Source organism: Cavia porcellus, unplaced genomic scaffold, assembly GCF_034190915.1.
Source record: "Cavia porcellus strain 051 isolate PalLab524CR breed Dunkin Hartley unplaced genomic scaffold, mCavPor4.1 scaffold_18, whole genome shotgun sequence".
Classification (NCBI taxonomy): domain Eukaryota; kingdom Metazoa; phylum Chordata; class Mammalia; order Rodentia; family Caviidae; genus Cavia; species Cavia porcellus.
This window is the reverse complement of record NW_026947501.1, coordinates 43,427,174-43,499,262: the sequence shown is the minus strand read 5'-3', so window position 1 is coordinate 43,499,262 and position 72,089 is coordinate 43,427,174. Positions and strand designations below refer to the sequence as shown.

The following is a 72,089-nucleotide window of genomic DNA, read 5'->3' as shown; positions in this document are numbered from 1 at the left end:
TTCACAGGACTGGGCAAGGAGCCTTCAGCCTCAATACACTTTCTAGCACTGCGCATAGCTCGGCAGTCTGAGTCCCTTGCTCTTCCCCAAACAACATCTTTGTCATTTTATGTTGTCACATACTGGACTTTAACTGACCTGTGAACCTTAGCGTTTCGGAATTCCAGGTGAAATATTTGTCATTTATCCTTAATATTTGTATGGTTTACTATGAGAGAATAAATTAAAATTTTTATAGAATTTTGTCTGACAATGGACAGAATAATATCTGGTTCCTGAATACTGTTGAAAGATGCAGTGAAGGCCTTAGAGTAACAAAATGAAGAGATGTATGCTGAAGATCCTCCAGTAAATTGCAAACAATCCCACACTAAACAAAGCACTGAGGTTTCATCCTAGAAACACAAGGACTGTAGAAGTGATGCTTTCCTGTGAGGGAGCCCTAAAGCAGGGAGCTCTCTGCCCAGTTCTCTAAACTTGCATGTCTGGGGCCCTCTGTGCACAATGGGCCTGGTTTTCCCCATCGGGAAGTACCTCAGTATCTCCTATTTTCATTTCTGACTGGGAATGCACTGGGTTAAGAATGATGCCTCTTCAGGACAATTGTTAAATGTGAGCTGCAGGTCAGTAGTGATGCAGGGGTGAGAGGACAAGGTGCACAACACTGAATGTGGCAGCCATGTGTGAAACAGGGATGAAGTGACTTGTAAATTCAGAGATGCAGTGGACAGAACTTATAGAACTGATCTCTATTCAGAGATGCAAGATGTGTAATGCACCAAAAAGAGAACAACAAATGTTGTTCACTCAACTCACTCTACTCAGGATTAGCAATCTAATTCTGGTTTTGCTCAATGCAGAATGATATTCTCTGCGGGAAATCTGTGTCACACTGGCCTGGAAAGGGACCTGAGAGAAACACGTCCACTTCTGAAAAGAGCCAACTCTGTAGCTCTGGGTAACCCTGTCCTCCGCCTGCTGATTTGCATGTGCACAGGGCACAGCCAGCTGCTTAAGAGGCTGTCACAACCAGTGCAGGACTCAGTTCCCACCATCACACAGCATGGACATGAGGGAACTTGCTCAGCTCCTGGGGCTCCTGCTGCTATGGCTGCAAGGTAAGAGAAGATTGATCTTGCAATTTACTCTGTTTACAGTTTCCTGGATCTTCAGGAAGTTCCTGCTCCATGATTGTGCTCATACTTGTTATGTTTCTAATCTCAGGAGCCAGGTGTGATATCCAGATGACTCAGGCTCCCTGGTCCCTATCTGCATCTGTAGGAGACAAGGTCACCACCACTTGCAAGGCCAGTTAGGATGTTGGCTTTGCTTTCAACTGGTACCAACAGAAAGCAGGGAAAGCTCCAAAACTGCTCATATATGATGCAGACAATTTGAAATCTAGGATCCCGTCGCGGTTCAAAGGCAGTAGATCTGGAACATATTTCTTTCTCACCATCAGCAGCCTGCAGCCTGAAGATGCTGCGACTTATTACTGTCTACAATGTTATTATTTTCCTCCACAGTGATACAAGCCATAACAAAACCAGCCTGGAAAGCATAAATGTGAGGCTGGGCTGCCCCAACTGGCAGAAACGCTGTGTTCAACTGTTGAGAGCATTTCTTTGACCCACATGAAGATGTACTCTTGGTGGTGTACATTTCATCAGCGTAAATCGATGTGGAACAACACATGCAGCAGTTTAGTAGGAGGCGATATTGCTTCACAGACCTAGAAATCCTCTACCCTAAAACTTCTCCTCTTTCATTCTTTTTCATCCATTTGCAGTTAGTGATTTATTTTTACCATTGCCAAACTCTGTCTGTTCTGGAACGACAAAAATCTTGCTTTTATAGCATAGAAGACTTTTGAAAGATAATCTCAGAATTCACTGGTTAGGAGAAATAATAAAATATTGAATAACAAAATCTTGAATAATTCATCTTTTAATCACAAGATAGCTTTTTTTAAACCTTCTGTGGTTATCTAGAATGTCTTGACTTAGTAGTGGTTTTAGAATACAAGATTCCATGTATGGATTCTGTCTCAGAAATCACCAGAAATATACACATTTGCTTGGATTAAGAGTTTACTATCACTTTTAAAACATAAGGAAAAAGTTTTACAGTCTTTTACGCCTTCCTTTAAATGGATTCGCAGGTGGACATTTAGAACTCTCACTGCTCTTCTTTTGTATCACACGGTCATTTCCATTTCACTGAACCTAACACTGGTTCTTTCTCTACTGCTCAGGAGAGTGCCCAGCAGGCTGCCTTTGGTCTTGAGAACTGTAAAGGAAAAGAGCCTGTTTCATTTCATGCTGAAACACATCTCCTCTCCTAATTTTCACAAATTGCCGTGTGATTTTCATGACTGTGATATTTGAACACGTCTTATAAACACAGTGACTTAGCTCAGTCTGAACACAAGGCTCAAATCTTTGGGAACACAATGGAGGTGGCATAGCTGAGGTAGGGTCCCCAGGAGGCTGTTTATTTTTCCAGTCAAGACGGCTGCAGTAGGGGTGGTATCAAAGAGTATAGGGACCCTGTCTTTAAGGTTGTACTATTATTTTCCATAAATAGCTCAGGTTGAGGCTTATGCTGTCCCTTCTGTATACCTCATTCCCTCCTTCCTCATCCTAGTGGTAAGATGTTCTTATTTATCTTCTACTTAGCAGTAATTTTTAATTTCTTGTTTATCAGCATTAGCATTTCCAGTAGTCCTGACTAATAAGGATAAGTTCTAAAACGTTTCAAGCAAAGAAATATGGCAATATTGTGGTAGCTAATAAGTGTTAGTGAATAAATTAATGAACTCTCTCTTTGTTTACAGTCAAATGTTAACTAAAGGAAACTTAAACAAATATTGATAGCTAAAAGTATCAGTCCTGGTGAAAATTAAGAACTTAACGACCTCTTAGCAGAACATTTTGCCATAAGTATAGAAATTTGCTACCCTACCTAACAGCTGCCCTCCCAGGCCTGCGACTAAGGTCCTTGAAAACTGCAGTTCACACAGCACCTGTGTCAGACAGTCAAACTAGCTTCATTGTAACAGTCAGAAGTGAAAGACAGAATATTCATGTGAATGAAATTAATTAATGTAGATTCTGAAATTGTCAAATAGAAGTGAATTCAAGCTCTGAACACAATGTGCAGAAATGTGACACTGCTTATCCACAGTCTCTCAGATGACTCACCGAATGCCCTGAAAGCTATGGCCACATAATAAGTCAAGTCACATTGCAAGGACCAAGGAACAATCATATGACAGGCATACACCAGGAGATTTCATTTAATTCATGAAGTGTTTACTGAAAAATATGTTTTTTTCTCACCGGTAATACAGAATGAATCAGTAATATAATAATTAGATTCTTGAGTGATGTTACTCCCTTAAGTGTGCAAATTATTATGACATATTTCAACAGACATGGTCCCTGCATGTCAGAGAATTTTCCCTGTGTTCCGAACCTGGATACCGTGCTGTGCACCCTATAACGCTTCTCTGAATGATCCCTAAAGCACTCCCTGTCTCAAGCTCTTAGCAGAATTTGCTCACTGTCTTAGGACAATAATCAACCTGATGCAGGGCAGTAGGAGCGTAGTGCACCTTGGACCTTCCCACATATCAGCTGCCACAGCTGCAACTACTTAGCACTGCTGAGGGTGGGAGCAGGGGAGCTGCTGGGTCCTCACAGGCTGCTCTGGAAGGGGCTCTGAGGTAGGAAGGATGGGCTGGCCTTATAGATCTGTGCTGGGATTCTTTACACACATTTCCTACAGAGTCTTCAGAGACTCGTGGTCTTTGCCAAAACTAAATCTACGTCGTGTCATGTGGGTTACATGTGTCATGCTCACTGTCCTATGACCATTACCTCTTTAGATCTCTAGTGAACTATTAGTATCTCGTCTTTAGTAGCAGGATTATTTATTTATGTATTTATTTTTTACTTTTCACTTTTTAGGTAGAGAAAAAAGCAAAACAGCAAGAAGGGTAGAAACAATACATAATTTCAAAAAACAGCAGTAAGATATGACTAGTTGATAAATTACATATTATCTTACAAATAGTTTTCAAGTTACAAAATCATAGCATAAAAAATAGACAATCAAACAATGATAGCACAAACTATTCTGTTTGATAAACTAACAAAATCATAGTAGTGTAGTCATCTATCTTGCACAAGTAACATACATGCAGTTATATCCTTTAGAGCACTTTCCTTCCCTTTCATTATCACAATATGATACATTTTGCACCTTATTACTCTTTCAGTTTTTTATTATTATTTTTATACTGGAAGACAAAGCTGTATTTACAAATATGAGTCTGATTTACCTCACTTATGAAGACAGTCTCAAATTGCCTCCATTTACCTATAAAATAGCCGCAAGAGCATACTTTTTATAGTTGAGTAATATTCCATTGCATAAAAATACCACACATTTTTCATCCATTCTGTGATTGATGGCAATTTTGTTTGCTTCCAAGATTTATCTATTACAAATTGTACCACTACAAACATGGGTGAATATATATGAGTGTGACATGGTCTTTTCAAGTTTCTTGGGTAATACCCAGGAGAGGAATTATATTGAATGGAACTTCCAATCTTGGGATTTTGAGGAATCTCTGTACTGATTTCTACAATGGCTGTACCAGTCTACATTCACACCAACAGGGGACAAGGGTTCCTTTTTTCCCACAGCCTTGCCAACATTGGTTATCATTTGTTTTCTTGGTGGCAGCCACTCTTTCTGCAGTGGGATGAAATCCCAGTGCTGTTTTAATTTGCATTTCTCTAATGACCAGCGATGGTGAACATCTCTTCATGTATTTATTTTCCATTTGCATATATTCATCTGAGAAATGTATGTTCATCTCAGAAGCCAGTTTTTGGAATGGGTCTTTGAATTTGGGGGATTCATGTTTTCCTTTCTGTTGTTGTTTTGGGGTTTATTTTGGGTACCAGGGATCAAATCCACGATCTTGTGCTTGCCAGGCGGGCAAGCCACTGGCGGTTATGCCACTGAGCTAAATCCCTAGCCCAAATGTTTTTTAATTATTTCTATGTTCTGGATAAAAGTTCTGTGTCTGAGGGTCTATTGGTTAAAATTATTTCTCATTATTTGGTTTTCTTTTCATTTTGTTGGTGATTTCTTTTGAAGTATAAACACTTTTTAATGAGATGAGATCCAAGGAGGATGATTTAGTAGGGTGATTTATTGATTTTCCATAGAATGTTTTCTGGTAATTGATGCAATAATAGCAGCTTAGTGAATACAACTGAAAGAATTTAGTCATGGCCTTAGGATACCAACACAAATAGGTTGCTGTGTTAAAGATCGTCCATTAGAAAGTGAACAACTCCACATAAACTAAACACCTAGGCCTTGCCCTACAAAAGCTAGGACAGTTGAAGTGATGCTTTCTAACTAGGGAGCAACTAAGGCAGGGAGCTCTCTGCCCAGCTCTCAAAACTGACAAGGCTGCGGCCTCTGTGCACAATGGACCTTATCTTCCCCATCTGGCAGGTCCTTAGTATTTCCTGTTTCACTTTGTGTCTGGTATACACCTGAGTATGATGAGCTTCCCAGGAGACCACTGGGTGAGGAATGAAGCAGGAGGGTGACAGAGCAAGGGCCACAACTCTGAATGTGGCTAGGTGTGAGGGAAACAGGAGTAATGTAGCCTCATGTATTCATATGTGGATGGGGGAGATACCCTAGAATTCCACTCAGTGCAGCGATGCAGAAGAGCAGCCCTGGAGGAGTCCCTAGGAGGAGGGGCAGGTGTGCAGAGGGGCTGTGATTGGTGATCTGTCCTGCTGCTGCTCTCCAGTATCCTCAGCAGTGAGTGCAGGTCACAGCTTGGTCCACAGCTTGGCCTGAGGGTGGACCATGACTTCATGCTGCTCAGAGTGCGCTCTGGGGCAGGATCCAGAGGTAACGTGGTGACCCTAGTCCTCACCACTGATTTTCAACTTGTCAGAATTTAAAATTATATATTACACAAGTAATTAAAACTGTCAATCATTGCTACATTAAGTTAATAATTAATGTATTGCACACAAACAGCAAGTAAGCGATTTACGTATTTATTGGTGTAACACATGCTTTCCATCCTTCTATGCAGATCAGGTGAGTGAGTAGAACTGTGGGGTGGGGACATTTCCTGATCCACTTCTTCTCTACTTTTTAGGAGCAGGTAGAACAGTGCAGAGAACTTCGATTCCCTGAGCCAGGTCAGCTCCGTGGTCCTGCTCTGTCCCAGGTTCACACCACCTGTGGTTTTCAGCTGGTCAGCACACAGAGTGCTGAATACTTTCCTTCTTCACCTTCCCTGCCAAGCTGCAGCATAGGCAGAGTCTGTGGTTCCCGCAGGTCCTCAGCCCCATGGGTCAGTGGAGCAGATGCACTCTTCATATCCTGGAGCCAGAGCTCGGCAGCTCTCAGCACTGCAAGCCTGACTCAGCTGGGTCCAGGTCCCTGTCCTATGCACTCCTGTACACTGCAGTGTTTGAAAACCTATGATGACCTTGTACTCACTCAGTTCCTGAAGCCATCCCAGCACCTCAATAAGGAGGATTTTTCTTATTGCTATCATGGAGTCCTGCTTGTTCCTAATACAGCAGAAAATTTTTAGTTCAGTTCATGCTTCTCCGTCCAATATAAGTTAGAAGCACAGGGTCATTCATTTTTGAAAGCATCTATTAAAATATCTAACACAATCATGGCAGCCATGGCTGTTTTCTTCAGTTTTTCAGCAGCAGCTCTGATCTGCTGTGTGGCAAACACAGATGAGCCTCTTCTAGCCTGGGCAACATTAGAGTCTGAGCCTCATGTGATCATCTTCATAGTGAGACACAGGAGGAGGTAAGAAGGAGGACAGGTACTGGGACAGAGTTTCATACACTTGAATTGGGAGGGTGAGGTCAAAACCTTGCCTGCGTTTCTCACAGAAACAGATGTGAGACACCTGAGGCCTAGACACGTTGCAGCCTCTCTAGATCAGGATCCCTTAGGCCGAGTCTTGAAGACTCCTTGTATTGAGGTTCAAAGGCAAAAGGAAAGATTATGGGTCATTTCTGTTGTATCCCTGCTGCTGCCCCATTGCCAAGTATTCCAAAAGCCACACATCTGTTTATGGTTTTAATTATATTCTGATTGTCTGACGTGATTCTAAGTAATGCAAAAGAAAATAGAGAGAAAATACCTGATTGGGCCTTAGAATTACCCCTGACAGAAGACAGGCAGACATGTGTACTCCCGTGTGTGCCTAGGGGAAGCCTGGGCTGGACAGCAGCATTGCTCATGTCCTCCCCTGCCGTCTCAGTCATGCTGTGATGGTGAGCAGAAGATCCCAGAGAAGTTCACAGAGCTCACAAATTCTGCTCTCTTCTTGTCTTGCCTTCTCATTTTTTTACCCTAAGTTTGAAACAGCCAATGTGTTTCCCTTCATTCTTCCTTCTCAAAGGATCATTCATAACTTAGGACCCTGGCCCTCAAGCAATGTGTATTCTGAAACGAAAGAACAGCAGTTCAGTTTACTCAGAGGAGAGCAGCCTGATTCTGTCCTGTAAGGAAAGTGAGAAACACATTCTCTGTAGGCAAATCTGTGCTGCCTTGCTATGGACAGAGATGCCAGGGTACACTGAGCCTATAGCGAGAGGGGTCAGCACTGCAGCTGGGACAAAAATGTTCCAGTCATGCTAATTTGCATTTCTCAAGAGTAAATCAAGCTATTTGAGGACTTCCTCATAGGCTGCAGGTCTCACCCTGTGCAGGTTCAGTCCCAGTCAGGACACAGCATGGACATGAGGGTCCCGGCACACTTTCTGGGCCACTTGCTGCTCTGGGTTCCAGATAAGGAATGGCAGCACTGAGAATTTACTCAGCTCTAAATGTTCAGAATTGTGAGATATTTCATGGAGGTCCTATTTTATCTTGAATATCTATGTTGTTATTTGTTATGTTTCACATCTCAGATGCCAGATGTGACATCCAATTGACCTAGCCTCCATCTGCATCTGCATCTGTGGGGGACACAGTCACTATCAGTTTGCCAGGCCAGTGAGAGCATTAGTACTTACTAATACTACTCCTGACCTACTATGCAACCAGTTTGCAATCTGAGGTCCCATCAAGATTAGTGGCAGTGGATTCAGGACAGATTTCACTTTCACCGTCAGTGGTCTGCAGCCTGTGGACTTTGCAACTTACTTCTCTCAGCAATATAACAGTTACCCTCCCACAGTGATACAAGCCATGACATACATCTCCCAGGGAAGCAGAAGTGTGAGCCTGGGCTGCTCCAGCTGCTCCTCTTTATGTCTTCTGCTGCAGAGCAGGTTCCTCAGAAACAGTAAAGCTCCAGAGTGTCCTGGAAGGATTTGGTAGAAGAATCCTAGGAAGATCCTCTCTACCCTAGCTTTCTTTTATGTTTCTCAACCCTGATTTAAAGAAATATACTAATGACTACACTGAACTAATATGGATTATAGCATCCTTTTGTATTCACATGGCAACCGAGAAGCTCTTCTATGGGTTTCAAGCAATAATGTTTTAAAAATCTTTTATCACAGTTTCAGACTTATTACTTAATGTTATTTTTTTATTTTAAAGAGACTAAAAACAAGCAAACTACAACAGAAGAAAGTTAATCCAAACAATACAATGAAATCCACACTGCAATAAAAACAAGATAATAATAATCAACAGTGCCTAACATGATGTATATTGTTATATTCAATGTAATTTCCCATTGCGTCACATGCAAAGAAGTCAAATGAAATAAAATTGAATAAAATCAAACCAAATATAAAAATGTAAGCAATACAGAACATGAAAGCAAGATTACAGGATATTAATGATGCCTGCAGCTATGCCTCTTAAAATACTCCACTTAGAGATCTGTATTCACAACAAAAGTTAAAGTGCAGAGGTATATTTTACGCTTCTGCCTCTACATCAGCATAATATACCATCACCATAAATTCAACTCTGTCGTAACCCATTAAAGTACGTTTAAATTCAAAGTTCATTGTTCATATTCAGTTTGACTCTTGATATTAAATATTTCAGCCAAAACCCCAGGTATAAGGCCACATGTCCAAAATGTGTTATGACACACTGCTGTCATAATACCACTGTCTTGTACCTGTGCATCTTCTTTATCCTCCATTTTCTGTAAGAGAATCATGCCTTCCCATGCCTACAGTTTTTCCTTTTCTAGAAAGATAAAATCCTGGAGTTCACAGTATGGGAGGTTTTCAAAAGCTAATGTCAAAATATACTGCTATGGATCACAGAAATAAAAACAATGAATTATACATTTTGCTAATACCAAGACTCCCTTTATAGCATCTATCATCATCACGAATATCCTGGCATAGTAAGGGTGCTGGAGCCTTTACTGTGAAGTACTGTGGTGCTTTCATAGTAGTTTCCAATGAAAATCATGTATGTTATACTAATAAAAATATTAGTAATAGCTACGCAAGCATTAGAGAAATTTAAGTATTTTTTAAAAGTGTGTATTTTATAGGAGGCAGGTAAATTACACTTTTTACTCTTTAAAGTTTTAATAAATTATTGTGCAAATGGAAAGGGCGTCTTGCCCCTGGCTTTATCTGTCAGTGGCAGGTGATGTAGATATTGGCAGGTATTTTTTTGTCCTGCCTTATTCAGCTGTACATACAGGACAGCAGTGATCTCTAGCCGCCAAAGCTATTATAACGAACTAAATTAAAATCTCAGCCATGTGGCGATCTTCTATCTCCCTCTGGTGGCTAAAATGGATACGTGCATCGTTTCCAAGCTGAGCAGCTGATGTTGCTCAGTATAGACAGTCTAAGGGGCTGAGGAGCTGGGAGGAGTCTGAGACAGCAAGCACTTCAATTTCTTCATTTTCAATGGAAAAAAAGAGCAGCTAAAGTCAGAATAGGGAAGTGACTTGCCCAAGACATTACAAACAGCTTAGAATAGGTCTCTGATATCCTGATGCCTTGATTAACATTTCCTGCTGGGCCCAGCTCCATCCTGGAAAATGTAACTGTTGCAGCTATGTCTCTGCTTTCCCTTCCCATGACCCTTGGATCTAGTGTGTGCATGTGTGTGTGCTTGCGTGCATGCATGTGCATGTGTGCTCGTGCGTGTATATACAGGCGGGTGGGCATAGGAGTCCTTCTTCTCTAACCACCCAGGAGCACAGGAGCACCTGGATTTTTCCTTCCTACACTTGCTCCCCAATGTGCCCTGGAATAAGTGTCGCCTCTTAATGACTTCCTGGGACTGTCACCTGCACAGTCTGACAGCGACCTTTTGCCAGAGACCTGCATTCCCTTGGACAGCGAGACTGAGGTCACTTGGCAGGTATTTCCTGCTGTCCCATCTCTGTCAGGGCTTCGGAGCTTCTCTCAGAGGCAGGGCCCTCAGCGGGAGGGTTGCATTCATTCCCTGAACCTCTGGACTCAGTGCTAGACCCATGCTTCTTAGATAACATCAGGCTGAAGCAGCAGTTCAACCAATGACCTTGTTCTTAGCAAAGATTGCAGAGACCCCAGCGTTGGTGGGTCACATTGTGTTTGCTGACTTATTGCTGGCTTGTAAAAAGTACCCAGTCAGTAAAAAACATACTTTGGATTTTCACATTTTGTCTTTTCCTGGATGGGCACTGTTTCATGTGATACTCTCAGCCATGCTGAGCAGCAGCAGCTACCAGTGAACCTCAAAACCGAGAGGGGAAACAAACATCACAGTGTGGCCTGCAGTGTTTGGACATCAGACTTTGTATTTCTGCTTCCTATCAAATCTGTAAACCTCATCGGCGTGAGTACATAAGATAACACTTCATTATAAAACATGTACCTGTTAGTTGATTTTGCCCAAATGTAGGCTGATGTAGGTACCCTGAGAATATTTAAGTCAGGCTAGGGTAAGTTATGATGTTCAGTAGGTTATACCTACAAGATTCCATGCATTTCCCTCTTATGGTATGTTCAAAGCATAAATAGAGTTGTTGAGATGGAAGCCAGGAAATCCCTGTATATCCATTGGATACCAGTGGGTCACATTAAGAGACTTTCCTCAGGCCACAATTTCCTGTGGGAATGGCCCGGTTGAGTGAATTTCCAAGGATCACAGATCCAGCTTCTCTCCCACAGCGCTGGGTAGAGTCTTGCCCAGCTCATAACCGTGATCACTAGCAAGTGAATCTTCACATATGTCAGCCACTTGGGACCAGGAAGAATGTGAAGAATGTGACTGATGTGAGATTCCAGGGACTTTTCCAACATGTAAAGGTCAGACTGAAAAAAAAATAGACAGTAAAAGAAAGCAGAGTAATTAGGTAGCTAGTGGGTGAACTGAGAACAGAATCACCCAAGTGAAAGGGGAGCATTCTGGGAAGGCAGTGAGCAGCAGTGACTGGCCCTTAAGAGAAGGCTAAAATGCTGGAGCTGGTGACCACCTAGTTAGGTTGATTGAACAGTAATAATTTATCATTTCCATTATGTGGTGAAGGCAGAACACTGATTGTCATGGGTTTAAGAGTAAAGGATGCAAGGAAGGGGTGGGTGTGGGTGCAGGCAGCTGGAAGCAAGATGTGAAGGGAGAGAAAGAGAGAAGTGCGGTGGACAGGAGAAGTTGGGAGCCAGGGGAAGGGGGGCTGGGATTTGGTAGGGGAAATCAATGGGTGGGCATGGAAGTCCCTGCAGGGAAGGGATGAGGGATAGGACAGGGGTAAGGAGAGGCAGTCTTCTGTGAGAGGGGAATGGTAGGGGTGGGCAGTAGGGTCACATCTTCATCTCCTGGATTCTCTGCTCTCCAACCTGGAGGCTCATGGAATCCTCTGAGCTGTTACTTCTCTCAGACCGATCCTACCTAACCTGGGCCAGGTAGGGGGAACTCCAGGGAGAAAGGGCAAAAAGGACTGAAGGTCTGTTTCTTTCAGTTATGTTTTAATTGTATATTTTAATGGGATACAGTGATGTTTCAACACATGTGCTAATTTCTGAGTGGCACCATCAGGAGGTTCTGTTCCACTCTTAATTCAAGAAAAAATTCACCCTTGCTTCACACAGGGCTGCTGTATTAGTATCCTGAGCATCAGGGTCATGGTGACCGGCATGGACACTCAGAAGTTTCTGTATCACCAGCACTGCCCCTGTCTGCCACACAAGCTAGTACTCACCTGTTACAGGGATCTTCATGGCCTTTAAAGCAATGGCTGTTGGCTGGTTTGGAGGAGACTGAATGGACCAAATTGGAAGAAGACACAAGACTGTCAGCCCTTCTCCTGGTACCTCTGATTTGCATGTCTCCTCCTCACACAATCCCCAACCCATACTTATAAGGGGCTGGAGCCTTGTGTGGTACCCAGGCTCTGAACAAACCCTGGCAGCATGTTTCTGGTGGCCCCAGTGTGGCTTCTTTGGAGCCTGGCTTTCTGGGGAGCAGGTCAGGAGGGAGGCCCCTGGGAGAGGCCAGTTGAGCAAATCCTATGTCCTAGTTGAAGACAGCTTCCACTTGGTGCACAACAATGCCATGCACTGTAGATGATAGTTTCCCTTGTAACCTTTAGAAGTTAATTGGGACACCACCCTGACCCAGATACCAGCCTCCTTTTCTGCATCTCCAGGAAAGATCTCTCTATCTCCTGTGAGACTAGTGCTGATACTGTAAACAGAGAGATGTCTTTGATGCTGACTAAACTAGGCCAAAGACTTGAAGCCCTAATATCTCATGTCACCACTGTGGCCCCAGGTGTCCCAGCCAGGTACAGCAGCAGAGGAAGTGGAATGAGCTATGTCTTCAGCATCAGACCTGTGAAGCCCGGGGACACTGGGGAGTATTTCTGCATGCATGACTATGGGTGGCAATGCACAGTGGGGCGGGATATGTACAGATCTCCTGCTGTGTGTCCCAGAGACTGGATTTCTAGTAGTCAGGCTGCACTTGGCTCACACAGGTCCTCATCTAGAGATACACACCATATTGCTTTTTGAGTAGACATAGTAGTCTCTGTCTTACCTGAGTCTTTTCCCCTTTCTTATTTTTTGCTTTATTCTAATGGCCATGTCTGCAACATAGCAGGCTCTCTAGAGCTGCACACAACAGATTTCCCTGCAAACCTGGAAGATCACAGAGCCTGGCCCGAGCACCTCCCAGGTCAGCCTCAGAGAAGGACGGCAGGGGAAGATACCTGCTTCACCCAGTGCTCTTGCTCCAGCTGAGGTAACCAGGCTTCTTCTCCCTGTGTTTCCAGAGGGCGCAAACTCTGGTCGTGCTCATTTGTAGCCTTTTACTTCCGTCTTTTCTTCCTGTTTCACTCCCTCTTTCCTCCCAGGCTTCCTGATGACTCACAAACATGCAGCCTGCGTGGGAATCCTTGTTGCTGGGGGAACTGACATAAGACAGCAAACAAATCTTCATCTTGGAAGGAAACTCTCACCTGAACTTTTGCAGTTTTTTTTTTCTTTCTTTTTCTTCCAGGGAAAAGATTCAGAAGATTCAAGAGCCATTTAATTTCCTTTCCTGCAGTGACTTCCACACCCGACACAGACTTCATCTGTCAGATCCCAGCCTCCTTCCTCTGGTCTGCAGGTCCTTCTGGCCACCACGTGTTTCTCTTTCCCTCCCTTCACATTTTGCTGTAAGAGTCGCCTGCACCCACAGTCACCCTTTCCTTGCTGTCCTCCCAGGCTTCAACCTACTGCAACCGTCCTCTGCTTCACCTCAGACAGCCTCTCTTAGATTAATTTCCATTGCCAGCCTCTCTCTAATTAAGTTGGAAAATCAAAGAGCCACTACCCAGCTGTGCTCTCTGGACCCACATTAGGGGTGCTGGTAGAAGAGGTCCTCCAGCCTCTTTTAGGCAGCACAATTTTAAAGCTGTAAGTTTTTGCATTCTAGGTAGTCCCTCATACCACTACTGGCCCTGCAGCTGAGAGTGACTGTTTCTCCAGGGAGGCTGGAGTCTGAGTGAGCAGGATTTGTTCAATGGTATCTGAGATTGAAACATAGAAAAGAAATGTTACCTGTGTAATTCAGGTAACACCCGTTGTACTCTCAATAGTGTCTTCTCAGGTTATTGATCAATGCTGAACTTTAATTACTGTGTTTGCTGATCAGAGGTGCCAAGACACAGGACCCAACATTAAAAGATTCCACAGATGCAGTGAACAATCATCCATAGTCCCCTGACCTGGAAGCCAGAGTACCAGGAGGCAGAGGAGCAGAGTCGAGGCTTCCATGGTTCACTCTGAGTCCCTGCTGAAGCAGATCACCCAGCAGAACGGGGCATTGACATGGACGCTGGACAGCAGGGCAGGCTGGGAGGAGCATGCAAAGCAGCTGGAGCTGAGAGAGCTGGGCTCCAGCACTGCCATCACTGGTCTGTTCTTCTCCACACCTGAGCAAATTCTCCCCAGTTGTTTATGTCAGAAAACGTCCTTTGCTCAGCCTAAATAAAGAATTTCCCTTTTGTGTTCACCAGAATTTATTCTTTGTGAAACCCTGTATCACCAAACACCAAGACTCAGCCTGATGGTGTTTAATGCAAACATGTTAGGAACAAGATAGAAGCCTACAGAGACTGTTGTAGTGAAGAGCTTCAAGGAGAACAACTACATACGGAAACAAACTTATAATATTATTATTTTATCGTGATCATCCAGAGTGACCTACAAGAAAGTGCAGGAAATCTGTGCATAATAGTGAAGACCTAGAAAATCCAGCTGAGGGCTTGGATTCCACAGAAATTTCTTGTATGAGTCCAGCTGAAGAATGGAGCCCATGACAATGCCTCTCATGAGTCCAACTGGAGGTCTAGAGCCCATGATAATGATTCCTGCATGTCTGTTTTATGTGCTCAAAAGGCCCAAAAGTCAGTGGTGGAAGCTAGAAAGTCTATGTCAGTGGAATGAAGGATCTATGCTTGGAGATAGAGGGTTCCACACTGAAGCCAAGGAGAAATGCTCAAAATAAGGACCAAGTCTCCCTTGAAACTTATCAGAGACATCCTCTGTGACAATGAGGTCCTGAGGTCTACCAATGATAACAGCCAAGTACCTGTTAGGAAGACAGCGTGGCAAGCTTCTCACAAAACTTGAACAGAACGCATCTTCTTCTTTAAAGACAGGTATCATGGTGAACATAAGGACCAGAGCTCCCCCAAAGTGAACTGCAATTGTTCTCAATGACAAGGTCCCAAGATCCTCCAGTGATAATGACTGAGTTCATATCAGGGAAAAGTTCAAAGGACAACACTTTGGAGAAACACAACACCTCCTCTTCCTTTCCACATCTCTTCTTATGCTGGCACTTTCCTTAGGTGGACCATCTACACTCAGCACCATGCTGATTTAACTCAGCTGATGTTAATTTGACTACCAGTTTTTGATCCATAACAGGGACATTGCTTTTCTCATTTCCCTAGGTGCTTGATTGTGTCAAGCTGAATTCAGACTTGTATGGAATTTGTCTTCCAGATAGTCATTTCCTTTGCAGTTTTGCAGTCTTTCCCAAGACCCCTGGTGCAGCCTTACTGTGAAGAGAATTGACAAAGGGCAGCTTGCACTTAGGCTCAGTAGTGTAGGTCAGTGGACAACCACACCTGCACAGATGAGCAGCACTAGGATTCTCTTCCTTCCCTGTACTGATACCATTTTCTGGATCAGTACTGATCCATTCCCCTACAGATCAGTGAATATTAGACAAAAGCACCAAATATACATAACAGGGAAAGGAAAATATGTTCAACAAATAGTTTTGGGAAAAATGGATATAGACTATCAAAACAGTCATTAAACTTATGCCACTTACTATCTATAAAAATCAACTCAAAGTTTATTAAAGACTCATGTGTGAGATCTGAAACTATATAATCTAAAAGAAAGGAAACAGGTACAGCACCTTGACCTTGGTCTTGGCAGTGCCTTTTCATATGTAACAAAATATTCACAGGCAACAAAATCTAAGCATGTGGGACAAAAGCTTTCTGCAAATCAAAGGAAATATTCAACAAAATGAAAAGGAAAAGGAAATCTACAGGATGCCAGAGAATATTTGCAAATCAAATATCCAACAGGTTTTTAATATCTAAGATACATATGCACGCAACTGAAGAGGAAAACAAAAGTAAACACAAAACAAACAACACAACTTAAAAGTGGGTCAGAATACAACTATTGCCAAAGAAGTAGGCATCAGTAGATATGTAAAAAGGTACTCAATGCTACTAATCATGCTAATTAGCATGGAAGTACAAACCAAAATCATAATAAATATCACCTTGTATCTACTAGGGTGATTATTTTCAAAAAGACATCAAATACCAGCTGTTGTTGAAGGTGTAGAGAATAAGGAAACCAAGTGATAGTGTTGGTGAAAATGTAAACTGGTACAACCATTATAGAAAACAGTTACAGAGGTTTCTCAAAAATCTAGCAGCAGAAGTAACATACGATCTCTTCTATGGGAGTATCTCTGAAGAAAATGGAATCAGAATCTTGAAGAGATATCTGCACTTTCACTTCCAGTAAGCATTATTCACAACAGGCAAGTTTGGAAGCAGCATATATGATGGAATATTATAAAATAAGAAAAGTCATAAAAGAAAATGAAACTCCTACCATTAATGACAACACTGATGAAACTGGTGGATATGATACTAACTGAAATGACCTATTCACAGCAGATTAAATAGCATATGATCTCACGTATGTAGACTCTAAAACTTTTACCCATAGAAGCCTGGGGAAGTCTCTCCCTGAATAAAAATGGGGGAGGAAGAGATTCAGTTCTCTCATTTTTTTGCTCTTCCTTCTGAAGTGGGTGCATCTTATGGTTCTCTTGCCTGTGGATATCAGATTATATGCTTTTCAGCCCTCAATATGGATTTGTATCAGGGAATTTCTCTCTGGGAGTTTTCAAGATTTTGTTATGAACTAGGGTAGTGTTCTGGTCTCTTTTGTTCTGAGGTTTCCAGCTGCTTGGGAAGAACAAGTATAAACTTTCCTGGATCTTCAGTTTACAGTCACTGTAGATCGTTTCAACTTCAGTTATCATGTGAACCAACCAACAAGTTCATATGTATTATAGTTATAAGTGTTAAATAGACAGGTAGATAGATACATGAAACAATTCTAATTCTTTCTGGAGAATCCTAATCAATGCATTGAAAAAAATTTATTTCAAGATATATAAAAACTACCCAACAAAGTAGGAAACTGCATGCTTATTTGTGGGCACTATTTTATTTAATCACAAATTATCCCTGCCAAATAGCATTCAAATGACTAAAAACAACAAGTTATTCAAGTTCTTACTCATCAAAGAAACATAAGTTTTAATGACAATCTCACCTCCCGGTCTACTAACAGAGGCATAATTTTTAAAAGTCAAAAAATAATAAGTATTAGAAAGGCTTCAGAGCAACAGATGTTTTTGTTCATGGCTGGTAGCAAGTAAATTTCTTCTCAGTTTTATAAAACTGCCTGGCAGCATTTGCTAAGGATAAACCAGTGTCAACCAACTCTATCACTCAGCACTTTCAGTCCTAAGAATAGAGTCAGAGAATGAACAAGTCCATAAAAGACACTTTAGAAAATCCCTGAAACTTAATAACAACCTCCATGCTAAAACAACTCATGAAATCAGAATAAAATTACTAATTGGCATGCTCATGTCATAGAGAATTATTCAAAATAAAAGGAATAAATTACTAACTAAGCAAACACATAGATAAATTTCAAAACTCATGTTGATCAAAAGAAGGAAGAAGCCAAAGACATACAAGTATTCCATTGCTGTGGAGTCTGAGGAAATAGAGTTCACAATGATAGAAGACAGGAGCAAGGCACCTCCTGTAAAGGTGGATAGGACAGGATGTCACTAGGGTGGAACAAACAAAAGGTAGCATGTGAGATGCTAGAGACAGGGCTGTATCTCACTCTGGGCAGTGGTACAAGGCAAAGTGTGAATAAAGTTACCGGCTATAAAATTGTATTAAATTTATGTACAATAAACACAGTTGATTGCATTAAATAATCATCTCATTTTAGTGAATGAACGAATGAAGTTATGGGTTCTGAGGAGTAGAATATAATTCCTTCTTCTGACCTATGAGTGCTGGTACCTTCAGCAAGCGATAGTATATGAACCTCTGACTCTTTATCTATAGAGGATTCATAGGTGATTGGGCCATGTTATGGATTGGGAACTGGTGGTCAACTTAATGCCAGCCAGATTATATCAGCATGCATTGAGCGAAGATGCTCCACCTGAGGAGTGTTGCCAGGATAAATAGGTGGAGAAGAAGGGGGGTGTTAAGGGTTGAGGCATTAAGGAGACATTGTCAGTTCTCCTACGAGTTGCGGTCTGAGCTGTTGGTTCTCCTGGAGAAGCTTTGGTCGATGTGAGCATCGAACATTGCTTCCTGGCTCCAGAGGGGAAGAAGTGTGTCCCTTGGTCTCCAGGATAAACTCATCACGCTGCTTCCTGGCACGTACCCGACTGTGCTTGTCATTGGAGAAGCTCGGGGGGCTCCATGTCGCTGAGGACAGCTGTGATGCCTTTCAGGATAGCCCTGGTCTTTGTTTTGAGTGTGACTTCTCGGATCCAGCTTAGAACTCTCATCCCACTAGCACAGCTCCTTCATCCTGCTGGCATAGACTTTCTGGCTTCCACCATTGACCTTTGGGTCTTCCTGGCATGGATGCATAAAAGAGACTGGCGTGAGTCCTTCTTGTGGGCTCTGGATCTCCAGTTGCATTCTTGGGAGGCATTGTCCTGAGCTCTGGGTTTTATCTGGACTCCTGTGGGACATTGCCATGGGGTTTAGGCTCTTGACTAAATGATTTATATCTTTGGTGTTGAGGATAGATTTCCTGCATTTTCCTGTGACCATTATAAAAATATTATAAACTCCATGTCCTAATCCTAGTTGTTCTCTGTGTACAACCCCTGACTACAACAGGCCGCCTGGAGGAGTCCAGTGTTCAACACAGAGCAAGGCCTCAAGAACAGCAAACATCACAGGGGCAGCTTTGCTCTTTAGTATTATTACTAGCATTTTAGTACTAGAAATACCTCCATTATTTCCCTGGATATGGCTTCCTATTGTGCATAAATTCCCTGCACAACACATTTTTCGAATGTGTCTCAGAGAAAGGGTTCAAAGACCATGTTCAGACTTCCCTGAAGGCTGGGAGGGTTGTGTTGTCAAGAGAACATTTTCTGAAAGACAAGTCTTCCACATCCTCACCACTGAATCCTGCATACACACCCAGCCACCCCCATCACAGAGGCTGCAGTGGTGAATGTGACACAGGAGAGATATCTTAAATCACAGAACCTCCTATGCAGATGGTTTATGTGTGGAGCTGTAACACTGTGAGAGTGACTGCATAGTCCTGCTGGCAGTAATAGGTGCCAGTGTCTCCAGCCTCTGACTTGCTGATTTGAAAATGAATTCTGTCTCATTCTGTACACCACTGAAGCAATCAGAGACACCAGGATATTGGTTATCAGTCAGTGCCATTGGTGGACTGGGGATATAGAGAACAATGCCACACCAACAAGAAAGCCCAGTCTGGGAACCAGCACCCTGCACAGGCTACTGCCGGACTGGAACAGACAGACCCCAGCCCTTTCCAGTGCATGGGCTGGCAAACAAGAAATACCAACACACACACATATAGATGAGAATCCTAGGAGACTGGCCTGGCTTCTGCTGATACCAGGCTAAATAATCACTTCGCTTTCACTGGCCCTGCAAGTGATGGAGACACTGTCGCCTGGAGTCACACTCAGGAAGGCTGGGGACTGTGTCAGGGCAGTGCTCCCACTGGTGGCTGAGAAGGGAGAAAAACACAACCAGTGTTAGTGAGTGGGTCCCCACCTATTTTCCTCCAGCAGACCTGGGCTCTCCGGGTTCCTTAACCTATGGGCACCTGGGTCTCTGAGAAAAGTCCACGAGCTGGAGTCCTAGAGTCCCTGGGAGGTTCTCACCACCAGGAAAAGGGAACTCCTGTCATCTGGGGTATCTTCCCTGCAGTTGCCTCCCTCACGTGGGCACCAGAGCAACAGAAGGCAGAAAAGAGGAGTCAGGGCACCCATGCTCTCTCTTAGCTCTGCTGATGCTCTTTTTACCCAGATCCTCCAAGCAGCCTTTCATGAGGAATCCAAGGAGCAGAAATGGCCTCTAGGGAAACTATGCAAATATGTGAGGCAGTGTGCAGATCTGGGCTGAGCTTGGGACACAGAGCACTCTGTTCCTTCTGGTGATCACATATGGTCCCAGATGAATTTGTTCTTGTTTGTACGTGTTTGTACGATAAACCATCTGTCTTTTCTGGTGTTCATTTGCCCTTGAGTTATAGGCCTGTGCAGTTGGAATAAGACATTCTTCTTCTAAGACTAAGGATACCAAGAACTTGAATGATTTCCTACCTGGCCTCCAAGACTTAAATCTTAATAAAAGCATGTAGAATTCCATAAAACGTAATGTTCTGGAGATGAAATGAATGATGGTTCTATGCTGATATGTTGATTAGAGTAGATACTCTGAGGTCACGGAGAAGAAAATGTCTTTCAGAAAATTTATGTCACACCTCTTGGGACACTGTGCAGTAGAGAAGAGACTCAGTTTATTAGAATATATTTCTATGAGCAGAGGAACTCTTTATTTTGGAGACTAATGCATTTTTATTAACTTTTTCATTTTCTATAGTGACTTGATTCTCATTTTTCTCATTAACTTTCTTCTACTACATTGTCGTATCCGAGGATAACTATGGCTCCCTTCTTTGCCTGGTAGAATTCCAGCACAACTATTAATAGCATGGTCTTTTTGTCCACAAATGACTCAGTTTCCATGGAAACTTTATCACTCTGTATTCTGGTTTTTTCTCTTCCTAGTACACCAAGATATTTAAAAATTGGTAATACACATAAAAGTGGAGGAAACTACAAGTGTTTCAAATCTTTTGTCAGTACAGTGGATTTTGTCTCCTTCTGTAACTGTATTTTATTATGTCCAATCACCTAACAACCACTCTGCCATCATGGAGACTTCTGTGTGTCATCTGTATTACAGTGAAGTGCACACGGCCCTGTTGCTCCAATTCTTAGAAGACAGTCTGTAAGATGTCCCCCATACAAGGAGCAACTTGAATGTAGGTCACCTTGTACTCTACTCCAGCCAGCAGGCATTTTAATACCTTATTGAGTCCTTTTAGTAAAACCGACTAACATTTGCTTTTCAGTTTTTTGTTGTTTGCTCGGAGCAGGGATGACTTTTTCCCCAGGTTTTCTCTAGAGGAAATCTACAGTGCTTCAGGTGTGTCCTCTCCTTGATGGCAATCTCAAGGGCTGCACATTAATTACCATACAATTTCTCAGTGTGTTCTTGCTATTCTCCAAGCCATCCCAGCACAGCTATTTAATGGAATTTCAGTGGCATCACACAGTCAGTGCTTTGAGACAGACCCATGACTGAAAATGATCAGCACTCTGAATTGCTGAGGAAAGTGGTTTGTCCTGAGAGTCAGCTTGATTGCATTGAGAAATCCCAAGGTAATTAGAACAGCACAATTCTGGGTGTGTCCCTAACAGTATTTACAGACCTGACTTGGCATCTTGGGCAGCAAAATGAGATAAGACCCGCCCGGAATGTGAATGACACAATGTAATGGGACTGGCGCCAGCTCGCTTGATCAAAAGACAAAACCAAAAAAAACTAACCACAGCTACAGTAATTCGTTAAAGAATACCAAATATAAAAATTGGTAAATATTGATTGACATCAAAGTATAAATTTTGACATGGAGAGCAGTAAAAATTTGTTCTATTTTTGCATGTCATCAAATTTAAATGGTTATCAGTTTCAAATAGTCTGTTACAACCAGAGTTTGACATAAGTCCCATGAGAAATGCAAAGTAAAAATCCATAACAGATATACAAAAGATAAAGAGAATTAAATCAAGTCATGACATCACAGAAAATCATCAAATCACAGAAAAACACACCAAGAAAGAGTAAGAAAAGGAACGAGCAATGAAAAATGAGAAAATTAACAAAACGGCGGTAGTCAAGTGTTTCTTAATAATTACTTTAATGTAAATGGATTAAAATCTCTAAGCAGAGCATATCGAATGGAGTGGCCTAAAATTCTTAAAAAATAAGAAACAACTCTAGGCTGCCTACCAGCGACCCATCCTGGATTTGAGGGTACACATAATCTTCAAGTGAAGCATGAAAAAAAGATATTCCATGGAAACAGAAATGAACACAAAGCAGTTGTTACTACTAATATAATAAAGAAAATAAATTTTAAGATGAAAACTGAGCAAAGAATGAAAAAGGTCATTGCATCATGAAAGGGGTGAATTCAACAAGAGAACATGAGGTTTACAAATATATATGTACCCAGTGCTGGCACCCTTATACATAAAAGGAAAATACAATATTAAGAGTTCTGAAGGAAAATATAGAAACGGAAATACAATACTGGAGCAGATGGCAGTGTCTGCATAGATGATTTACATGGAAAATCTATGAGGAGATATTGAATTTAAACTACACATTAAATCAAATGAACTAAACATAAATATGGAGAGCCTTCCTCCCTATACCAGTAGAATATTCCTCGCCTGGAGCACACATAGAGTACTCTAAGATAACACACATGTTAGGTAACAAGCACAAGTTTTGAAAACCTTAAAGTGACTGAAATCATTCCAAGTAGCTCCGCCAACCACAATGGTATGAAAGCATAATCCGGTAATAGGAGAAGTTTTATGAAATTCACAATATATGGCAATTTCTAAATATGCTCCTCAACTAACTAGTGTCATGCAAAAACTCAAAAAAAAATATCTTGTTTTGAGACAGATTAAAATGGAAACACAAAATACCAAAACTTATGAGTTGGACCAAAAGACATTTTAAAGAAAGAGTTTATAGAAACTAATGTCTACATTTAAAAAGACAAAGATTTCAAATAAACAATATCATACCCAAAGAGACCAGAAGAAGGAGAGAAAATGGAAGAAGCAGGATGCAGTGGGCAGTAGGCCTGGTCACTCCAGTAGGATGGAGTATTTTATCTCTGGTGTTACTCAGAATTACTGTGAAATTTGCTCAGAGTTGGTAATGCTAGTGTGCCCCTGCAAATATGAAACTCACCTTCACTAACTATAAAATGTGTATCAAGAATGCATGTTTAAATGCCTGCAGTACAGTGTTCCCAGCACCCCTCCAACTGGCACCTCAGCAGGAAGAGAACCAGAGTGGCCAAGCTGATAGTCCATTGCAGCTGTCAGTAGGGAAGGTGACACAGCTGTGCAGGTGACACAAGTAGCCCAGCTGCCTGCAGATGCCTGAGGCTTCTCAGGCAAAGCAGCAGAGAAGCTTCTCAGATCATGCACAAAATCACAAGAGACGACAAATCATTCCTGTGAGCCTCTAAGGTCTGAGGTGCTGCCTTGTGCTGCACTAGGTGAGGGAAGTGCCAATAAATGACCCAGTTCAAAGCATCTGTATAGACCCCAGCAGGGCTCTAATTCCTGCCCACTTTTCCTCTAGTTCAGGTTTACATGGGAAGGAATGCTGCACCTTCTTCACCACTAGATTCAGTTAGGTGCCATCTCCGGGAACCTGAAACCAGGAGCAGTCGGGAAAGCTCATCTTCCCAACAATCCTGGGAATCAGAGGCCAGAAGAGAAGCAGGGAGGCAAGCGCTTGGTTTTTTGGTTTAAATCCTAGAGACAATTGAGCATTTATATTCCTAAAGTAGAGCTTTCTCTCCTCTGCTGAGTCAAGTCAGGGCTACAAAATTTGTTCTCATATAAGATTTTCCAAAACTTTTCAAAATGCCTAATAAACTTAACTAAAAACACCAGGATCATTTCTATACCTTGATAAAGTGAATGCTTGCAGTCTCCCCACAGTACACACACTGTTTGCCCACACAGTTAGAGGAGGGCGAGGCAGACATGGACCCTATTGAGCAGAGTCACCCATACCTCCCAAGAAGGTGGGAGATCACAGTCCCTGAAAACAGTCACAGCCTCAGAGACTAATGGCTCCTGACCTTCTGTGGAGGCCGCATCTCCCCACATGGGTGAGGGCCATCTGTGTCTTTCCTCCTTGTGATCATGGAGGCAGAGCAAGTCTTTAAGCAAAACCCAAACAAGGCCTCCCTGTGTGAGCCTCTCCAGGTAAACTGAATACATTTGAGGAAGTAAAATGATTTGTGATCATGAAGGGAATAAAAGGAGAGAGAGACACACACACAGAAGGAAAGATGGTGGTGTGTGTGTACACAGGAAGAACTGACACTTTAATGTTTGATAGAATGAGTACGGTCACTGTGATTTCAGGTCCTATACCATGGAAGGTAGGAATTATGTTATAAGTCAGAGGGGCCTTCGCAGGTGTAAATTAAGGATGCTTAGAAGGGGAGATTCTAAGGGAAGAACTAAAGGAGACCTTAATGTTGCTTACTATGGAGGGGGAAGGTCAGCATAGATAGGAGAGGTGAAGCCCTGGGAAGACAGAAAGGAGACTGGTGTGACATGGCCATGGCCAGGGTGACAGGCAGCCACCAGAAGCTGGGAAAGACAAGAGGGCAGAGGTGCCCTAAAATTTCTGCTCTCCATAACCCCTGTCTATACCCTGAGTTTGGCCCCCTGAAACTGATTCCAAACTTCTCTGCACCAAATCTATACCCAAATAAGTTGATTTCATTTTTTTTAAATTTTAAAATTTTAAAATAAAAAAAAAAACAGGACTATGATACAGAATTTCAAAACAAAATAATCAGAGATTAACACTGATTAATATGTTGCATATTGTTATCTTCAAAGTACTTGTTCAGATTAGAAGATACAGGTGTAAAAAAGTGATCAAACAATCAAACCACGAAAGCACAAACTGTTCTTTCTAGTGAACTAACAGAAATTAGGAGCATAGTGATCTCTCTTGTACACATATAAGCATATATATACGAATTCTATAAACACATTCATAATCTTTTCCCTTTTTTCCTTTTCTCCTTTCTCCATCCCAGTTGTGCTCACCTTTTGAGAAGTTTCTTTCTTTTTCACTATCACATTATCTATTGTAGGTTTAGATCATATTTATTCTTTCAGTATTTTTACACTGGAGAGACTGTATGAGATTTATACATTTATTTCATTTATTTAGGCAAAAAGTGTTTGGTAATTTTTGATGACATCCCTGGAAACTGGCACAAATGGTGTTCAGGGCAATCCGATACTGAAGGTGCTGTGGTCATCTGCAATCTCCTTGCTCATCTTCCTAATGCTACCCATAAAGGGGTTGGTGGAGGCTCTGCAGTGGAAAAAACTGCACAGAAAACCCTACAATGTGTGATTGTGCATGAGAGTTCACTGCCTGATGCACCAAAGCCAAAATTATGGCACCAGCTTTTCTACAAAAAGAAGAAACTCTGTCACAGGTTAATTGAGGAGAGGCCTCAAATCTGGATCCCCAATCAGCCATCCCAGTGGAGAAATTTTAAGGCCTCTGGGGAGTAGGCAGGTCTGGTTGTGTCTTGGATCTTGATTGTGTGCAGTTGTGTCTTCCAGGGCTTTCACTCTTTCCGTCCTGTGTTGTGAGTTCACGGTCAGCATCCCTGCTCTTGACTGTGGTCTGTGTACCTCACAGTCCTGAATCTGAGTTTCTGTAGATTTGAATCTCTTAGCTCTCTCCAGCTCAGGTTGCTCTTGGGTCAGAATTCAAGGTATCTCTCCGGACACATTCTGTAAAATATTTTACAGGATAGTTAAAAGTAAAGCTACTGTTTTCAACACCTAGTAGTATGGAAGGAGTTTAGCGCCCAGGCTGGGCGGTATTATCATAGGAGCTGGGTCATGGCTGGAGCAGCTGCGCCTCACCTGCCAGCTGGGGAAACTCACTGACCACAGGTGCAGAGCCTGACGGGATCAAGCCAAGCCCCGAATGGGGTACCGATCATCTGATAGTAGAACCTGCCAGATCTGAGGTCAACCTTCTGGCACTAGACGCAGCACCCTCCAGGACCCACTATTGAAGAAGATATAAGAAGACAGTGGCAGCTGACTTGGGGACCACTATGGTTCATGTCATGGTCTCTCTGCTTGCTGGATGTGTATCTTCTCTTTTCCTTCGGAACACCCTCATCCCCTTGAAAAATTTCTTTTAGCTTCTTTTCCTTTTTCTCTTCATTTTTATTATTTCTGTCATAAAATGCCAGCAATCTCTCACATTCACCTGCTGTCCTGATTAACTCACCGAACTGGACAATAAGAACCTGGGAAACGCTGCTGGTCCCTGCTTTACCCCGTAACAGTGTGGAGCCAGAAGGAAAAGTGGGGGCTCCTAGACTCAGAGAAGTGAGGAGCATAGGGCATGAGTCAGTACACATGACATGGGGCCAGACATGTCTGAGGGTTGCCCACTCCCACACTCAAAGAATTTTGTCCTTTCCCAGAGTCCTGGAGACAGAAGTCTTACTTTTTGATCATTTTATTCTTGGAAATCGCTCAGGGACCATAGAGATGACTCTGAGTTAGAAGAGGGGCATATTTACAGTTCTCAGCCCATGTTAGTAAACACCTAGTATGAGGAAGCTCGAGCCTATTCAGTAAAGGCTCAGGTACATCAGGTGAGGAACCAGGCACTGTGCAGTAATTACTGGTGACTTTCAGTTTTAAATGACATCTGTCTAGTCAGACTTCACACAGCCTCATCACTCTAAGACCCTGAAGGGGGCATGAGGAAGAGTATGGTGGACCTTCTGTAAAGGTGTTGTAGTCCTTGGCCCATCATCTGTCAGCCTTCCACCCAGACTCCCCTTGTATCCACAGGGCTCCATTTCACAGAGAAGAGAGCCTTTCCCAGCATGGGTGGTTTGCACAGGTGCCATGTTCAGCCCAGGTCTGTCTGACCTCCACTGCTCCTTCCATACAGATGTATTCACCCTACAGACAGGCACAGGGGGAAAACCAGAATGACGGTGTGGCAGTCACAGACCCCTGCTGCCTCTCCATCCTTCCGCGATGACCTTAACATGAAACTCAGCCCTTCTGGGGCCAAACTCAGCCTTTTCTCACCCAAACGACTGTAATTCGGTGTCTTGCAGTGCCCTGGCTTTTTCATCCTCTCTCCTCTCTGTGCCTGTGCCTCTGCCTAAGTCCTTCCTTTCACAGAGTGCCTGTCCATTGATTGTCCTCCTGTTATGAACCCGATGCTTTTCTCCAGGCCTTTGAGCTCTGAGCCCTGGGGTCTCAGACATCCCCCGCATGACAGCCAAGGAAAGCACCTCACCAGGAGACTCTCATCCCGAAAGGAATTCTGTTTTCTCACCAGAAACTGTTTCTTGCCAAAACTGACCAAAAGATCACAATGTGGGAATGGGCAGGAGAACAATCATTCATTCAAGAAGAGAAACACAGTCTCTCCCCTTGTGTGGCTTTGCTGTGGCTGCTTAACCACTCACCCACCTCACTGGCTTCAAATCACACAGCACACTACCTTACAGTTCTGGGAGGAAGAAGCCTGATCCAAGCTAGCATGGGAGCTTTCTTGGGAAAGCTGTAGGGAGAACTGGTTTCCGTGCCTTTTCCAGCTTCAGACACCACCGTCCTCTTTTCTTGGCCCAGAGATCTTTCCTTGCATCTTTATCCTTGGCCACATCACCTTTCTAAATCCAACCACTCTGCTCTCCTGCCCTGAGAACTTTGTGGTTAGGAGAATCCAAGCTCAGCCTCCAAATCAAGATCCTCAGAGTGAGCACAGCTTCCAGGTTTCTCTTGCCATAAAAGGTAGCCTGGGCTTCAAGATGAGGACAGGGATATCTTCGGAGAGAATGGCAGTATGAAAACTTCTAACCCTCTCATCCTCCCTACCTGAAAGATAATCCAAAATTCTATGGCTGGGAGAAACAAAGGGCATGGAAAAGTAAACAGATTCATAAAGATTCATGAGGCGAGAGCTGGCTGAGAGTCAGGGGCTGGTCCGCAGGTTTTAGGGGCTGCGGGACCTCTTCTACCACCACCCCTAATGTGGGCCCAGGGGCACAGCTGGGTAGAGGCTCCATGGTTTTGTGACCCACAAAAAAGTAAACACTTTTTCAACTTAATCAGAGGGAGGCTGGCAAAGGAAACTAATCTAAGAGGGGCTTTCATGAGTTGAAGCACAGGGCTGTTGCAGTAGGTTGAAGACAGAAAGGACAGCAAGGAAAGGGTGACTGTGGGTGCAGGCAACTCTGACAGCAAACTGCGAAGGGAGAGAAAGAGAAGCACATGGTGGAAAGGAAATTAAATGGTTCTTGAATCTTCCAGTTCCTCCCCCTGGAAGAAAAAGAAAGAAAGGAACTGCAAAAGTTCAGGTGAGAGTTTCCCTCCAACATGTAGATTTGTTTGCTCTTTTATGTCAGTTCCCCCAGCAACAAGGATTCCCACGCAAGCTGCATGTCTGTGAGCCATCAGGAAGCCAGGGAGGAAAAGAGGGAGCAAAACAAAAGAAAAGAAGGAAGAAAAGGCTAAAATGAGAGCGGCCACAGTTTGCACCCTCTGGAAACACAGGGAGCAGAAGTCGGGTTACAGAAGCTGGAGCAAGAGTGCTGGATGGAGCAGGCAGGTCCTCCTGCCATCACCATCTGAGGCTGACCTGGGAGGTGCTCGGTCTAGGCTCTGTGATCCTCTAGGTTTGCAGGGAAAGCTGCCATCTGCAGCTCTAGAGAGCCTGGTATGTTACATACAGAACCATTAGAATACAACAGAAAATAGGAAAGGGGAAATGACCTAAAGGTAAGACAGAGACTGTTTTGTCTACTCAAAAAGGAATATGGTGTGTATCTCTGGAAGAGGACCTGGATCAACGAGGTACAGCCTGACTTATCCATAGTCATGCATGCAGAAATACTCTCACGATTCCCCGGGCTCCACAGGTCTGATGCTGAAGACATAGCTCGTTCAACTTCCTTTGCTGCTGAACCTGTTTGGGACACCCGGGGCCACAGTGGTGATATGAATATTAGGGCCTCAAGTCTTGGGCTCAGTTTAATCTGCATCCAAGGCATCTCTGTGTATACATCAGCACTAGCCTGACAGGAGACTGAGAGGTCTCTACTGGAGATGCAGACAAGGAGGCTGGTGTTTGGGTCAAGGTGACACCCCCACTGCCTGCTAAAGGGTAAAATCGGAAATTGTCATTTACAGAGCATGACATTTTTATGTACCAAATAGGAGCTGTCTTCAGTAAGGACACAGAGTTTGCTCAACTGGCCTCTCCTTGGGCCCTCCCTCCTCACCTGCTCCCCAGAAAGCCAGGCTCCAAAGAAGCCACACTGGGGCCACCAGAAACATGCTGGCAGAGCCTGGGTACCAAACAAGGCTCCAGATCCTTATAAGAATAGGTTGGGGGTTTTGTGAGGAGGAGATATGCAAAGAAGGGTCACCAGGAGAATTGGGGCAGTCTTGTGAGTATTCTTCCAATTTGGTCCTTTCCATTTTCTCCAGACCACCCAACAGCCATTGCTTTAAAGGCCATGAGGATCCCTGTCACAGATAAGTACTAAGGCATGGTGGACAGGGAAGGTGTTGATGATACAGGATTTTCTGAGAATCCAGTGCAGGTCCCTATGACCCTGATACTCAGGATCCTAATACAGCAGCACTGTGTGAAAAAAGGGTGAATTTTTTCTTGAATTCAGAGTGGAACAGAACCTCCTGATGGTGCCACTCAGAAATTAGCACATGTGTTTAAACATCAGTGTATCCTATTAAAATATACAATTAAAACATAATTTAATGGAACAGATCTTCAGTCCTTTTTAGCCTATCTCCCTGGAACTCAGCACAACCGGCCTAGATAAGGTGGGATTGGTTTGAGAGAAATAAAAGCCCAGAGGATCCCATGAGCTTCCAAGATGGAGAGCAGAGAATCCAGGAGATGAAGACGTGACCCTGCTGCCCACCCACACCTGTTCTGTCTCACAGAAGAACGTCTTTCCTTACCCCGGCCCTAGCCCTTCACCCCTTCCCAGCAGTGACTTCCATTCCCACCCATTGATTTCACCTATCAAATGTCAGCCCTCCTTCCTCTGGCTCCCAGCTCCTCCTGTCCACCTCATTTCTCTCTCTTTCTCCTTTCACATCTTGCTTTCCAAGAGTTGTCTGCATCTGTCTCCACCCTTTCTTGCATCCTTTACTGTTCAGCCCATGACAATCAGTCTTCCGCCTTCACCACACAACTGAAATGATAAATTATTACTGATGAATCAACCTAACTAGGTGGTCACCAGCTCCAGCATTTTAACCTCCTCTTAAGGGCCAGGCCCTGCTGCTCACTGCCTTCCCACAATGCTCCCCTTTCACTTGGGTGATTCTGTTCTCAGTTCACCCACTAGCTACCTAATTACTCTGCTTTCTTTTACTGTCTAATTTTTTTTCAGTCTGAACTTTACATGTTGGAAAAGTCCCTGGAATCTCACATCATTCCTCTTCACATTCTTCTTGGTCACAAGTGGCTGACATATGTGAAGATTCACTTGCTGGTGATCATGGTTATGAGCTGGGCAAGGCTCTACCCAGGGCTGTGGGAGAGAAGCTGGATCTGAGATCCTAGGAAATTCACCTAAACTGGGCCATTCCCAGGAATGGAAAATGTGGGGAAAACTGTGGCCTGAGGAAAGTCTCTTTGAGTGATTCACTGGCATCCAATGGATGTACAGAGACTTCCTGGCTTCCCTCTCAGCAACTCTATTATGCTTTGAACATACCATAGGGGGGAAATGCATGGAATCTTGTAGGTCTAACCTACTGAACACCTTAACTTAGCCTAGCCTGTCTTAAATATTCTCAGGTTACCTACATCACCCTACAGTTGGGCAAAATCAATTAACAGGAACGTGTTTTATAACCAAGTGTTGTCTCATGCACCCATGATGATGGGGTTTACAGAAGTGACAGGAAGCAGAAATACAAAGCCTGATGTCCAAACACTGCAGGCCTTGCTGTGATGGTTGCTTCGCCTCTGAATCATGGGGTTCACTGGTAGCTGCTGCTGCTCAGCACGGCAGAGAGTATCATATGGAACAGTGCCCGCCCAGGAAAAGACAAAATGTCAAAATCCAAAGTATAGTTTTTACTGACTGCATACTGTTTATACGCCAGCAATGTCAGCAAACACAATGTGATCCACCGAAGCTGGGGACTCTGTGATCTGATACCATCTCAGAAGCATGGGTCCAGCTCTGATTCCAGAGGTTCAAGGAATGAATGCAACCATCTCCCTGAGGGCCCTGCCTCTGGAGAAGCTCCACAGCCCTTTTAGAGGTCGGCCTGCAGGAAGGGCCTGCTGGGTGAACTCAGCCTCACTGTCCACGGGAATGTAGGGCTCTGGCAAAGGGCCGCTGTCATATTGGGAGTGTGACAGCCCCAGGAAGTTACAAGAGGAGAGACTGAGTCCAGGGCATGTTTGCGGGCAAGCATAGGAAGGAAAACTCCAGGTGCTCATGAGGTGCTGGGGGTTAGAGACAAAGGACTCTTATGGGCACCCACCTGTGCACACATGCTTTCGCACTGGCATGCACACACTAGGTCTAAGGGTCATGGGCAGGGAAAGCAGAGACATAGCTGGAATGATTGGGTCTTAAAGAGTGGAACTGGGGGCTGGGGATTTAGCTCAGCGGCATAAGCGCCTGCCTTGCAAGCAGGCAGTCGCGAGTTCGATCCCCGGTACCGATAAAAAAAGAAAAAGACAAAAAAAAAAAAAAAAAATTAAAAAAAAAAAAAAAAAAAAAAAAAAAAAAAAAAAAAAGAGTGGAACTGGGCCCAGCAGGAAATATTAATGAAGCCATCAGGATATCAGAGATCTATTCTAAGCTGTTTGTAATGTCTTGGGCAAGTCACTTCCCTATTCTGACTTTTTTTTTTTTTTTTTTTTCATTGAAAATGAAGAAATTAAAGTGCTTGGTCTCTCAGCCTCCTCCTAGTTTCTCATCCTTTCAGTCACATCTGAGGCTGATTGGAAACGCTGCACATATTCATTTTAGCCACTAGAGGGAGACAAAGGAATACCTGCCAATTTCTATGTTTGCTATTGTCAGACAAAACCAGGGGCAAGATACCCTTTCCATTTAACAATAACTTCTTAAAACTTTAAGAGTAAAAAGTGTAAATTACCTACCTCTTATAAAACAATAAATTTATTTTGAAATGTTATTTAAAAATTCTCTAATGCTTGTTTGGCTATGACTATCGTTTTTATTAGTATTACTTATATGATTTTCATTTGAAAGTACTATGAAAACATCATAGATTTGCAAAGTAAACCATCTAACAACGTTACTATTCCTGGATATTTGGGATAATAATAGATGCTATAAAGGGAGTCTCAGTAGTGGCAAAATGTATTATTCATTATTTTTATTTTTCTGTTCGATAGTAGTATATTTTGAAATTAGCTTTTGAAAATCTTCCATACTGTGATCTACAAAGATTTTATTTTGCATAAAAGCAAAAACTATAGGGAAGACTTGATTCTCTTACAGAAAATGGAGGATAAAGAAGATGCATAAGTATGAGACAGTGGTATTATAACTGCATTGTGTCATAACACATTTTGGACGTGTGCATTACACCTGGCTTTTTTCCTGAAATATTTAATGTCAACAGTCAAACTTAACGTGAACTGTGAACTTTGAGCTTAAACTTACTTTGATGGGTTGCGATAGCTGCAATTTATGGTGATGATCTACTATGCAGATGTAGAGGCAGAGGCATCGAAAATATCTCTGCACTTTAACTTTTGTTGTGAATGCAGATCTCTAAATGCATATTTATAAGAGGCATGTCTGCAACCATTACTAATATCCTATAATGTTGTTTTGATGTTCTGTATCGGTTATTGTTTTGTTTGATTTTATTCCATTTTGTTTATTTGACTATCACATCTGATGCTATGTGAAGCTACTTTGAATTTAAAAGGATACATCTTGTTAGCCACTGTTGATTTTTCTTACCTTGTTTTTTAGTGCAGTATGAATTTCATTGTATTGTTTGAATTAACTTTATTCTGTTGTACTTTGGTTTTAAAATAAAAATGTCTTTAAAATAAAAAACCAAAATTAATTAATAAATCAATAACAGTGGAAAAAGATTTTAAAAATTATTGCTTAAAATTCTAAGAATAGCATCTGTGTGGCCAGGTAAATACAAAATAAAGCCATAATCTGCATTACATCAGTGTATTCATTGGTATCTTTCATTAAATCAGGGGTGAGAAGCCAAAAAGGAAGCTGGCAGAAGAAGGAGCTTTCTTGGATGGTCTACCAAATCCTTCCAGTGACATTCAGAGCCTGGATGCATCTGAAGAACTTGGTCTGCAGCTGGAGACACAAAGAGGAACAACTGCAGCAGCCCTGCCCCACACTTCTGCCTCCCTGGGAGGTTTATGTCATGGCTTGTATCACTGTGGGAGGGTTACTCTTACTCTGTTGACAGTAATAAGTTGCAAAGTCTTCAGGCTTCAGGCTGCTGATGGTGAGAGTGAAATCTGTCCCAGATCCACTGCCACTGAACCTCGATGGGACCCCAGACTGCAAATTGGTTGCCCAATAGATCAGGAGTTTAGGAGCTTGCCCTGGTTTCTGCTGATACCAGTTTAAGTAACTGCTAACACTCTGACTGGCCCGGCAACTGATCTTGACTGTGTCTCCCACAGATGCAGATGCAGATGCAGGCTGTGTCAATTGGATGTCACATCTGGCACCTGAAATGGGAAACTTAACAAATATCAACATAGATATTCAAGATAAATCAGGCCCATGATGCAATATCAGGCAACTTTGAACCTTCAGTACTAAGTAAATTCCTTGTGCTACCCTTTCTTACCTGATATCCAGAGCACCAAGAGGCCCAGAAAGTGAGCGGGGACCCTCATGTCCATGTTGTGTCCTGACCAGGACTGAAGCTGCACAGGATGAGAACAGCAGCCTGTAAATAAGTCCACATGTAGCTGGCTGGGATCTTGGGATATGCAAATTAGCAGGGCTGGAAGGTTTTTGGCCCAGCTGTGCGTTGGCTCATAGCAGTACAGGCTCAGTGTCCCCTGGGGACTCTGTCCACAACAGGGCAGCACAGATGTGCTTACAGAGCACCTGTTTCTCCCTTAAGCCCACAGGACAGAATCAGGCTGCTCTCCAATGTGTAGAGTACACTGCTGCTCTCACGTTACAGAACACGCCTTGCTTGAGGACCAGGGTTCTATGTTATGATCACTTTGAGAAAGAAGAATGAAGTGAAACACATGGGCTGTTTCAAACAGGATAAAAAATGAGAAGGCAAGACAAGAACAGAGCAGAATCTGTGAACTCTGTGAAATTCTCTGGGTTCATCTATTCACTATCACACCATGACTAAGCAGGCAGGGAAGGACCTGACCAATGCTGCTGTCCAGCCCCAGGCTTCCATAGCACACACAGAAGCTTTATTCTCCCCCCCCCCCCCAGAAAAGTAATAAGAACTAAGGAGTAATAAAATCCAAAATGTGTAAATTTTGTTGTAAAAAACAGAGGGGAAAAAAAGAACTCTAACGGATATAACAGCAAGTGTGTTTAGGGGTGTTAAATAGCTGACTATATTAAGGTTTTTGGATCATTGAACACAGCTGTTTGCAGTCTCTCTGTTTGAATGTCCACTTTGTATTCTTTGATACTGTGATTTGAGCAACTATTTCTAAGATGATAATATGTAATCTATTAACAGGTGATTTCTTACTGTTTTTTTTTTTTTTTGTAGTTCTGTAATACGTGTACCCTTACACTGCTTTGTTTTGTTTTGTGTTTTTCTCTTTTTCCTTTTAAATAAAATTAAAAAAAAGAAGCATGTTTCTGCTTGTCTTCAACCAATCACAGTTCTAATGCCCAGCCAGATTCTTGTGTTTGATGTTCATTGCAGGATAATTTAGAATCATCTGAGAACAATTTGAGCATCAGGACCTACTTAAAGTGGTAAGCAGATCTCTGGGGGTCAGAATATTTCTGAGCCAAGGCCTCTGGAGAACAGCAAGGAAACAGGTCTGCAGTAACAACCCCTCTCCCCATACACCTTGCCCTCCTCTTAGGGACTACTCCAGTGTTTCTCCCCCACATCTCTGTCTGCAGCCTCTGTCACCTCCACCTCAGAGTACACCAGGCCACTTCACTCTTGTTTCACTGATGGCTGGCCACATTCAGAGTTGTGGCCCTAGCTGTGTCACCCATCCTGTTTCATCGCTGACCAGAGGCCTCCTGGGTAGCTCACCATATTCATGTGAATACCAGTCACAGATTGAAACAGGAAATCCTAAGAAACTGGCAGATGAGGAAGACACAGCCCATTGTGCACAGCAGCCCCAGCCACGTGAGCTTAGAGAGCTGGGCAGAGCTCCCTCCCTTAGTGGCTCCCTCACAGGAAAGCACCACTCTTTGTTTAATGTGGGGTTGTTCACCATCTACTGGAAGATGTTTAACACAGCAGCCTGTTCAATTTCTTACCCTTAGGCCATGACTGAATCTTTTTAGCTGTATTCTTTTTTTTTTTTTTTTTTATTTAAGAGGAAAAAGAGAAAAACACAAAACAAACCAAAGCGGCGTAAGGGTACACGCAATACAGAACTACAAAACAAAACAAAACAAAACAAAACAAAAAAACATAACAGTAAGAAATTACCTGCTAGTAGATTACACACTATCTTCTTGAAAATAGTTCCTCAAATCACAGTATCAAAGAACACAAGGTGGACATTCAAACAGGGAGACTGCAAACAGCTGTGTTCAATGTTCCAAAAACATTGATAAAGTCAGCTATTTAACACCCCCAAACACACTTGCTGTTATATCCGTTAGAGCTCTTTTTCTTTTTTTTTTCCCCCTCTCTTTTTTACAACAAAATTTACACATCTTGGATTTTATTACTCCTTAGTGCTTATTACTTTCTTGGGGGGGGGGGAAGAATACAGTCAAATATGGCAAAACAAAGCTGTCAGTCAATACCAAGGATAGACATAGCACATGGTGTAGAACAGAGTACAAGTTTATCAACAATGGTTATCAACGTTGTCCCTTGTTTCCTTAAAAAGAATTGTCTATCTTATTAGATATTATAAAGTTGGACAAAACAGTAGAGAACAAGACCAATAAAACTTAGGCAATGTAAACATTACAGGACTTCCAAAGAAGACAATAGTCAAACCAGAATGGGTATCTTAGTGAATCTTATTGTCTTCAAAGTAGTTGCCTATGTCTTCAAACTTGATACTATCATATAGAATGGAACAGAGTCTAATCAGTCAAAACAAGATCGTGGGAGTACTACAGGACTTCAAAACAAGTTAATAGGAAATCGAAAAGAGTTACTATTTATATATCCTAATTTTTTTTTAATTTTTTCTTTAATTAAGACAAACATAAGAAATGACTAAATAATTTTTTTTGAAACAATAAGGGGGAGATTGAGATAAAACAGGACATAACAATATAACAATAGAGGTCACAGCATAACTGTTTCAACAACCTAGTACTTCACCACCTTATAACCTGACTTAATAGTAGTTACCATAGTGTCTTTTTCCTTGAAATATTTGGATAAAACCTCATATACTCTAGCTTCAAATATTTTCATATCAAGAAGCCCAGAATAAAGCCTTTCTAATTAATGAGTGAAAACTTTATAAGGCTTCAAGGCCACCTAATGGGGAATCATGATTACCACATATTTTTATATATTTGAATCATTATTTACATTAGGGAAACTATTCGGTATTCACACATGCGAGATTGATTTATTTCACTAATGAGTATGGTCTCAAGCTGCGCCCATTTATTGATAAATATCTCAATGTGATCCTTCTTTATAGCTGAATAATACTCCATTGTATAGAAATACCACAACTTTTTTATCCATTCCTCAGTTGATGGGCACTTGGGTTGTTTCCAAGATCTGGCATTTACAAATTGTGCTGCTATAAACATAGGTGCACATATATCACTGTGGTATGATGCTTTCAGTTCTTCTGGGAATATGCCTAGAAGTGGAGTAGCTGGAATAAATGGGATTTCCAGTCCCAACTTTTTGAGAAATCTCCAGACAGATCTCCACAAAGGCTGTACCAGTCTACACTCCCACCAGCAGTGCAGGAGAGTTCCTTTTTCCCCACAGCCTCTCCAGCATTTGTTGTCGGTTTTCTTGATCCTGGCCATTCTTTCAGGAGTGAGATGGTATCTCAGTGTGGTTTTAATTTGCATTTCTCTAATGACCAATGATGATGAGCATTTTTTCATGTATTTATTTTCCATTTGCATTTCTTCATCTGAGAAGTGTGTATTCATCTCAGATGCCCATTTTTGGATTGGATCTTTGAATTTCGGAGGTCTGAGTTTCTTTAATTCTTTATATGTTTTAGACAAGAGGCCCTTGTCTGAGAGAGAGTTCACTAAAATCTTTTCCCAGTTTGTGGGTTTTCTTTTCACTATGCTGGAGATTTCTTTTGACGTGCAGAAACTTTTTAATAAGAAGTGGTCCCAGTTATTGATTCTGGGAAGTATTTCCCGTGCGGTTTGAGTCCTGTTCATGAATTCTTTACCTACTCCTATGTCTCCAAGGTTTCTACGTATTTTGTCTTCCAATAGATTTAGTGTTTCTGTTTTAATATTCAGATCTTTGACCCATTTACATTTTAATTTAGTACATGGTGATAGACATGGGTCTAGCTTTAGTTTTCGGCAAATGGAGAGCCAGTTTTTCCAGCACCATTTATTAAAGAGACTGTCGTTCTTCCAGTGAACCTGCTTGGCTCCTTTATCAAAAATAAGGTGGTTGAGTGTGTTCGTAGTTGTGGTTGTATCTTCTAATCTATTCCACTGATCTTCAGCTCTGTTTTCATTCCAATACCATGTTGATTTTACTACTGTTGCTTTGTAGTATAACTTCAAGTCAGGGATTGTGATGCCTCCTGCTTTGTCTTTGCTGCTTAGAATTGCCTTTGCTATTCTAGGTCTCTTCTGGTTCCAGATGAAATTTAGGAGTGATTTCTCTAGATCTATAAGGTATGTTGATGGTATTTCTATTGAGATTGCATTGAATCTGTATAACAGTTTTGGGAGAATGGCCATTTTCACAACGTTTGTTCTTCCTATCCATGAGCAAGGGATGTCTTTCCATTTTCTGAGATCATCTTCAATTTCCTTTTTCAGTGTATTATAATTTTCACTGTATAAGTCTTTCACTTCTTTCGTAAGAGTAATTCCTAAATATTTCATTTTTTTGCTTGCTAATGTGAATAGTCCAGTTTCTCTTATTTCCCTCTCTGTAATTTTGTTGTTCGTGTATAGGAATGCTATTGATTTCTGAGTATTGATTTTGTATCCAGCCACATTACTGAATTTATTTATTGTATCTAAGAGTATTTCAATGGAGTTTAGGGGGTCTTCTATGTAGAGTATCATGTCATCTGCAAACAATGATAGTTTAACGTCTTCTTTTCCTATCTTTACCCCTTTTATTTCTCTTTCTTGCCTAATTGCTCTGGCTAGTACTTCCAGTACTATATTAAATAGGAGTGGTGATAAAGGACATCCTTGTCTTGTACCCGATTTTAAAGTAAAGGCTTTCAATTTTTGGCCATTTAGTATGATGCTGGCTGTTGGTTTGTCATAAATGGCGTTTATTATATTGAGGTAAAGACCATTTATTCCAATTTTCTCTAGAGTTCTTATCATGAATAAGTGTTGGACCTTATCGAAGGCTTTTTCTGCATCTATAGAGATGATCATGTGATTCTTATTTTTGGCTTTATTGATATGGTGGATTACATTTATTGATTTGCGTATGTTGAACCATCCTTGAATTCCTGGGATGAATCCCACTTGGTCATGTTGTATAATCTTCTTGATGATTTGCTGGATCCTATTTGCCAATATTTTATTGAGAATTTTTGCATCTGTGTTCTTTAGGGAGATCGGTCTATAGTTCTCTTTTATAGTTGGGTCTTTCTCAGGTTTTGGTACTAGAGTAATATTTGCTTCCAGGAATGACTTAGGAAGGATTGCTTCCCTTTCAATTTCATTGAATAGTTTGAGGAGTGTCAGCATTAGGTCTTCTTTATATTTCTTGTAGAATTCTGCAGTGAATCCATCTGGGCCTGGGCTCTTCTTGGTGGGCAAGGACCCAATTACATTCTCAATTTCATTAGCAGAGATTGGGTTATTCAACAGTTTTATATCCTCTTGATCTAGCTTTGGTACTTCATATGCTTCTAAGAATCTGTCTATTTCTTCTGTGTTATCAAACTTTTGAGAGTAGAGGTTTTCGAAATAGGTGTTGATGATCCTCTGTATTTCTATTGGGTCTGTAGTGATTTCTCCTTTTTCATTTCTTATTGTATGAATTTGAGCTTTTTCTTTCCTTTTTTTAATAAGGTTGGCTAGGGGCTTATCGATTTTATTTATTCTTTCAAAGAACCAACTCTTTGATTCGTTGATTCTTTGGATTGTTTTCTTAGTCTCTATTGCATTGATTTCTGCTCTGATTTTTATAATTTCCTCTCTTCTTTTGGCTTTGGGCTTGACTTGCTCTTCTTTTTCTAGCTGTTTGAGGTGTAGCATCAAGTTATTTATTTGTAATCGTTCTGTTTTCCTGATGTGGGAACTCAGTGCAATAAATTTTCCTCTCAGAACGGCTTTCATTGCATCCCACAGATTCCGGTAAGTTGTATCTGCATTTTCATTTTCTTTTAGGTATTGTTTAATTTCTTCTTTAATTTCTTCTGTGACCCACTGATTACTCAAGAGTGTGTTATTTAGTTTCCATGTGTTTGCAGAATTTTTGCAGTATCCTTTGTCATTAATTTCTAATTTCAGAGCGCTATGATCCGATAATATGCAAGGGATGATTTCAACTCTTTTGCATTTGCTTAAATATGTTCTGTGAGCTAATATATGGTCTATTTTAGAAAATGATCCATGTACTGCTGAGAAGAATGTGTATTCTGATGTTGTTGGGTGGAACATTCTGTATATGTCTATCAAACCCATTTGTTCACAGGTGTGATTCAGTTCTGTTATTTCTTTGCTCATTTTCTGTCTGGTTGATCTGTCCCTTGGTGTCAGTGGTGTATTAAGGTCTCCTGTTACAATTGTGTTACTGATAATTTGAGTTTTCATTTCTGTTAATAATTGTTTTATATAACTGGGTGCTCTGGAGTTTGGTGCGTATATATTTAAGATAGTTATCTCTTCCTCTTGGAGTTTTCCCCTTACGAGTATGTAGTGACCTTCTTTGTCCTTTATGGTCATTGTTGGTTTAAAGTTCATGTTGTCTGCAAACAGAATGGCTACTCCTGCCTTTTTTTGGAATCCTGCTGCATGAAGAATTGTTTTCCATCCTTTGACTTTCAGTCTGTGAGTATCTTTCTGGGTTAGATGGGTTTCCTGTAAACAGCATATGGTTAGATTTTGTTTCTTGATCCAGTCTGCTAGTCTGTTTCTTTTGATTGGTGCATTGAGACCATTTACATTAATGGTTATTACTGTTAAATGCTGGTTAATTGTAGGAATGTTATCTCTCTGCTGTTGCATCTTTATCTTTCGGTTCTGTTTAATTATTTGCTTTGCTTAGTGGTTTTTTCCTTTGTGTATCTAAACTGTCCTACAATATTTTTTGCAGGGTTGGTTTGGTGTTCATGAAGTTCTTCAGCTGTTCTTTGTCATGGAAGTATCGTATTGCACCATCTATTTTGAATGATAGTTTAGCAGGATATATCAGTCTTGGTTGGAAATCATTTTGCTTTAGGATCTGGAATACTTCACTCCATGCTCTTCTTGACTTTATCGTTTGCGCTGAGAAGTCTGCTGTGATTCTGATAGGTTTTCCTTTATAAGTGATTTGTCTTTTCTCTCTGACAGCTTTTAATAATCTATTCTTGTGTTGGATTTCTGGGATGGTGATTGTTATATGTCTGGGTGTAGTTTTATTTTGGTTATGACTGTTTGGAGTTCTATATGCTTCACTGATCCTGATGTCAGTTTCTGATCTCATGCTTGGGAAATTTTCAGCTATTACTTCTCTATATATCCTCCTGACATCCTTCATGTTGTCTCCCTCTCTTTCATTAATCCCTATCATTCTTATGTTATTCTTCTTTGCATCGTCTTGTAGTTGTTGAATTGTTGTTTCCTGGTTCCTTGTTATTTTCAAAAGATCTTTCCTTTCCTGTTCACTAGCTGCAATCCTGTCTTCAAGGTCTGAAATTCTATCTTCACTTTCATTAAGGCGGTTTTTACAACTTTCAGTGGAGTTTTTTATTTCCTGTATATCTCTGTGCATCTGCATTATGTATTCTGTTTGTTTCTTATATTGCTCGTCTAGGGATTCTATCTTTTTGTTTAGTTCCTCCAATTTTTTATCTGTGTTTTCTTTAGATATATTTAGAATCTCTTTCATTTCTTTTATCATTTCTTCTTTTATCTGGGAGATTATTTCGTGTTTGAATTTCTTTAAAGCTTCCTGGAGTTGCTTGTCAATTTCAGTGGCTATTGTGTCCGATATATGAGGTGGATGGGATATATTTTCTTCTATATACATCGCTCCTAGGGTTTCTTGAGATGGCCTGGAGGTTTGAGGTTGTAATTTGGTCTTTCGTTTTGTCATTTTCCTATATTTCTGTGTTTCAAGTGTTATTTGAAAGCTTCCTCAGGATCTGTTGAAAATCCCCTTCTATGTTTGGAGCTACTGAGACTCTGGCACCGCGCTACCCCAAGCCATTAGGCCTACAGAACCAGTGGCCCTCCTCTGCCTGCTCAGAACTCCGCAGTTCCAGACAAGCTGGGCCTCAGGGACACTGTGCGCCCACCTGCCCCTTGGAAGCTCCACAGTTCTTCAATCGCAGCCGGGTTAGGGTACTCACCACAGGCCGCAGTGCTTCAGGAACCTGTGGACCCTCCCTGGTTGCAGAGATATCCACAGTCCTCCAGACACATGGTGAGGCCGATGCAGGCACCCCAAATCTGCCCAGCTCCTCCTCTGCAGACCAATGGCCAGGCGCGGCAGCTAAACAGGCTGGGCTAGGCTGGTATTGTGGGCCAGCCCTCCTATGGGGAGCTCAGCAGGTCTCCAAATGAAGCCGGGAATGGGGAGGTTGATGTGGAAGCCTCAAACCCACCTCTCTCCTTCACTGCACCTGGAAGCCTGAGGGAACTCCAACAGTCTGGGCGCAGATATCCAGAGTCCTCCAGACACGCAGAGAGGCCGGTGAGGGCACCCCAGATCTGCCCAGCTCCTCCTCTGCAGACCTATGGCCAGGCGTGGCCTTTAGCTGTATTCTTGAAGCTGATTGTATTCTATTACGTATGAGATAAGATGATATAGAAAATTCAAATGACTCCTATTAATAAACCATCCTACTACTGATGACAAAAGACTAACAGTTCACCTAGAGATCTAAAGTGATAAAGGTAATAAGACAGTGAGCATGACGTGTGTAACCTCACGATCTGACAAAGATTTAGTTTTCGCAATGCCCATGAGCCCCTGAAGACCCTGCAGGAAATGTTTGTAAAGAATCACACTATAGGTCTATAAAGCCAGCCCATCCTTCCTGTCCGAGAGCCCCTGACAGAGCAGCCTGTGAGAACCCAGCAGCTCCCCAGTTCACACACTCAGTGGTTGGTCACTGGCTGCAAATGTGACAGCTGAGATGTGAGCACGTCCCAGTGCTGGGTTCCTGCAAGCCACTGTCCAGCACTGCATGGGGCATGAGGAAGGGACCGCAGCTAGCACTGGAGCCCAGGCAAATTCCTGCCTCCACCTACACCTCCTTCCTTCAAGGGATTTCAGCATCCCAAGATTTATGTTTTTTTTTTTTTTCTTTTTTTTAAAATTTTATTCAAAAGGATAAAGAGAAAAACACAAAACAAAACAAAGCAGTGTAAGGGTACAAGTAATACAGAACAACAACAACAACAAAATAACAGTAAGAAATCACCAGTTAATAGATTACATATTATCATCTTAGAGACAGTTGCTCAAATCACAGTATCAAAGCATACAAAGTGGACATTCAAACAGTGAGACTGAAAACAGTTGTGTTCAATGATCCAACCAAAAACATTAATATGGTCAGCTATTTAACACCCCTAAATACACTTGCTGTTGTATCCTTTAGAGCTCTTTTTTTCCCTCTCTTTTTTACAACAAAATTTACACATTTTGGGTTTTATTACTCCTTAGTTCTTATTACTTTTTTGGGGGGGTGAGGGAGAATAAAATCAAATATGGCAAAATAAAGCTGACAGTCAAAACCAAGGATAGACATAGCACATGATGTAAAACAGAGCACAAGGTTATCAACAATAGTTATCAACAATGTCTCTTGTTTCCTTAAAAACAATTGTCTATCTCATTATATATTATAAAGTTGAACAAAACAGTAGAGAACAAGACCAATAAAACTTAAGCATTGTAAACATTACATGACTTCCAAAGGAGACAATAGTCAAACCAGAATGGGCATCTTAGTGAATCTTATTGCCTTCAAAGTAGTTGCCTATACCCTCAAACTTGATACTATCATACAGAATGGAACAGAGTCTAATCAGTCAAAACAAGATCGTGGGTGTATTACAGGACTTCAAAACAAGTTAATAGGAAATCAAAAAAAAGTTATGATTATATATCCTGCTAATTTTTAAATTTTTCCCCTTAATTAAAACAAGCATAAGAAATAACTAAATATTTTTTTAATGAATAAGGGAGAGATTGAGATAAAACAAGACATAACAATATAACAATACAGGTCAAAGCATGACTGTTTCAGCAACCTAGTGCTTCACCACCAAATAACCCGACTTAATATTAATTACCATAGTGTCTGTCTTTTTCCTTGAAATATTTGAATAAAACTTCATATACTATAGCTTCAAATATTTCCATATCAAGAAGCCCAGAATAAAGCCTTTCCAATTAATAAGTGAAAACTTTATAAGGCTTCAAGGCCACATAATGGGGAATCATGAATACCACATATTTTTATATATTTGAATCATTACTTACATTAGGGTAACTATTCAGTATTCACACATGCGAGATTGGTTTATTTCACTTATGAGTATGGTCTCAAGCTGTGCCCATTTATTGATAAATATCTCAATGTGATCCTTCTTTATAGCTGAATAATACTCCATTGTATAGAAATACCACAGCTTTTTTATCCATTCCTCAGTTGATGGACACTTGGGTTATTTCCAAGATCTGGCGATTACAAATTGTGCTGCTATAAACATAGGTGCGCATATATCACTGTGGTATGATGCTTTCAGTTCTTCTGGGAATATGCCTAGAAGTAGAATAGCTGGAATAAATGGGACTTCCAATCCCAGCTTTTTGAGAAATCTCCAGACTGACCTCCACAAAGGCTGCACCAGTCTACACTCCCACCAACAGTGTAGGAGAGTTCCTTTTTCCCCACAGCCTCTCCAGCATTTGTTGTTGTTGGTTTTCTTGATCCTGGCCATTCTTTCAGGAGTGAGATGGTATGTCAGTGTGGTTTTAATTTGCATTTCTCTAATGACCAATGATGATGAACATTTTTTCATGTATTTATTTGCCATTTGCATTTCTTCATCTGAGAAGTGTGTATTCATCTCAGATGCCCATTTTTGGATTGGATCTTTGAATTTTGGTGGTCTGAGTTTTTTTAATTCTTTATATGTTTTAGACAAGAGTCCCTTGTCTGAGAGAGAGTTCACTAAAATCTTTTCCAAGTTTGTGGGTTTTCTTTTCACTATGCTGGAGATATCTTTTCACATGCAGAAACTTTTTAATAAGAAGTGGTCCCAGTTATTGATTCTGGGAAGTATTTCCTGTGTGGTTTGAGTCCTATTCATGAATTCTCTACCTACTCCTATGTCTTCAAGGTTTCTACCCAATTTGTATTCCAATAGATTTAGTGTTTCTGTTTTAATATTCAGATCTTTGACCCATTAAATTTTATTTAGTACATGGTGATAGACATGGGTCTAGCTTTAGTTTTCGACAAGTGGAGAGCCAGTTTTTCCAGCACCACTTATGAAAGAGACTGTCATTCTTTCAATGAACCTGCTTGGCTCCTTTATCAAAGATACGCTGGTTGAGTGTGTTTGTAGTTGTGGTTGTAACTTCCAATCTATTCCATTGATCTTTGGCTCTGTTTTGATTCCAATACCATGTTGATTTTACTACTGTTGCGTTGTAGTATAACTTCAAGTCAGGGATTGTGAATGCCTCCTGCTTTGTCTTTGCTGCTTAGAATTGCCTTTGCTATTTTAGGTCTCTTCTGGTTCTAGATGAAATTTAGGAGCGATTTCTCTAGATCTATAAGGTATGTTGATGGTATTTTATTGGGATTGCATTGAATCTGTATAACAGTTTTGGGAGAATGTCCATTTTCACAATGTTTGTTCTACCTATCCATGAGCAAGGGATGTCTTTCCATTTTCTGAGATCATCTTCAATTTCTTTTTTCAGTGTATTATAATTTTCACTGTATATGTCTTTCACTTCTTTCATAAGAGTAATTCCTACATATTTCATTTTTTTGCTTGCTAATGTGAAGAGTGTCTTATTTCCCTCCCTGTGATTTTGTTGTTCAAGTATAGGAGTGCTATTGATTTCTGAGTAATGATTTTGTATCCAGCCACATTACTGAATTTATTTATTGTATCTAAGAGTCTTTCCATGGAGTTTAGGGGGTCTTCTATGTAGAGTATCATGTCATCTGCAAACAATGATAATTTAACTTCTTCTTTTCCTATCTTGCCCATTTTATTTCTCTCTCTTGCCTAATTGCTCTTGCTAGTACTTCCAGTACTATATTAAATAGGAGTGGTGATAAAGGACATCCTTGTCTTGTGCCTGATTTTAAAGTAAAGGCTTTCAAGTTTTGGCCATTTAGTATGATGCTGGCTGGTGGTTTGTCATAAATTGCCTTTGTTATATTGAGGTAAGGACCTTGTATTCCAATTTTCTGTAAAGTTCTTATCATGAATAAATGTTGGACCTTATCGAAGGCTTTTTCTGCATCTATAGAAATGATCATGTGATTCTTATTTTTGCCTTTATTGATATGGTGGATTACATTTATTGATTTACGTATGTTGAACCATCCTTGCATTCCTGGGATGAATCCCACTTGGTCATGGTGTATAATCTTCTTGATGACTTGCTGCACCCTATTTGCCAATATTTTATTGAGGATTTTTGCATCTGTGTTCATTAGGGAGATCGGTATATAGTTCTCTTTTTTATTTGGGTCTTTCTCAGGTTTTGGTACTAGAGTAATATTTGCTTCCAGGAATGACTTAGGAAGGATGGCTTCCCTTTCAATGTCATTGAATAGTTTGAGGAGTATCGGCATTAGCTCTTGTTTGTATTTCTTGTAGAATTCTGCAGTGAATCCATCTGGGTTTGGGCTCTTCTTGGTGGGTAAAGACTTAATTACATTTTCAATTTCATTAACAGAGATTGGGTTATTGAACAGTTTTACATCCTCTTGATCTAGCTTTGGTACTTCATATGTTTCTAAGAATCTGTCTATTTCTTCTGTGTTATCAAACTTTTGAAAGTAGAAGTTTTCGAAATAGGTGTTGATGATCTTCTGTATTTCTATTGGGTCTGTAGTGATTTCACCTTTTTCATTTCTTATTGCACGAATTTGAGCTTTTTCTTCCCTTTTTAAAAATAAGGTTGGCTATTTGCTTATCGATTTTATTTATTCTTTCAAAGAACCAACTCTTTGATTGTTTTCTTAGTCTCTATTGCATTGATTTCTGCTCTGATTTCTATAATTTCCTCCCTTCTTTTGGCTTTGGGCTTGACTTGCTCTTCTTTTTCTAGCTGATTGAGGTGTAGCATCAAGTTATTTATTTGTATTCATTCTGTTTTTCTGATGTGGGAACTCAGCGCAATAAATTTTCTTCTGAGGACGACTTTCATTGCATCCCACAAATTCCGGTAAGTTGAATCTGCATTTTCATTTTCTTTTATGTATTGTTTAATTTCTTCTTTAATTTCTTCTGTGACCCACTGATTACTCAAGTATGTGTTATTCAGTTTCCATGTGTTTGCGGGATTTTTGCAGTATCTTTTATCATTAATTTCTAATTTCAGAGCCGTATGACACAATAACATGCAAGGGATGATTACAATTCTTTTGAATTTGTTTAAATATGTTCTGTGAGCTGATATATGGTGTATTTTAGAGAATGATCCATGTACTGCTGAGAAGAATGTGTATTCTGATGTTGTTGGTGGAATATTCTGTATACGTCTATCAAATCCATTTGTTCGCAGGTGTGATTCAGTTCTGTTATTTCTTTGCTCATTTTCTGTCTGGTTGATTTGTCCCTTGGTGTCAATGGTGTATTAAGGTCTCCGGTTACAATTGTGTCACTGATAATTTGAGTTTTCATTTCTGTTAATAGTTGTTTTATATAACTGGGTGCTCTGGAGTTTGGTGCATATATATTTCAGATAGTTATCTCTTCCTCTTGGAGTTTTCCCCTTACGAGTATGTAGTGCCCTTCTTTGTCCTTTATGGTCACTGTTGGTTTAAAGTTCACGTTGTCTGCAAACAAAATGGCTACTCCTGCCTTTTTTTGGATTCCTGTTGCATGAAGTATTGTTTTCCATTCTTTGACTTTCAGTCTGTGAGTATCCTTCTGGGTTAGATTGGTTTCATGTAAAAAGCATATGGTTGGATTTTGTTTCTTGATCCATTCTTCTAGTCTGTTTCTTTTGATTGGTGCATTGAGACCATTTACATTAATGGTTATTACTGTTAAATGCTGGCTTATTGTTGACATGTTATCTCTCTGCTGTTGCATCTTTATCTTTCTGTTCTGTTTAATCTGCTTTGCTTAGTGGATTTTTCCTTTGTGTATCTATACTGTCTTTCAATATTTTTTGCAGGGTTGGTTTGGTGTTCATGAAGTTCTTCAGCTGTTCTTTGTCATGGAATTATCGTATTTCACCATCAATTTTGAATGATAGTTTTTCAGGATACATCAGTCTAGGTTGGAAATCATTTTGCTTTAGGATCTGGAATACTTCACTCCATGCTCTTCTTGATTTTATTGTTTGTGCTGAGAAGTCTGCTGTGATTCTGATAGGTTTTCCTTTATAAGTGATCTGTCTTTTCTCTCTGACAGCCTTTAATAATCTATTCTTGTGTTGGATTTCTGGGATGGTGATTATTATATGTTTGGGTGTAGTTTTAGTTTGGTTATGACTATTTGGAGTTCTACATGCTTCACTGACCCTGATGTTGGTTTCTGATCTCATGCTTGGGAAATTTTCAGCTATTACTTCTCTAAATATCCTCTTGACATCCTTTATGTTGTCTCCTTATTTTTCATTAATCCCTATCATTCTTATCTTATTTTTCTTTGCATCATCTTGCAGTTGTTGAATTGTTGTTTCCTGATTCCTTGTTAGTTTTAAAAGATCTTTCCTTTCCTGTTCACTAGCTGCAATCCTGACTTCAAGGTCTGAAATTCTATCTTCACTTTCATTAAGGCGGTTGTTACAACCTTCAGTGGAGTTTTTTATTTACTGTATATCTCTGTGCATCTGCATTATGTATTCTGTTTGTTTCTTATATTGCTCATCTATGGATTCTATCTTTTTGTTTAGAACCTCCAATTTTTTATCTGTGTTTTCTTTAGATACATTCCAAATCCCTTTCATTTCTTTTATCATTTCTTCTTTTACCTGGGAGATTATTTTGAGTTTGAATTCCTTTAAAGCTTCCTGGATTTGCTTGTTAATTTCAGCTATTGTGTCCGATATTTCAGGTGAATGGCATATATTTTCTTCTATATACATTGCTCCTAAGGTTTCTTGAGATGGGCTGGAGATTTGATGTTGTTATTTGGTCTTTCATTTTGTCATTTTCCTATATTTTTGTGTTTCAAGTGTTATTTGAAAGCTTCCTCAGGATCTGTTTGAAATTCCCTTCTATGTTTACAGCTACTGAGACTCTGGCACCACGCTATCCCAAGCCACTGGGCCTACAAAACCAATGGCCCTCCTCTGCCTGCTCAGAACTCCGCAGTTCCACCAAGCTGGGCCTCAGGGACACTGTGCGCCCACCTGCTTGTTGGAAGCTCCACAGTTCTCCAATGGCAGCCGGGATGTGGAGGCAGATGTAGATGCCTCAAACCCACCTCTCCACTTCACTGCACCTGGAAACCTGGAGGGACCCAAACAGTTTGGGCTCTGGGCAAAGTGTGCTGAGCACTCACCACAGGCTGCAGGGCCTCTGGAACCTGCAATGCTCCACTGCCCGCCAGGACATACACATTCCTCCAGACACACGGGAGGCCGATGCAGGCACCCCAGATCCACCCAGCCCTTCCTCTGCACATCGATGGTTAGGTGCGGGAGGCCCAAACAGGCTGGGCTCTGGGAATAGCGTGGGCCCCCCCACTCGTTGGAAGCTCAGCAGTTCTCCATGTGCAGCCAGGATGGCGAGGCAGATGTAGAGCCCCAGATCCATGTTTCACAGTTTAACATCTCTCAGGCAAACATTACTTTCAATTTTCTTTGCAAATTATGAACTTAAATGCTAGAAGTATATTATCACAGCTGTGGGACACAGCAGTTCCTAATTTATCAGAGCTTCATTGCTGGTATATTGGTGACTCTGCTATTGCAGGTGTTGTTCCCAGTGTCACGAACATTCACTCATTCTGGAAATCTCCCAAGAGGATCTATGTTGTCCAAAAAGAATAAGGAGGTGATAATATATAAAGGTCACAACAGAAGATTTTCTGAATGGCAAATACTTTGCTACAGATGATTGCGTTCAAGATAAATATGGTAACATATTATTTAGGTTTATCCCTTATTTTTGGCATTATTTTATGTTGGTTCATTAAGGCCATATATTTTGTTTAATTTATCAGACATGTAGATTGATTTCATTTGTTTTGTTCACCAGGATGTTTTATGTTTCAATGGCAATTATAATTTTTTCTGTAATGCTGTAAGTTTTTATATTTCTACATAATTACTATTTATTTTATTGCATTTAGTTAGATCTTTGTCACTGAGGTAACATATATTTACCTTGAAACACTATACAAACTAGAAGTGCATTTGTTTAATATTTACTAGTTATTCTGAGGATCTCTAAAGTAATAAGCATTATTATAAATATATTGATGTAAGGAACAAAATTTCTGACTTGCAGGTTAAGAAACACCTCCTGAATTTATTGCTGAAATCAGTAGTTGATACAGTGATTAATGCAGAGAAGAGAAATGTAACCTCACACATCCTCACTGCAAGAAAACTCTTAGTTAGAGTCCTGTTTCCCTCTCTTCCCTGCTTCCTCTTTATAATCACCATCACCTTGTAATACACAGACAAGGCTGTGATTATAGGTTGAGTAGAGAAATGCTATCAGGTAACCTCTTCCCACACGTCTCTAAGGGATGGCACTGTAAACTACTTTTATAACACAGTTAAGAGTACTAAAGAGAGGTGACTTATAAGATTTATTCGAACACATGTATTATCACCACCTCTTCTGAGAGCTTACAAGACAGCAGACGTCTCAGAATAGCAAACGCTTTTCTCCAGACACTGAAGGTTAATTTCAAGATAGACAACAAACCCTTAATTTTATTCTGGTTTAGCCTTTACTTCTTAGAATTTTTATAACTTGACTACTAAAGTTTATTTCTTTTGGATAATTAGCAGTTAACACCTGTATAATTTGGTTCATTTATGATTTCACTTAACTATCTATAATGATAGATGTTTTAGGATTCTTTTCTTAAATTTTTAAGTCTGAGGTGTCTTGTTCCTTCTAGTTATAGCTTCCGACATAAGGAAAAAAATAGTTCCCCTAAAAGACTGTCAACACAATGACCTAACTGTGCAACATTTCCGTATTTATTAGTTACTCTGAGATTATTCCTAAAGATAATAAACTCAAATATATTGTTTTACTGAGTTATAGCCCAGGAGCTCCCTAGTGAATTTTCATGTGATGCAATAGCTAACACTGCTAAGGTGAAAAAAAAATATCATCTCCTATCTCCTCCTCAATGCATGAATGGTCACGACTGGGATAATTTTGTTTTCCTCCCTTCTGCTTTCTCCTTTCCTACTCACTGTCTCCTGGTCACAGTCAGTCAATTGTCCAATTATGGATTTGAACAACTGCCCACACAATCCTTAAGAAAGAATGGAGATATGAAAACCATAGCACTATTATATAATAGGATTGAATCCTTAGATTTATTCTGACAGGGGTCATTCTGAAATAAATATTGATTCAGTACAGGGGGAAAAGGAAGCAAAAGCTACAGAGTCGAGGAAACATCTGAGGCCAGCAAGCTTATGGGATGCAGGCTGGGGAAGTTATGGCTCTACCTTTAGCAATATGAGTGACATGGAAACCTGAGCAGTGATGACTAAAATAATTTTCCAAAATTATTTAAGTGTATGCCCTCCTATTGATCAGTAGTCTACCCATGAACCACATATTTCTATTCAGCCCTGGATCTATGTCTAGTATAATTGTGGAATTATATTTCTAATTTTAATTGAGTTTTATCTAGCAAGGTACTTGGATCATATATCCTGTGTCTAAAGCAGTTATAGACAAAGCCAAGCTGAGGCACACACAGAACATTACTGACTCTTTGGAAACTTCCCTGCATTCTGCTGCTGCAAGGAAAGTGGTGGAGCAAATTTCTCTTAGAGACACTGAAAGAGAGGCTGGGCCCTGGAGCCCACAATGGTCTCACTAGAATGTAAACGCAGAAACAAGACACAGATGAGCCCGTCAGTGAATGATGTCCACACTGGGGTCTTCCCAGCAAGAGTGATGCTGGCTGATCAAGTGGATGGTTGATGTGGGCACAGTGAACATGGTCTCAACCTCAGACTCCTGTCACGGAGGCCTTTCCACACACTGCTGTCTCACGTGGATCCAGAGAACCAGGACTCAGAGGGCCGCAGCTCCAGGTCTGCAGCTCACTGCTGCACCTGATTCAGGTTGATCCTTGCCCAAAGATAGTGATCACATTTTGCAGAGAGCTTGTGACAGACAGGGCCTTTGGAGAACAAGCAGAGCAGCAGCAAGGCCTCCAGGTTCTAAAGAGAGGGCAAATCTGAGCTGCAAGAGAGCTAGGACCTCATGTGTGCTAAAATTTATCATGATAGTTTCCCCTTTGAAATGGATAAAATCACCCAAGGATCTGATTCTTGTGTTGCTGGTTCAATTTTTTATGGCCTATGAGGCAAAGCATATTATTTTCAGTAAACTCTTAATGGATTTAGTGAGATCTTCTAATGTTTTCAGGCCTCATTCTTTTTTCTTTGGTCCTTATAAGTCAACTTTACTCACATCATCACAGCATTCAGGGCACAAGCTGAGTAATGACAGACACCTTTTCTGGTCACCATAGCAAAAATCTCCAGATATTGCATCCAGTGGTTGAAGTCTTTGCTGCTTAACAGTTTGAGACTCTGCTGTATTAAATTTCATTTACACCAATATTGTATCCTGCTTTGGTTCTTAAATTAGTACTGCAAAAGTAGATCTGGCCACGAAAAAGTTACTACCTCTTCATGGAAATCACACAATGGCATTAACTTGACTCTGGAAACTTTAACTTTCAATGAAAAAATATCAAATGCTAGTAAGCATATTTTTTGATGGAAAAATGACGGTTCATTTCACTCCAGTAAATACACTGATTTCAGGTGGAAAATATTTCCCTGAGCAATTAAATACAAGTTTATAAAGTTAACAAGTAGGTGAGAAGATTAAGTAGATATCAGCGGTACCTAAAATGTACAAACACAGTGATTGTACTGAAAGGAAGGAAAGAGCACCCAGTGGGCGGTGCTTGGTGCAGAGGGTGGGAGAATGTGGTTGGACAGGGATCTCAGTTTTATGAAGAAGGTGCTACATCCCCAAAACTCCCACAGCATAGTAAAGACTCAGGAGAATCTCAAGAATAAAAACCTACCAGGCAGCATTTGTCTTCCTACCTCAGAAGAAATTGAATCCAGGGCAATGTCATGAAATATTAAAAATAAGGGAAGAATAAAACATTCAAAGCACAACACAACAATGAAAAAGGTAAATCATCAGACCAATGAAGGCAGCATACAAAAACAACTGACAATAAACATTGCTTCTGAACTATTCATTTTGCTTCATGTACAAATACCGTGACCTTTATTTCTGAGCACTGTTTTACCATGGTAACACCATCATTTATGTCTCCATGTGCTGATGACGACTTAGGTAGATTCCACTTCAGGCTGTTATGAATAAAGTTGCTTTGATTAGTCTGACATAGGATGCGGTGTGAACTGCTATTTTCAAGGACTTTAGTCAGAGGCCTTGGAGGGCATCTGATAGGTAGGAGAGTAAATTACTGCACCTGAACCAAATTAACCTGCCAAGAGCTCATAAGTTCCTTATTTTCTTGAGGAATGAACAGTTTTAGTTGCTCTAAGTACTTGTTTCTTTGTTTCAGATTTCCATGAATTAGCATTTGATAGAAAACCAAAGAGATAGAGTTCATTAGGTTATTTATTATCACCAATTAATTACAATATACTCACCATGTTTCTGTGCTTTATATGTTTTAGAATTTACCTTCATTAATACCTATTGGAAAGGCAAATGTTAATAGAGAAGAAATGAGTAACTACTGCAAAGTAGGGAACAGATAAGAACATTGTACCCCTGGGATGAGGAAGCAGGGAAGGGGGTACATAGACGGGCTGCATTCTTTGGCCAACTCTGAGTTTTTGGGCAAAATAATAGTGCACCTTAAAGACTGGGTCTCTACAGTGGCTGACATCACTTCTATTGCAGCCATCTCAATTGGAAAAATAGAGAGCATTTGGGGACCCTGCCCCAACTATGCCACCTTCATTGTCTTCCCAGCAATTGCCACTGTTGCTCACACTGAGCAGAGACACTGTGTTTTTGAGACCTGTTAAATTTGCACAGTCATAAAATATCATGGGGAGAAGTGAGAGTAAGGAGAGGAGATATGTTTCAGCATGAGATGAATCCACTTCTTTTCTTTTAGTGCTGGAGACCAAAGACAGCCTGTTGGGCACTCTCCTGAGCAAAGCACAAAAAGCCCATGTTAGGTTCCATGAAATAATGAATGACTCTAAGTAATATAAACAAATACAGTGAGCGTTCTAAACTTTTACCTGTGAATCCAGTTAAAGGTAGGGGCAAAATTTGTATATTCATTCCCATGTTTTAAAAATAGTATTAGATTCTTACTCCATGCAAACCTATGTATATCTGGTGACTTCTGAGATAGAATCAATACATTGAAAGCTTCTATTCCAGTTAATCATAGAAGGTAATGATGGAACTTTGTAAGTACAAAGATGTTACTCAATTTCTTTTACTTATTGTGTTTCTGAATACAGCCTGTTCTGAGATTATCTTTCAAAAACTTCTGTGCTATAAAGGCAAGATTTTGTCATTTTGGAAAAGGATAAACTATGGGAATGGAAAAGCACAAATTAAGAGAATGAATGTGGAGAATTGAGAGGATTTTTAGGGCACTGAAACAAAATCACATTGTTCCAAATGCTGCATGTTATTGTAGTTGTCTCTGTTGGGGGATATGCACAACATCAAGAGTGAATTTTCATGTGAAATTTGGACTTTGCACATTTATTAATCTTGATTGTTTGCAACAAAATTATCCTTGGATATCGATAATGACTGCAAAGTCATGTGGGCAGTGTTATAAGGGCCACTTCTGCATTTTAAAATTTTTATAGCCTTCAATTTATTCTAAAATTGAAGCAAGTCTTTAAAAATTCTTTCCCAGATTGCATAGAAGGGCTTCTCTATTGCTGTCTGAATAAAAAATGATGCCATAACCCACAGAGCGCTGAGGTGCTCATTTGTGTCTTCATTAAATCTGGACAGGAACTGTCATATTTGTGCTTCTGGAGCAGGGGAAAAGGAAAGAGGGAGTGTGGAGGAGAGTCTTGGTCCTTCTTCTAAAGTCTCAAGGAGCTTCCAAACTTGGCTGGCTCAGAGAACTGCTCTCAGCAGTTGAAAACAGCAGTTGAGGTGGCAGCTGGTGCAGCCCAGTCTCACACTTGTTTCTCTGGCTGGTTTTTGTCATGGATTGTATCACTGTGGGAGGAGTATACAAACCTTGCTGATAGTAATAAGTAGCAACATCTTCAAGCTGGAGGCTACTAATGGTAAGAGTATAATCTGCCCCAGATCCATTGCCACTGAACCTTGATGGGACCCCAGTTGGTTGTAGCATAAATCAGCAGTTGAGGAGCTTTCTCTGGTTTCTGTTGGTACCAATGTAAAATATTGCTTATACCCTGACTGGCCTTACATTTGATGGTGACTGTGTCTCCCACAGATGCAGGCAAGGAGGATGCAGTCTGAATCATCTGAATGTCACATCTGGCACCTGAAATTAGAAACAAGTATCAACACAACTATGGTAAAACAGGACCTCCTTGTAGCGCCAGGCAATTCTGACCAGGAAACTCTAAATAGACCAAATCATAATATCAATCCTTGCTCACCTCGGAGATAGAGCAGGAGGAGCCCAGGAGATGAGCAGGGATCCTCATGTCCGTGGCGTGTTGTGACTGGGACTGACTCCTGCACAGGGTGTGAGCAGCCTGGAAAGAAATATTTAGGGCATGGGTTGTGGTCTGTGCATTGCAAATCAGCAGAGGATGGATAGCATGACACATAGCTGCAGTGCTGTGTCATCTCATCATCATCCAAGGTTTTCTGGGACCACTTCTAAGCCTGGGTGGCACAGATTTAATGGGTTTCTCTCTTGGACCACAGGGTAGAATGCAGCTCTTCTCCCACGAGTACACAGAACATTGTTTTAGATTTGGTTCTCAAACACACTTTGCACCTTTGAATGGAGATGGCATCTATAAGTTCTGTGCCTCCCTCTCTGAATTCACAAGGTTTCTTCACTCCAGTTTGACTTATGGCCACTCACATTCAGAGCTGTGTACCTGCTTCTCTCACCCTTCCTGTCTCATTGCTTACTGAGTTCAGACTCTAAGAATCCTCCTGGAAGGGGCATCACAGTCAGATGCATACAGATCAGAGAGTAAAGCAGGAATTCCTGAGGAACTGGCAGATGGGGGAGACATGGTCCATTGTGACCTGAGGACCCAGCCATGTGAGCTTGGAGAGCTGGGCACAGAGCTCCCTCCTTTAATGGGAAATTATCATTTCAACATTCCAGCACTCATTCCAGCATTCATTTATTTAATCACTAGGATGAGTACTCTGTCTTTGTGTATTGTGGGGGTCGTTTGCCATTTAATGGAAACTTTGTAACAGCAACCTTTTTTGTTTGGGGCCCTAAGTTCTTTACTGAATCTCTCCTCAGGAACCTGATCTTATTCTGCCCATTACCAGACAAGGGTCTATAGAAATTCACATGATTTGTATTCTTAATAAATCATGCAACTATTAAGGACAAACAACTAATAATTCTCTTGCAAATCTGAAAAGATAATGAACACAAGGCAGTTAAGGTCCAGGAATGTGACTACATGAAAAGACAAAAAGATAGTTTTGGGAAAGAGTGGGGGACCCAGAATACCCTGCTGGTTGCAGTGCTAGGAAATGATTCAAGGCTCAGGGCTTCTTGTCCAGGGGTCTTTTCTGTTTCCCCAACTCCAGGAAATTTTTGGTAATTTGATAATATTCCCCATTTGAAACTCTTGTGCCTTACTGACTAATTCAAGCTCACAAGGAAAACTGCAAAATTTCACCAATTTGTAAAGGACAAAGTAGGAAATCCTTAGATGGATACAAAGAGAACTACTTTCAACAACTATTTATTTATTTAGAAAAATTCCTATAATTGATGTTGCAACTAATATGTGAAGCAATGGCTCTACAAATTTCAGCTCTGAGACTCAAACTCAGATTCCCGCTCATCCTCGTGTCCCCTGCTGCAGCCACCAAGCATCATGCTCTCCGTCCGTGCCCTGCTCGCCACGCTTGCAGACCAGCAGCAGCTGCAGCTGTCGCCGCTGAAGGGACTCAGCCTGGCTGACAAGGAGAACACGCCTCCGTCCCTCAGCGGGACTCGCGTGCTGGCCAGTAAGACCGCGCGGCTGATCTTCCAGGAGCCCACCGAGCCGAAGAGTAAGGGATTTGCGCCCAGCGTGGAGGAGGAACCACTGCTGAGAGAACCCCCGGCGCTTTGTCATCTTCCCTATCGAATACCATGACATTTGGCAGATGTATAAGAAAGCCGAGGCCTCCTTTTGGACGGCAGAGGAGGTGGATCTTTCCAAAGACATTCAGCACTGGGAAGCCCTGAAGCCCGAGGAGAGATACTTTATATCACACGTTCTGGCTTTCTTTGCCGCCAGCGATGGCATAGTCAATGAGAATTTGGTGGAGCGGTTCAGCCAAGAAGTTCAAATCACAGAGGCTCGCTGTTTCTACGGCTTCCAGATCGCCATGGAAAACATTCATTCCGAAATGTACAGTCTCCTCATCGATACTTAGATCAAAGATTCCAGAGAAAGGGAGTTCCTCTTCAATGCCATCGAGACCATGCCCTGTGTGAAGAAGTCGGACTGGGCCTTGCGCTGGATTGGGGACAAAGAGGCCACTTATGGGGAACGCGTGGTAGCCTTTGCTTCCGTGGAAGGCATCTTTTTTTCTGGTTCTTTTGCGTCGATCTTCTGGCTGAAGAAACGGGGACTCATGCCCGGCCTCACCTTTTCCAATGAACTCATCAGCAGAGATGAGGGCCTGCACTGTGACTTCGCCTGCCTGATGTTCAAGCACCTGATGCATAGACCCTCAGAGCAGAGGGTGAAGGAGATTATCGTCAACGCCGTCAGAATCGAGCAGGAGTTCCTCACGGAGGCCTTGCCAGTGAAGCTGATTGGCATGAACTGCGAGCTCATGAAGCAGTACATCGAGTTCGTGGCTGACAGGCTCATGCTAGAGCTGGGCTTTGGCAAGGTTTTTCAAGTGGAAAATCCATTTGACTTCATGGAGAATATTTCTCTAGAAGGGAAGACAAACTTCTTTGAGAAGAGGGTAGGCGAGTATCAGAGGATGGGAGTTATGTCCAGCCCCACGGAGAATTCTTTTACATTGGATGATGACTTTTAGAACTAGAGAAGCATGCTTACTTTGCTGATTTCCCCCCCCCTTTCATCATTAAAAAAAAAAATCAGCTAAGGTAAATGGCCCAGCTACACCATGCATGGTCAGCAGTGTTAGCAGCACTGGTAAAAGCTGTGTAGCTACCTCAGAATCAATCCTGTTTGTTAGCAATGTGCAGTGTGTCACCCAGGGGAGGGACATGGAAGCCCAGCCACCTGGGCTCTTTGCAAGATCAAGTCTCACTTTGTGAGCAGCTGGCAGCCGCGACAGCACTGTAGCACTACAGCTTGGGGACCACAGGACTCGGCCCGGCCCTGGGGCAGTTACAGATGTCGGCCTCACTGCTTCCTAGCAGGCTAAAGTGCATCAAACTAGCGGTAAATAAACTGGCACTTTACACACAGATGCGAAGCGTACTGTCACGGGGAGAGCCTGACATTTGATTTCAACACCAAGCGAAAGAAAAGTGTTGCATTTCCCACGAATGGTAGCTCAAGTGACTAAAAGAAAGTAACCTTGTGTTCCTGGGCATGTAATTTGGAAGCTTTTTAATGAATTTGAAATACCCTACTTTTGAAGTCAATTTTGGGCAAATCTCCATGTACGTAGTACCCAGTGGAGATAGGATGTGATTGCTCCTGAGACCAGCTCTCCTGAAAGTGGTGCTTATTCCGATTATGTCAGAGATTTGATCTATTTATACGTTCTCCATTTAGTTTCTTTAAGACTTTTTTACAATATGCATCCTTTTAGGTACTCCAGTAGTTCATATTTTGGAAAGTTTTGTCACCCAATATTAATAAGAGAAATACCTTAACAAGACAGGCATCTCAGAGGTATTGCTCACGGTGCTTCTCACACTAAGCACATGTCACCTGGCAGGTTCTTGAGTGAGTAGCAAACCTGAGCTGTGAGCCGTCCCTACCTGCTCCATTCAGATATGTTTTTAGATGAAGCTTCAGACTAACACAGTTCCCAGTTACTATTACTTAATCCGCCTTTCTGTGGGAAGAGCCTCAATGGCCATGGGAAGGAGTGGATGGGTGCTTGACATCAATCCTGTGATGCCCCCAAATTCGCCGCTTGTGTTGTCTATGGGTTGGTGGTCATTGGAACCCCAGCCAGGCTTCACTGATTATACCATTGTATTAGTCTATCAATTCTTGTATTACAAGACCCATTTCTGTCTTTTTAAGTTATTCATCCCTAATGTGAATAAACCCAAGTTGTATGACCTGAAAAAAAAAAAAAAAAAAAAATTTCAGCTCTGCTGTGCTGACCAAATCTCAGGGTGTTTGTGAGGTCCATGACCCATCTGCACCTGCTAAGATCAGAAGATTGCTCATTCAGGCTGAAAAAGTTTTTGTTCTGGTTTGTGGTGTAGTGTGAAGAATACTCTATCCCTGGTGATAGTAATAACTTGTGACATCATCAGGTTACAGGCTGAGAGAGAAACCTGTGCCAGATCTGTTGCCAATGAATCTCAAATGGATCCCTGAGATGGACTGAAAGGCCCATTGAATACGAGCTTTGGAGCCTAATTTATTTTCTGCTGATACCAATGTAGATCGGAGGCAATGTTCTGACTGGCCCAGGAGGTGATAGTGGCTGTCTTCCCTTGCATCATAGACAGCCCAGCTGGAGATTGGATCAGCACACTCTGGCTTCTGGAGGCTGAAACCACCAGACATCAGCAGAACATGACCATGTACATATGAAAATCACTACAAATGTAGTCTAAAAGAAAACTGGGCATATTTTACAGGGCTTTTAAGAAGGAAGGAGGAAAAAAGAAAGAAAGACGGAAGGAAGGAAAGAAATAAAGAAAAAAAGAAAGGAGTGATAAGAGTAAGTTCAGTAACACTGTCACTTTGAACATTGTCCAAGTAGTATCACCTGAAACCTACACTAATAGAAACCTAAAGAGCTCTGATAAGGACATTATCTTGACTTTGCCATATCTATTTTTTTAAAGTTTTATTTAAGGAGAAAAAGGAAAAAAAAAAACAGAAAATGGGCACAAGTTATACAGAATTTCAGAAAAAATAAACAGTAGGAAATCACTAGTTAATAGATTACATATTATTATCTTAGAAATAGTTGTTCGAATTACAAAATTAAAGCTTATAAAGTGGACTTTCAAACAGTGAGACTGCATACAGTTCTGTTCATTGATCCAACAAAACTTAGTAACATGGTTATCTATCTTATACACTTAAATATACATGCAGGTATATCCTTTAAAGCACTTTCTTTTCCTTTCTTTTGTACAGTGACAATTACACATTTTGGGTTTTATTAGTCCCACAGTTCTTATTACTTTTTTTTGAAGAGAGTAAAACCAAATGTGACATAACAGAACAGAGGCAGTCAAATCAAAAGGATGGACATTATACCTAATGTAAAAACAAAATACGAAGTGATAAAAAATGGTCACCATACTGCTTCTTGCTATCTTAAAAAGAATTGCCTATATCATCAGTTATAATAAAATTGAACAAAACAGTAAAGAATAAAACCAAAACATTGGAGACATTACAGGACTTTAAAAGAAGATAATAGTCAACCAGAATGGGCGTCATAATAAATCTTGTCTTCACAGTTGTTGCCTATACTTTCAAACTTGGTACTATCAAGCAAAACAGAATAGGGGAAAATCAGTCAAAACCAGATGGTGAGGGCAATATGGGTTTTCAAATCAAGTGAATAGGAAATCAAAGTGGGTTACTATAGTTTATCCTGCTATTTTTTATTTATTTTTCCCTTAATTAAAAGATAAAAATAAAAAAAGTAAATAATTAAATAAGGAGATTAAGATAAAAGAGGGCATAACAACAAAACAGCACAGGTCAAAACATAACTGTTTAAGCAAAATAGTGTTTCACCACAAGATATCCTGACATAAAAGTAGTTACCGTAGTGTCTCTTTCCTTGAAATCTTTGAGTATAACTTTGTATACTGTAGCACCAAACATATCAAGACAATGTAAAACCATTCAAGAGAATGACAGTATTACAAGGTATTTACAACCAACTATCAGAAAATGAACAATGGTTTCTGTATAGCCTCCTTGTCTATAAAACTTTTGTTTAAATTATCACATATAATAAAATCCAATAAGAAACAACCTGTTAAGACCAATGGAGCCAGAAGAATAAAAGCTTGATGGGACTTTAAAACGAGATGATACTAAATTAGCACTAGCTATTATGATGTCTTGTTTTCTCCAAAATAGGTGTTCCTACCATCCAACCTTCTCTGCCTCATTTGTGTTGAGCTCTTTTTCTGTTGTTAGTTCTCAATTTGTCTTCTTCATTTTGTTTTCTGCACCATTCATTGTGGCCTCTCTGCCACTGTTTCTAGAATCTTGGTATTTTCCTTTTTTAGAATATCCTGCAGTATTCTCTGTAGAGTTGAATTGGTGTTTTCAAATTTCCCTAGTTCCTCTTTATCCTGGAAGCACCTTTTTTTTCCATCAATTTCTAGGGACAGTTGTACAGGATATATGAATCTTGGCTGGAGGTTATTATCTTTCAAAGCTTGAATTATTTCCCCCCACGCTCTTCATGATTTGATGGTTTGTGCTGAGAGGTCTGCTGTAATTCTGATGGGTGTTCCCTTGTAAGTTATCTGTTTCTTGTCTCTGACAGCTTTTAGTATTCTGTTCTTATATTGGATTTCTGGAATTTTGATTATTATATGCCTGGGTGTAGCTCTGTTTGGATTGTAGGTGACTGGGGTCCTGTAGGCCTCATACAACTGAATATTTTTACCTTTTGCTAAATTAGGGAAATTCTCCTGTATTATTTCTGTGAATAGCTTTTGTAGTCCATTTGTTTGTGTCCTTACTTCTTTTATGTTCTTAATTCTTAAGTTATAGATCCTCTTATCATCTTCTAGCCTTTGTATTATTGCTGTTTGTTTTCTTGTTATTCTTAAGAAGTTTTTCATTTCATGCTCCCACATTACAAATCTGTCCTCAAGTTCAGATACTCTATCCTTAGTTTCTTTCAAGCTGTTATGCCAGCCGTCAATAGAGTTTTTAGTTTCCTGATAATCTCTATGAAACTGCTTCATGTATTCTATGTTTTCTCTATTTTCTCCATCAAACAATTCTCCCCTTTTTTTCTGTTCTTCCATTCCACCATCTGTTTTTTTCTTGTGTGGTGCTTAGCATTTCTCTAACTATTCTATTTATATCTTGCTTTACTTGGTTAAATACCTTGTCTATGAGGCTCCGGAGATATTGCTTTATGTCTATTGGTGCCATGTCTGATATTGCATGTTTTCTGTCCTCATTCTTTTTTGCATTTACCTTTCCTGGATCAGTGTTCTTAGGATTGGGGATTGAGGACCCTTTCTGTTGCTCCCTCTTCCCATACTTTTTGTTCCTTCCATACAAGCGTATATAGGAGGCCCAGTTTCTTTTTTTGTTGGTTACAGTTTGTTTGACTCTGTTGACTAGGTGTTCCCACCCACTGCAGTGCACTAGGGAGACACAGACCTGGGCAGCCTCTGCTGGGCCCACACCTCATGATCAACCTCCTGAAGGGTGCACCACCAGGTGCTGGGACCTGGTTTGGGCTAACCCATTGGGTCTTAGTCAGTGGCATCACCCAGGCCAAGTGCTCTGCACCAATCCCACTGGAGAGGGGAATATGTGACCAAAGTCACTGCAGTGTCCTGTTCTGGCTGGTATGCCCAGTCCCAGAATGCCCTTTGCTGGAGCCTCCCACTCTATGGAAGGGTCCCTGTTCCTCTTACTCACCGCAGTTTGATGCAGGTCTCCCCGCCAGTCCTGCTCTCAACTCCATTCCTCGGTTCCCGCTCTCAGAGCTTTCGTGTGTCTCTCTCCTTGCCGTGCTGATTTTGACACAGCAGCGGCACCAGGAAATTCAAACTGCGGCTTCCAGTGGCATGGGTTCCAGCTTCCGTGCTGAGATTTTATCTGTTTTGGTTATAGCACCGGGATTGCATTTCCTGTTGGTTTCTCTCAGCTTAATTTGTTCTTGGGTTGGCAGGATATATATCCCCTTGCTTAGGACTCCTTGCACCACACCATTCCTGGATTCTAAGCTGGGTATTTCACTGTAGCTGTTTTTATCTATCTGCCATGTTCTCCTGGAAGTCTGCCATATCTATTTTGCTTAGCCTGCATCCCAGAGAAGGCTTTTGTAAGGTCCCAAAAGCAAAGGTACTTCTGATGTTAGAGGAAAGATAAATGCAAATCATGGGGACTTATGGGCTTAAACATTAGAATTTATGGGTTTCTGCTCTCAATGTTTTCTCTCCTCTCCTGCTGGTCACTGCTGAGCACACCCTAGTTTCCAAAGAGCTGGCCCCTTCCAGGATCAGAGGCAGCGATCAACAGCAGAGTGGAGACACAATCTGTCCCTGTTCTCTGGTGCAGTTCTCAGTCATCTGGAATGAACAGTGGTTCAGGTCTTTGGCTTGGTTTCAGGCAGTGTTAACTCTCCTGCTCCATGTTTTAAATCATATTGAAGAAATACATCATGTAAACTTGCCATGGAACATCTCATTCCACACGATACTGATAAGAGCAGGTCAAGTAGATGTCCTGTGCAGGATAAATTGTAACTATCTTGATTGTATAATGAAAACACTTGCTGTGCAGAGGGTGCAGTGAAAACTGTACAAAAATTCATGGGGCTGTCACATTGGTGAAGGTGTCAAATTTCTTGATGTCTGAAATAAACTGATTCATTGTCATACAAGGAATGAATTACACCTTGCCATGTGCTTCAACATTTTGGAGTGATTTGCTTTATCCCATAGTCTCCAACTAACAGAATGTCAGCTAATTTATAGCAGTATATAGAAGTAAAATCTAATCTACTGGAGCTAACTAAGTGTAAGTAAATGGCTGTGTTTTTGCAGCATTTTTGTACTTCTATCTCTGACAGTACACTAAAATAAAAAGTTAACATAGCTAATGTGAAAATGTACAAAAGTCTTCTGATTAGAAGTCATGGCATCTTCAGAAAACTGTCTATTGTACCACAATGATTTATGAAATAACTGAAATTTATAATGCAACTTTCTCCAAATTATTTCAATAAAGTAACAATAGGAATTTGTTATGATTTAGAACAAAATGTCCTCCAAAAGTCACAGAGTACAAAAGTGGCATTTTCAGAAAGTGTTGGGTCTATGAGTGCTCTAATTTCATCTGTGGATTAATCCATTAATGATTTCAGTAGTTGATGGAATCAATTAGGAGGCATTGGAATCTCAGTTGATGTGACATGGTTACCGGAGTTGGATTACGAAAGTGTGACAATATGAACTCTATCTTATTCTTGGCTCCTGTCTCTGTCTCTCTCCATCTCTCTGTCTCTGTGTCACTCTGTCTCTGTCTCTCTCTGTCTCCCCCCCCCCCCGCTTCCTGGCAATCATGAGATAAGTAGATTCCTTTTTCCAAACCTTCCTTATATCATGGTGTTTCTATATCATCATCTCCTTAAAAGCATTGAAGTCAGCAGACCACAGACAGAAATCTGTGTAAACGTGAGCCAAAATAAACCTCTCTTCTCTTATATTGTTTATCACAAATATTTTGTCATAGAAATGGAAAGTTCAATAACACAGAGTCCTAGAGGATTTATCTTAAAATTGAAAAGTTTCAAATGTGTAAAAGATGTAATTAACAAATGGGATGAATGTTTGAGTTTTTAAAAAATTATCCCAATAAAAGATGCATTGCCATGGATCTCCTTAAAATATTCTCTTTTTTATTTATGTAAAGAGAAAAAAGAAAGGAAATAAAAAACAAAGCAGTAACAGGGTACAAATAATACAGAATTTCAAGAATAAAATATACAGTAAGAAATCACTAGTTAATAGGTTACACATTGTCATCTTAGAAACATTTGTCCAAATTATAAAATTAAAACATATAAAGTGGACATTCATACAGTGAGATTGCTGACAGTTTTGTTCAATAGTCCAACAAAAGCTCAGTAATATGGTCTTCCATCCTACATACTCAAACATACCTGCGGTTATATCCCTTAGACCACCTTCCTTTCATCTCTTTTTTACAATAAGAATTACACTTTTTGGGGTTTTTTTACTCCCACAGTTCTTATTACTTTTTTTGAAGAAAATAAAATCTAATGTGACTAAACAGAACAGAGTCGGTTGGAATAGAAAGATGGGCACAGTACATTATGTAAAAATAGAATAACAGGTGATCAAAAATGGTCACCATTGTGCCTCTTGCTATTTTTAAAAAGAATTGCCTATATCATCAGGTAAATTGAATTGATCAAAACAGTACAGTACAAGACCAATAAGACCTACACTGGAGACCTTACGGACTTCAAAACAAGATAATAGTCAAACCATAATGGGCATCATAGTAAATCTTATTTCCTTCAAAGTGGTTGCCTATACCCTCAAACTTGATATTATCAAACAAAATAGTATATAGTAGAATCAGACAGAACAAGATAGAGAGAACAATACTGGGATTCAAATCAGGTTAATAGGAAAACAAAAAAGTTACTATGATATATCCCACTATTTTTAAATTTAGTTTTCCATTAATTGAAAAAAATAAGACAAAATAGATTAATTTTTTTAAAAAGGGTGGAGATTGAGATAAAAGAAGACATTGTAACAGAACAACACAGGTCAGAACCGAACAATTTAAGCATCATTGTGTTTCACCCCCAGATAATTTAACATAATAGTAGTCACCATAGTGCTTCTTTCCTTGAATTATTTGAGTATAACTTCATATACTATAGCATCAAGCATATCAAGACAGTGTGAAGCCATTCAAGAGAATTAAAGAATTACAGAGTATTTAGAACCAGGTAACAGAAAATGAACAACGGTTTCTATCTTATCTTTTTGCCTATAAAAATTTTGTTTCTACTATCACATATAGTAAAATATTGTAAGATTCAACATGTTAAAAGCAGTGGAAACCAATGTACAACAGCTTGATGGGATTTCAAAACAAGATGGTATTAAATCAGCACTAGCTTTTACGATGTGCTGTTTTCTTCAAAATAGCTATTCGTACTACAATTTGAACAACCCTGGTTAAAACCTGTGCAATTAATGAGGGAAAACATTATATGGCTTCAAACAAATATGATTTGGAATCATTATTACCACATATTTTTTGTATTCTTATCATTTCTTACACTAGGGAAACTATTCAATATTTATACATGTGAGTTTGATTTATTTCACTTATGAGTATGGTCTCAAGCTGTGTCCACTTATTTATAAATATCTCAATGTGATCATGCTTTATACCTGAGTAGTACTCCATTGAATAAAAATACCCCAACTTTTTTATCTATTCCTCTGTTGATGGACACTTAGGTTGTTTCCAAGATCTAGCTATTACAAATTGTGCTACTATAAACATGGATGCACATATATCACTGTGGTATGATGTTTTCAGTTCTTCTGGGAATATGCCTAGAAGTGGAATGTTTGGGTCAAATGGGGCTTCCAGTCCCAGCTTTCTGAGAAATCTCCAGACTGACCTCCACAATGGTTGTACTAGTCTACCATCCCACCAACAATGCAGGAGAGTTCCTTTTTCCCCACAGCCTCTCCAGCATTTGTTGTTGGTGGTTTTCTTGTTCTTGACAATTCTTTCAGGAGTGAGATGAAATCTCAGTGTGGTTTTAATTTGCATTTCTCTAATGACCAGTGATGGTGAACAGTGTTTCATGTATTTATTTGCCATTTGTGTTTCTTCATCTGAAAATTGTTTATTCATCTCAGATGCCCATTTTTGGATTGAATTTTTGGTGTCTGATTTTTAAAAATTCTATATATATTTTAGACAGAAGTCCTTTGTCTGAGGGGCAGTGCACTAAGATTTTTTTCCCAATTTGTGGGTTTTCTTTTTACTATGCTGGATAATTCATTTGACATGCAGAAACTTTTTAATAAGAGGTGATCCCAATTATTGACTCTGGAAAGTATTTCCCGTGCAGTTTGAGTCCTGTTCATGAATTCTTTACCTACTCCTATGTCTTCAAGGTATTTTAACCATTTTGTCTTCTGATCGATTTAATGTTTCTGTTTTAATATTTAGATTTTTGATCCATTTAGATTTTATTTTAGTGCGTGGTCATAGGCATGGTTCTAGTTTTAGTTTTTGGCATATGGAGAGCCAGTTTTTTCAACACCATTTATTAAAGATACTGACACTGTTCCAGTGAACATGTTTGTTCCCTTTATCAAAGATAAGGTGGTTGAGTCTGTTTATGGTTATGGTTGTATCTTCTAATCTATTCCACTGGTCTTCAGCTCTGTTTTGGTTCCAGTACCATGTTGATTTTACTACAGTTGCTTTGTAGTATAACTTCAAGTCAGGGATTGTGATACCACCTGCCTTGCCTTTGCTGCTTAGAATTGCCTTTACTATTCTAGAACTCTTCTTGCTCCAGATGAATTTTAGAAGTGATTTCTCGAGTTCTATGAGGTATGTTGATGGTATTTTTATCAGGATTGCATTGAATCTGTATAAAAGTATTGGGAGAATGGCCATTTTCACAATATTTATTCTTCCTATCCATGAGCAAGGGATGTCTTCATTTTCTGAGCTCTTCTTCCATTTCATTTTGCAGCATGTTATATTTTTCCCTCTATATGTCTTTCACTTCTTTCGTGAGAGTAATTCCTAAATATTTCATTTTTTTTAGGCTGCTAGTATGAAGGGTGTGGCCTCTCTTATTTATCTCTCTGAGACTTTGTTATTAGTGTATAGAAATGCTATTGATTTTTGAGTATTGATTCTGTATCCAGCTACATTACTGAATTTATTTATTACATCTAGGAATCTTTCAACGGAGTTTTGGGGATCTTCTATATAGAGTATCATGTCATCTGCAAAAAATGATAGCTTAACTTCTTCTTTTCCTATCTTTATGCCTTTTATTTCTCTCTCTTGTCTAATTGCTCTGGCTAGTATTTCCAGAATTATATTAAATAGGAGTGGTGATAAGGAGCATCCTTGTCTTGTACCTGATTTTAAAGTAAAGGCCTTCAAATTTTGGCCCTTTAGTATGATATTGGCTTTTGGTTTGTCATAGTCAGCCTTTATTATATTGAGATAAAGACTATTTATTCCAATTTTCTCCAAGGTTCTTATCATAAATGAATTTTGGACCTTATCAAAAGCTTTTTCTTCATCTATAGAAATGATCATGTGATTCTTACTTTTGACTCTATTGATATGGTGTATTACATTTATTGATTTAGGTATATTGAACCATCCCTGCATGCCTGGGATGAATTCCACCTTGTCATGGTGTATGATCTTCTTGATGATTTGCTGCATCCTATTTGCCAATATTTTATTGAGGATTTTTGCATCTGTGTTCATTAGGGAGATCAGTCTGTAGTTCTCTTTTTCAGTTGGGTCCTTCTCTGGTTTTGGTATTAGAGTAATATTTGCTTGTAGGAACAATTTAGGAAGGATTGCTTCCCTTTCAATTTCATTTAAGATTTTGTGGAGTGTTGGCATTAGGTCTTATTTGTATTTCGTGTAGAATTCTGCAGTGAATCTGTCTGGGCCTGGGCTCTTCTTTGTAGATAAAAATTTAATTATGTTTTCAATTTCATTAATAGAAATTGGGTTATTCAGTAGTTTTACATCTTCGTGACCTAGCTTTGGTACTTTGTATGCTTCTAGGAATCTGTCTTTATCCTCTGTGTTATCAAACCTTTGAGAGTAGAGGTTTTTGAAATAGGTGTTGATGATCTTCTGTATTTCTATAGGGTCTGTGGTAATTTCGCCTCTTTCATTTCTTATTGCTTGAATTTGAGCTTTCTCTTCCCTTTTTAAAAATAAGGTTGGCTAGGGGTTTATCGATTTTATTGATTATTTGGATTTATTTTAGTCTCTATTGCATTGATTTCTGCTCTGATTTTTATAATTTCTTCTCTTCTTTTGACTTTTGGCTTGACTTACACTTCTTTTTCTAGATGTTTGAGGTGTAACATCAGGTTATTTATTTGTATTCACATTCTTTTTTCCTGATGTGGGAACTCAGTGCAATAAATTTTCCTATGAGGATAGCTTTCATTGCATCCCACAGATTCTGGTAAGTTGTGTTTGTGTTTTTATTTGTTTGCAGATATTGTTTAATTTCTTCTAATATTTTCTTTGTGACCCACTGATTACTCAAGAGTGCGTTATTCAATTTCCATGTGTTTGTCGGATTTTTGCAGTATCTTTTATCATTAATTTCTAATTTCATAGTGCTATAGTAAAATAGCATGCAAGGGATAATTTCAACCATTTTGCACTTATTTAAATGTTATGTGAATTAGTATATGGTCTATTTTAGAGAATGACCCATGTACTTCTGAGAAGAATGTGTATTCTGCTGTTGTTCGGTGGAATACTCTGTATATATCTGTTAAGTCCATTTGTTCACAGGTGTGATTCAGTTCTTTTATTTCTTTGCTGATTTTCTGTCTGGTTGATCTGTCCATTTGTGTCAATGGTGTGTTAAAATCTCCTGTTAGAATCATGTTACTGCTAATTTGGTTTTTCATTTCTGTTACTACTTGTTTTATATAACTGGATGCTCTGGAGTTTGGTGCATATATATTTAAGATAGCTGTCTCTTCCTCTTTGAGTTTTCCCCAACCAGTATGTAGTGACCTTCTTTTTCCCTTCTGATCATTATTGATTTGAAGTTCACATTGTCTGCAAACAGGATAGCTAACCCCACTTTTTTTTTTGTTCCTGTTGCATGAAGTATTGTTTTCCATCCATTGATTTTTGTCTGTATGTATCCTTTTGTGTTAGATGGGTTTCTTGTAGACAGCATATGGTTGAATTTTGTTTCTTGATCCATTCTGCCAGTCTATTTATTTTAATTGGTGCATTGAGACCATTTACGTTAATGATTATAACTGTTATGTTTTGGTTTATTGTTGACATGTTATTGTTCTGCTCTTGCATCTTTATCTTTATGCTCTGTTTAATTGTCTGCTTTGTTTAGTGTTTTTTTCCTAAGTATATCTCGGCTGTCTTTCAGCATTCTTTGTAGGGTTGGCTTGGTGATCATGAAGTTCTTCAGCTGTTCTTTGTCATCGAAGTATCTTATTTCTCCATCGATTTTGAAGTATGGTTTTGCAGGGTACATCAGCCTAGGTTGGAAATCATTTTCCTTTAGGATCTGAAATACTTCACTCCATGCTCCTCCTGACTTTATTGTTTGTGCTGAGAAGTCTGCTGTGATTCTGATAGCTTTGCCTTTATAGGTGATCTGTCTTTTTTTCTTTGACAGCTTTTAATATTCTATTCTTTTGTTTGATTTCTGGGATTGTCATTATTGTATGTCTGGGTGTAGTTTTATTTTAGTTATGGCTATTTGGAGTTCTATATGCTTCACTGATCTTGATATCAGTTTACAATCTCATGTTTGGGAAATTTTTAGTGATTGCTTCTCTAAATATCTTCTTGACATCCTTTATGTTGTCCCCTTCTTTTACATTCATCCCTATCAACCTTTTGTTGTTCCTCTTTGTGGTCTTTTGTTTTGTCATTTTCCTATATTTTCGAGCTTCAAGTGTTGTTCCAAGTGAGGGAGAGAGGACCGCCAGGCTGGGATGGGTTTCCCTGTCTCTTCCCCACTCACTGGTCCCGGCAGGGAACTGTGGCCTGGCTGCCAGGCTAGGAAGAGTTCCCCCAGACTGGGACAGGATTCTGCACCTCCTCCTCACTCAATGGTCCTGGCAGGAAACTGCGGGCTGATCCCCAGGCAAGGAAGAGAGTGCCGCCACACTGGGACTGAATTCGGTGCTTTGTCCCTTAAAATATTCTCTATCAATTTGTCTTTACAAGGTGTGACCAAAAATTAGTGAAGCCTGCTACCAAGAACCTGTAATTGCTGCACTCAGAAGGCTGAAGCAGGAGGGTCACCATGAGTTTGAGGCCAAGCTGTATTAACTAGCTAGCTCTGGTCTCAAAAAAAAAAAAAAAAAAAAAAAAAAAAAAAAAAAAAAAGAAAGTGAGGATAAATCACAATAGATGCAAGAGGCTTCCTTCGGTTAGATGGCAATTAAGAATATCATATTCCTGAGCTGGGTGTGGTGGTGCACTACTGTAATCCCACAATTTGGGAGGCTAATACAGGCAGATCCTTGCAAGTTCAAGACCAAGGCCTGGCACTGTGCCCTCCAGGGAAAGTTTCGTGTTCACAGAGTTAGGTCCTAACTGAATTTAGTGGTGAAGAAGGCTGGCAGAGCCTAGTGGGCTTCTTAGACTCACAGGCTAGGTGGCCACTCTGGTGACTGTGTTGGATGCTCAAAGCGCTAAATTGGCTTCAGACAGAAAAAGAAGTAGAGTTGCTTCTCATCTGTGTGAAAACAGACTGCACAGTGACCACTTTGCTGACACCTGGCTGGCTATAGGGAGACCTCACCTGCATCATCTCAAATGGCACCCTGGGGATAGGGCAGCATCACTGCCTCTCTCTCCCTCTCTGTCTCTGTCTCTCTCTCTGTCTTTCTGTCTGTCTGCCTCTCTCTCTCTCTCTCTCTCTCTCTCTCTCTCTCTCTCTCTCTCTCTCTCTCAGCCCAGGCTCTGCAGGATCCGCACATCCCCAACACCCTTACCCCTCAGAGCTGCAGTAAAGTGAGTCTGCTAGGCCTGGAGGACCCTTAGAGCAGAGTTCTGATTAAAACCATCACACATGCAGTCTCCAAAACCACCTGTGCTTGTTTAACTCCCTGACCTTGAGCTTCAATTCCTGGCAGTCCTAACAGGTAACCAGCTGCCCAATCCTACTCCCCTTGTCTTTATTTCCAGGACCAGAGCATCTGTGGATCCTG

The 72,089-nt window shown here is 40.6% G+C and overlaps 1 pseudogene and 1 gene segment (V, D, J or C); one reads left to right on the top strand and one right to left on the bottom strand.

Moving 5' to 3' along the window:
• Window positions 1–33,458: 33,458 nt before the first annotated feature.
• Window positions 33,459–34,063, bottom strand: LOC100713004 (immunoglobulin kappa variable 1-39-like). The segment is given in 2 exon segments: window positions 33,459–33,793; window positions 33,916–34,063. Coding segments are annotated over 2 exon segments (375 nt in total).
• Window positions 34,064–57,047: 22,984 nt separating this feature from the next.
• LOC100727031 (ribonucleoside-diphosphate reductase subunit M2-like) lies at window positions 57,048–58,249 on the top strand (annotated as a pseudogene).
• Window positions 58,250–72,089: the final 13,840 nt, after the last annotated feature.